This window comes from Schistocerca piceifrons, chromosome 7, assembly GCF_021461385.2.
Source record: "Schistocerca piceifrons isolate TAMUIC-IGC-003096 chromosome 7, iqSchPice1.1, whole genome shotgun sequence".
NCBI lineage: Eukaryota > Metazoa > Arthropoda > Insecta > Orthoptera > Acrididae > Schistocerca > Schistocerca piceifrons.
This window is the reverse complement of record NC_060144.1, coordinates 20,526,303-20,587,250: the sequence shown is the minus strand read 5'-3', so window position 1 is coordinate 20,587,250 and position 60,948 is coordinate 20,526,303. Positions and strand designations below refer to the sequence as shown.

At 42.8% G+C, this 60,948-nt stretch overlaps 1 protein-coding gene across 1 annotated transcript; it reads right to left on the bottom strand.

The window, feature by feature from the left end:
• Positions 1-1,541: 1,541 nt before the first annotated feature.
• On the bottom strand, positions 1,542-54,151 carry LOC124805385 (myrosinase 1-like). The gene is made up of 11 exons (XM_047265946.1): positions 54,016-54,151; positions 48,282-48,415; positions 34,494-34,628; positions 32,296-32,418; positions 32,032-32,215; positions 27,438-27,532; positions 26,277-26,424; positions 14,248-14,363; positions 7,800-7,934; positions 7,601-7,707; positions 1,542-1,680 (listed from the first exon to the last, which is right to left on the bottom strand). Exons 1-11 carry the CDS (start codon positions 54,149-54,151, stop codon positions 1,542-1,544), a joined length of 1,452 nt encoding a protein of 483 aa, XP_047121902.1.
• Positions 54,152-60,948: the final 6,797 nt, after the last annotated feature.

The window sequence follows — 60,948 nt, the reverse complement described above, 5'->3', positions numbered from 1 at the left end:
GCTACTTATTTCAGGCCGAGTAGTTCGGTGCGAGTGTGGGTCAGTGGTAGATACAAATGGTTCTGTGTTTAGTACCCAGTTGCTCCTAAGACTTACTTTCTAGCACATGACACTACTATCGCTGTTATCGTGCTTTGTGCGTGAAGTATTCTAACTTCACAGTTCCTTGAAAGCTACTATGAACTGCTGGTGCCTACAGAACATACCCGGTGAGATTTGTAGACTGTGACGTTCAAAGCGGTCTCACCTTCCATGAGCACCTGATTACTTAATTACTGGTGTAGTTTCAACTTGCTAAGTAGCTTCCTTTTTTTTCTTCCTCTCTTCCACATTATTTACTTGTAATTTAATGTTTTGTCGGCTGTAAAATCTGTTTGGAAGGAATTTCCATTGCAGACGAGACATATGTGCGACTTCTACTCACGCCACTTCATTGCACATGTGATTGCTGTATTACTTTCGTTACGCACCGCTTTTCATAATATGTTACTTCAAAGCTATGACGCCGGGCTTAAAGCTGCAGCTGATTTCTAGAGACTGAGTGACGAGTTTTCATGTGTTTCTCGCTTAGTCAAGCTTTTTTCTATCCTCGTGCTTCACTTGTCTTTATCTGCACTGTCCGTTTGTTGAACATTAGCGTTGTTCCGAATATTACCCCGAAGTGCTGAGTTTAGTGAAATCTTGCAACTCAGTGTAGTTTCTTATGTTTACGTGGATTTTACAAACTCTGCAAATGGAATTATATTGAAATGCATGTGCAATCAGTGTACAACGAACGCAGTTAGAGACGCCATGTCCCGGCTGCGTGGCCCCTCTCGCCGGAGGTTCGAGTCCTCCCTCGGGCATGGGTGTGTGTGTAGTTCTTCGCATAAATTAGTTTAAGTAGTGTGTAAGTCTAGGGACCGATTACCTCAGCAGTTTGGTCCCTTAGAAATTCACACATCTGAACATTTTTGTACAACGAATGTAATGTAAAAGTTTATCTTATGCTCTCAGCGTACTTTCTTGGTTAAATCTGTGGCGTACCATTCGTGTTTAATATGTTTTACGTTTTATTCCTTAGTTGAATAATGATATGTCAGGCTTCATCTGTCCCTGTATCAGGTCATTGCATAGAACGGTATATACGATTAATGTGGGAGTTCAGCTTCTTACAGTTACTACTACATGTGTTACCTTCTTTTCATGCTTACTAAGGAATTCTTTTAATGTAAACGTACGGAAAATTTAGTACTTTCGATTTTAATGTCTTGACAGGCGTAATCCAATGCTGTCCGTTTCCCATGGAGTCTAATTTCGTTATCTTAAAGCATTTCATGTAGTGAAATTTTAAGAACTATGTGCACATAAGCAACATGGGATCAGAACTAAGATTGTCTTAAAACAGAAATGCCAAAGCTAGGTGAAGGTCTCAATAACGAACTGCTGTGATTCTGCGGATTGCATTCGCTACCACACAAGGAAAGAACGTCAATGATTAAGACTTAGCCAAAGTTCTTTATTTTGCAGTACATAAAGAGCAGACCAAGATAAGTTGTAGTTCAGGGGAGACTGTAGCGGAAATATTCCTGAGGCAGCTCCTTAGTCTCGAAGATCTCCGACATGAAAGCTGCAGAGGCCCTTGGCGTCCTGGTTCTGTTCGGGCTGTCGAAATCCACCTCGTACAGCCCAAATTTCTTGCTGCAAACGTTTAAAACTGGTAAGGCTTTGACAGACAAGTCTACTGATTCTAGCACTACTTATAGTGACAGATTACTTTTACATAACATAATTTTCTCGATGCTTTTGTGTATACTGAAATTTCTAAATGACAGTGTAAACGCGATTTTTTAATAAGTGCTGGGAGTTACGTGGATAGGGTTGTATTAAGAATAGAAAATGACGGGTCCATGCTTAGGTTTCCTGTATACTGAAAACAACAGAAGCCATGTGGCCGAGGAATTATACCTGTTTTTTGCGCAGAACACATTTTGTTGTATTCACTACAGAAGCATATTTTCGTATCCCGTTGAACACTGCATTGAAGTGTTTCTTGTGTAATGCTGTTGACTGGAAAAATACCAAAGTATTACCTAAATGGGTGAAAGAGAAATTCTGTCCCAACTCCACTTCATCTACAAAGCGCTGTTATAACTGGGCGGCACCGTTTACTCCAGATGGCGTGACTGGATACTCATAAAGACGGAAATGTGTTATCACTGCCGTCTGAGGGATGCCTTCATCAGCCACAGAAATATGGTTATGAGCCTTCTTACAGACAATGACGCTAAAAATTGCAGCTACGGCTAATACATCCCATATATCATGGACGGGGCAGCAGTCTGGGATGGTACGTGCAGTCAAACCGCCGTTATCTCCTCAGGGGCTCCAGATGCCGTCTTTATTCTTCACTAGATTTACTAGTGGTGCCTACGGGATGTTGGTTCTGCGTATGCTATCCGTTCGTAACATTTCTTCAAATTCTGCTTTTACTGCGGAAAACCGGTCGGTGCCAATTTCCGTGGCTACTGGAAGACTGATTGACAAGGTGTTGTCTTATTATGGTGCACCGTGCTAAGCGACCGATAACTTCCTGTCTGCACGCTGGTATAACACAACTATAGCGTGACGCGATGGTATTTTGCCTATATTACGTGTGACCACCTGAAACGGAAAGTTAAATGATTGTGGTTAGGGCTTCCCAAAAGGTAGACTGGTAGCCTGGTGGAAAGTCCTTTTAGGCGATGCCACCTCGGAAACTTAGTCGCTGAGGGTAAAATGATGACGGAGACAACACAACAACCAGTCTCCGAGGGGAACTCGAACACGGCCCCTCGCATGGCATTCTGCCGCACTGACCGCTCAGCTATGGAGGCGGACACATCATTGCCCATTGCTATGTCCGCGGACCTAACCGAATCACGCGCGCCCTGCAGCTCGCCCGCACACACGCGGTGGTCGACCTTAGCTTCACGTCGCGGCCGCCGGAGGTACATGGCGTTACCTCCGGCTGATGACGTCGCGCCATTCGATGGTTCTTGCCGGCAGCTCCCTCCATGCCCACAACATGTAACGGGACCACAGACCTGACGCCACGGCCATCGCTCTTGGTCGCTAGCTGTGTTAATATCGGTTATTGTGTAATTTCATATGACAACCTTGGGCTTAGAACTTAGTTACGATTTGGATTACACTGTGGATTTGTGAATGGTATTGTGAACTTAATTAGGTAGCTACTTTCTATGAGGGAATAGACGGTACCTGCTTCAGCGTGGAGAATAAAGATAAGTATCTTCCTGATCGCTGCTGCCTTACTTTGATACTAATCTTTTCTCGGCCATCAGATCTTGCGTCTCACCCCGGTCACCTCCTGCTACCAATTCCAACTCCAGGCAGACATAAAACCCATCATGATCTATTCCACAGTTAAGGAGGTTTATTTCCAGTCATTGATGGTGAATGAAAGCCGCTCTCAAGATCGACTCAATGACGTTTGCTAGTACAAGCCTCTATCTGAACTTTAGACTGAAACCCAAGTCAGTTATTATTTCACTTTTAATGTATGTTGTAATGTGAAACCTGCTGGCTGCAGTAAGGTGAGGTGCACCCACTGGCACAGTATCGTTCTCTCTGTGCGGCAGCACACTTGCATATGTACTGTTAATGTAACGACGGTTTACTCGCTCGTGCGTCACATACATACAAACAGCGTGATAATGTAAACAATCAGCCTCGATTCGCTGCTTGTGTGGCCTTGGTCGATTTGCCACCGCTGAGACCGTTTGGGAACGCCCATGGACACATGGACCGCCTTACCGCCAAAACACTTGCACAGTAGGGCACAGGATGGTGGCAATTCCCTTGTGGCATCTGGTGATGGCGTTTTGCTGTCCGCCCCGATAGCTGAGTGGTCAGCGTGACGGATTACCGTTCTACGGGCCCGGGTTCGATTCCCGACTGGGTCGGGGATTTTCTCCGCTCAGGAACTGGGTGTTGTGCTGTCTTCAGTATCATTTCATCCCCATCCGGTACGCAGGTTACCCAATGTGGCGTCGACTGTAATAAGACCTGCACCAGGGCGGCAGGACCTGCCCCGCAAGGGACCTCCCGGCCAATGACGCCAAACACTGATTTCCATTTCCATGGCGTTTTGATCTGCCGGTGGAATGAGTGACTTTCTTCTTTACTTTATCTGCTGCGGGTCCGCTTGTCCGCCGTCAGTGGCAACAAATGTTTCTAGAAAGCGTCAATTTGGAACTGCAGACGTTGATGTTCGTTTACTGCGGGAAATTTCTGCGCCATTCTCGTATTTGCCGCGCATTATACAGCTTCATTGTTGTTACGAAACTGAAATTGCCTGGTACAGGTTATGTACGGTGTAAACTGTTTCATCGTTTGTGTTGTCTTTCAACTAAATAAATGATTCATATACAGATCTTCTTTGCAGTTTATGATTACGGGATATTATTAACTATTTATGTTGTGTTGACAAATCCATTTAGAGAAAGCAAACACGATTATGAGAGTTGGCGCTTCCCAACCCGTCTGCGTAGAGAAGCGAGCACTAGCAGGCTATTCGTGAGGTCGTCACTTGGAAACGTCGATTGTATGAGAGTCCATAGTGGATTTGTAATCGTTGAATATGGTGACGTTGGTAACTGGGGAAAAAATTCTTTAACTGTGACACTTTAGGACCGAAATTTGCCTGCTGCCTTTGGCAAATTTTAGTCGCAGTCGTACGTTTTTAAAAATACACTGGGTTACAGAATACCCCTAAATTGCTGCAGTAGTCGATTTATTTTCCCCGGACTGAACTTTTTTCCTTTTTTTTTTTTTTTTTTTTTTTTTTCAGAGAAGCGTTATGAGCGTTGAGTCTGCAGTGAACCTACAGTTTTGTTGTTGCCACGGTAAAATTTACTTCAATTGCCAAAACAAAGAGAATTTAAGAAGCTTCACCTCACAAACATGCTAATGAGCTACAATTGCGACAGAATCCTGAAACAGTGTGCTACTAAACAAACTGCTAACGATGAAACTGCTCAGTTGTCGGTATAAAAGTATACGTGTTATTTCTTCGCTTACGTTGTTGCACACCCACACTAACTGCTTACATTGTTTGAATTATTCAATACAACTTTATGCTTTCTTTTAGTTAGATATGAGTGTTTATCTATGAGGACATTATCAATCACTCAGTCAAATGCCTCTACAGGTCACAAAATGTAACGGCCGATGTTATTTTGTTATTTGATACGTGTAAAATTAGGCGAGTGAGCGGAAAACGGCCTTCGTATTTGCCATTTAGCAGCATACGAAGATGATCCACGTCGGTGACGCAGAAAGGTGTGAGAGCCGCACCTACAGTGTATGCCTGCAGGTATTTCACAATGTTATTACAGTCTAGGACTCGATGAGTTACTTTCATGTTCCATACAACATTTGTATGGTTAAAAGTAATGATGTGTCACTTTACATTCATATTATACATTCACATGTAATAATGGCTACATGCTGACCATTTACAGTTTGTTCTGTTTTAATGAAAATGGAAATTAGTAGTTTCCAATCAGTGACACCTTACATATTATGCAAATAGAAAGTCTTCTACGAAACAGATTTGTCAAGGAGAAACTTTTTCACTTTGTTCTCGATTTAAACTTTGCAGTCTGTCAGACATTTTAAATCATTGAAGAATTTTGCTTTGTGCACCCTTTTTTGAGCTTAGTGTGGAATAATGAATGTAGTATTTCCTTCTAATATAGTAATTATGTTCATCATTACTCCTTCTGAACTGAAAAGCGCTGTTCTCGTACAATATCAATATTGTGTGCTTTCCAGCTGATGTATTGTAACGGCTATTTAGTAAATTAAACGTACACCTTTATCAATGTACTCAGTCAGTGGTCCATCTCTCATGAACCCCAGACGTCACTGTATCAATATTGATGACGCCAGATTAAAGCAGACGTGTAGTCAGCAGAGAGCGTACGGCCAAGTACATGCCACTGTACTGTAGTTTAGCATACAGACAGCAGTCTTGTGAACACTCTGTGCCAGAAGGATTAGCGTTATTTGCTACTCATATGCAGCCAGTTTCGACGAGAAACCAGCACGGGCAAGAAAACCTATCAAGTGTGTAGGCTATTTTCACAGAAAAGAAGAAAATGGAATGATGTGGGGTGTGGATCCCTGCAAACAGCTGCCACGAGTTGTCCACTAACCAGAACAAGCGCATTTGTAAGGAAAGACACGCGTGTTATTCCTAGTTAATGAAACTACATATCAGTGTTATTTCCATTTTTGTTGTGGAGATATTATATTCTTATGGTAATGAGAGAGGGAAATGGAGAAAGATTTGGAACTATACCTACGTTCAAGGCAGATGCTAGAAGTACCAGTTCTGGAATTACGTAATGATGGTAGGTATTTAATACGCGACTACAAGTGAGGGAGAGTCCAGTGACTACGAAGCTTGAATGAAAAAAAAGGGGTGCTTGTGAAAATTCACGTCACTTTTCCGATCACATCCACGCTAATTATTCATAAGATGGACTAAAGTGACTGGAAGTTACATGTTTGTGGTAAGCATTCACTGTTACACGGAGCTGGTTTGAGACCCATGCGTTGCAGGTGTATTGATGGTGAACACAGTGTACCATTCATGCGTGATACGTCGAACGTGACTTATTAGGTGATTTATTACTGGCAGTTCGATAATACTGGATATCAGCAGGAGGAAAGTCATATTAAAACAGGTAAGGTCATTGACTCACAAGGGCAAAATGAACGGAGAAAATCCTGAACTCTAGGGCACTCCTGAGAGCGGATTGTCCAACGAGGACGAGAGGCAAGTGGTAATAACAAAGACCACGTAGCATTTGTATAAAGAGAGAAAATAAACGAGGCAAGGAATGTACCCAAAGACACGCCTCAGAGCACATTCCTACTTTGACAATCCACAATCGATTTTTTGATGTTTCTTTCTGCTCTTCTGGTTGTTCCTCCGAAGTCAGTGTCTGAGAAACTCATTTGTGTCGTTTTCAACATTAGGATAATAAAATCATCGCTGCCAGATACCTCACTGAAATCAAGGAAAGAAATTGTTCTTTCGCGTCAATCTGTGGGGTGTCTGAGCTCATGAGTCGCTTTGATCAATTTATCTGCTATCCTAATAGCTATCTAGAAGCGAACCAGTTCAGTAAGTCGCGGAATACCGAAGGATAGTAGTGGAACACGAGAAAATGAAAGTACATTTAACATAATTTATCTGAAAAAATTTTTTCAAGAATTTATCATGGATGCGATAAATCTTCAGATATTCCAGTTAACGTTCATGAGCAATGTGATCTAAAACTTCTAATAATTAGGATAATAATTTCCAGTTATTATTATTCTGCTTACGTTGAATTAGGTTTTGTTTCCAGTCAGAACGAAGTGTTATGGCTAACGAAAACGAAACTGAAGTTCTCTTTAAGAAATGGCATAATAATTTCGGCGACGGTTTTAATAATTTGTATGTTCCTGTCATCAGTACTCAAAACTTCAGAACACATTTCCATGATCAGTTAATGGCTTTATCGATTTTTCAGCCTTGATTAAGAGAACGTGCACAAGGACTTACGTAAATCCGTCGATCCACTCGAGGTCGTCCATGAGACTCCAGCAGGTGTAGCCAATCACAGGAACACCGTCAACGTGGATAGCTTGTAGAAGAGCCGTCAGGTACGACTGTAATGAATATTTAAAACCATTAAGGAGTTCATTTTAAGGAGGTAAACTACTAATGTTTGCTGTTTCCAAAGATAATTATCGTAACTCACCGTAAAGTACTCGATTCTGTCGGTGTCATTAAGACCACCAATATTTGACCACCCGTTTTCTGTCACAAAGATTGGATAACCAGGGTATTCTTTAACGAGCCAGTTCAGTAAGTCGCGGAATCCCGAAGGATAGTACTGGAACACGAGAAAATGAAGGCACATTTAACATAATTTATCTGAAAAGTGCTTTTCAATAATTGGATATCACAAGGAACCGTGTCTGCAAACCAGTTATTCGAATGCAGAAAACATCCAGAATGCGCAGTGTGGAATTTCTCTTCCTCATTTCCGTGACACCATACTTCATTTTAATGAAACAGGTATCCACAGAGGAACGTTAAAAGTAATCAACCAGATAATATGCCCAAGCACGGCTAAATCAGAGACATCCCCATCACTGTTTTTCCACTTCATTTTATAATGTCACAACTATCAGGCACCCATCATCGTCTTATCTCTTTGATTACAAATTTTATTTCAAAAACATTAATGTATCGTTATTTTAATTAATGTCTTAGTCAGAAGTAACAATATGAAAAGAATATTTCCCACCGTTTCGTTTTCCAAGGGGTTTGAGGGCGGGGTTGGCGGAGGGGAGAGGGTAGGATTTACACCAGTGTTCATAAATATCTCCAGGATTTCAGACGTATACAAAAACTACATTCCAAGAAGAGACACACATCAGAGGACAGACCATTTCTCCGAGATTGTAGCTCACGCTAAAAGTGATCACTATTCGTTTCGTTTGTGATATGGCAAGCGTCAAATCATGGGTGCAATGTGTATACATATTAAGGCACCACATATAAAAATATCTGCACTTATATCCATTATGCCCCGTATTTCGAGGGCTTCTGTATACAGGGTGTGCGGAAATTCCCCTTACAAACTTCTAGGACTTTTGGAGGGAAGTGAGTACATAGCATTTTTGGTAGGAACCATTGACCGGAAACGTCATCCAGCGACGCTACGGAGCGCCTGTGTTTTGCCCGCCGGCGCCTGAAATGTATATATTTATACAAGGGGTAATTCCGTGATGATGTTACAAACTTTGTAGTATGAGGGAGGAGGATAAATGTATCACTTTGAGTTATGAGTCCCTACAGCGAAAACGAATGAGTCGACAACTATAAGCGAAAACCGTACTGATACCTCTGACAGTGGAATATATGTACCGGTGTTGTTCTTGCTAAGACTGTAGGATAGGCAACTTTCAGAGGTGGCAGTATGGACCAAAACAAGAGAAAATGTGCAGTAAACGTGGGCTCTGAAATGCATTCGTTGAAAGCTATAAGCATTTGTTCTATAGAGGAGATGTGTGTTACGCTCTAGCGAAGATGGACAAGTGCTCATGGCTTCTCAGCTGTGCATCTCAGAGCCCTTGTTTACCGGACATTTTCTCTTGTTTTGGTCCATACTACCACCTCTGGAAGTTGCCTACCCTGCAGTCTTACTAACAACAACACCGGTACATATATTCCACTGTCAGAGGTGTCAGTACGGTTTTCGCTTATAGTTGTCGACTCATTCGTTTTAGTTACGGGGATACATAACGCAAATAGATTCATTCATCCGTCTACATCATCCTTGAAAGTTTTAACATCATCACGGAATCACCCTTTATGTACATACGTTTACAGGCGCTGGTGCTTATAAATTTGACGCTCCGTAGCGTAGTTGGATAACGTGTCCGACATGGGTTCCTATTCTAAATACGAGGATCACTCCAAAAGAAATGCACACTACTTTTGTAAAAATGCCGTTTTCATTCTGCATGTGTGAAAGTTTTACAGTGTGTAGATACATCCTTCCCGCTTGTTTTCAAACTTAGTTCAACCTGTTCCCGTGAGTGGCACCGTCACAGCATGTCTTCCAGATGGCTGCTACACTTGACGTTCGTCAGAAGCAACGTCCAGTCATAGAATTCCTGTGCTGTGAAAACGAGGCAGTGGGAAACATACACAAGAGGTGGAAAAAGGTGTATGGAGATGCTGCTGTCGATCGCAGTACAGTTAGTCAGTGGGCAAGCAGGTTACGTAATGAAAGCGGGCACGGCAATATTGAGGATTGTCCTCGCAGCGGCAGGCCTCGTACTGCACACACTCCAGACAATGTGCAGAGAGTTAACGAATTGGTGACTGCTGACAGACGCATCACAGTGAACGAATTATCACGCTACGTTGGGATAGGGTAAGGAAGTGTTTGCAGAATACTGAAATTGTTGGTGTTAAAAAAGGTTTGTGTCAGGTGGGTTCCCAGGATGTTGACAGTGGCTCACAAAGAAACAACAAAAACGGTATGCAGTGAACTTTTGGAACAGTGCGAGAATGGTGGAGATGAATTTCTTGGAAGAATTTTGACAGGTGATGAAACATGGCTCCATCATTTTTCACCAGAGACGAAGGAGCAATCAATGGAGTGGCATCATTCAAATTCATCCAAGAAAAAAAATTCAAAACCGCACTTTCTACTGGAAAAATTATGGCTGTGATGTTTTTCGATTCCGAAGGACTCTTGCTTGTGGACATCATGCCAAGTGGAACCACCATAAATTCTGATGCATATGTGATGACACTGTAGAAACTTCAAGCTCGACTGAGTCATGTTCGACCACATCGGCAAAAGCAGGATGATTTGCTGTTGCACGACAATGCACGGCCACATGTCAGTCAAAAAACCATGAAAGCGATCACAAAACTCGGATGGACAACACAGAAACACCCGCCTTATAGTCCTGTCCTGGCTCCATGTGACTATCATCTCTTTGGGAAACTGAAAGACTCTCTTCATGGAACAAGGTTTGAAGATGATGACACCCTTGTGCATGCTGCCAAACAGTGGCTCCAACAAGTTGGTCCAGCATTTTACAGTGCGGGTATACAGGCGCTGGTTCCAAGATGGCGTAAGGCAGTTGAGAGGGATGGAAATTATGTGGAGAAATGAAAATGTTGTTCCTAAAGGATGTATCTACACACTGTAAAACTTTCAAACATGTAGAATAAAAGATGGATTTAAAAAAAAAAGTGTGCATTTCTTTTGAAGTGACCCTCGTATTACGTACTCACTCCCTTCTACAAGTCCTAGAAGTTGCTAACGGGAGTTTATGAACACCGTGTATAACTGTCGATTATAGTTCGTCAATGTAGATAAAATTTTGTCTCGGAAAATTTACCATCATGGTTTCCAGCCTGAGGAGTGTGTTCTGCTACAGCTGATTTTTCTCCTTTCCCTAGTAGACAAAAATATTTGTTTTACTTCAAAGGCGTATTTACACTTATCTTTTTAGTTCCAATGCTGACCCACCACACTTACAAGTAATTTTGCATGCCCCGCATACCGACAGGGAAGAACGTTTATCCTTTACCAATCTGATGGCTTCACCTGACATCTGATGTTACGTTTCTGTAAAATCTTACCGGTCTGATAGGTTATTTTCTTTCAATAAAACAGATAGAAACTGTGAACTTCACCCGCTGATTTTCATATTTTCCTCTGGCGTAATGTTATTTGATTGGAGCGCTTTAATTACTTCTTTTTGAACAGCCATTTTTCCGAAATTTTGTTCACCGTATCGTTGGGAGTGAAGCGTGGATCGATGGAAATGATGACCCATGGACTCCAGATTGATTCTCGTATTTGGATTCACTGCCACGCAGGAGAACGGCTATTCTAACGTAGGCCGCTTTCGGTAGTACACACATCAAAAAAAGTTTTGCGTCACCTCGGTTCCGAGACTTCCGAAACCTGTATAGAAAATTGGAACAGAGATCAACATAAACATCATTTCCGCCATTTTTGTTGCTCATGAAAACCACACATTGCATGTTGTACCACCATACAGCGAGATCTTCAGAGGTGGTGGTCCAGATTGCTGTACACACCGGTACCTCTAGTACCCAGTAGCACGTCATCTTGCATTGATGTATGCCTCTATTCGTCGTGGCATACTATCCACGAGTTCGTCAATGCACTGTTGGTCCAGATTGTCCCACCCCTCAACCGCCGTTCGGCGTAGATCCCTCAGAGTGGTTGGTGGTTCAAGTCTTCCATAAACAGTCCTTTTCAATGCATCCCAGGCATGTTTGATAGGGTTCATGTCTGGAGAACGTGCTGGCCACTCTAGTCGAGCGATGTTGTTATCCCGAAGGAAGTCATTCAAAGGGACTGTGTCTGTGATACAACAATCACAGTCAACGACTATCTTCAGGAGTTCTGGGAACCAGGGTCATGCAAAACTTTTCTTGATGTGTGTATTATGATCGCAGAATTATGGAAAAATGCAGGAGAAAATCGTATTGCAAAACTCAAAGAAATTACACACCAAATCTTGAAAACTGAAAATATCCCCACAGATTGGAAGACAGCAATCACACATCCTCTGCACAAAAAAGGAAGTAAAACAGACCCCAACAACTATCGTGGAATCTGTTTACTGTCAATAACGTAAAAAATTCTGTCTAAAGCCCTACTAAACCGAGCAGAACCTCAGCTGGATTCAAAACTAGGCGAATACCAAGGTGGATTCAGAAAAGGTCGATCATGCGTAGAACAAGTCCTTAACTTGGAAAACACAATGAAATATTTGCATAGTACCTCAAACAAAAGTTATGTCATCACGTTTGTCGACTTTAAAAAAGCATTTGACAGTACAGCCCGAGAATCCCTTTTTGAAGTATTAGTAGAATTTGGACTAGATCAAAAGACAACAAACATCATAAAAGAAACACTCACGGAGACCAAATCCAAAGTAAAATTTATGGGAGAATTGAGCACAGAATTTGAAATAGACACAGGAGTACGACAATGGAATGTACTGTCTCCAGTGCTCTTCAATTGTGCTCTTGAAAAAGTTGTTAGAGAATGGAGAAAAGCAGGTGCACTAGCACACAGACTGGGACCAAGACGTAAGGGCATAGAATTAGACTGTTTAGCATTTGCTGATGACGTGGCACTGATCGCACAAGACATTACCGATGCACAGAAACAGCTAGAATTATTACAAGAGCAGGCAGCAAAAATAGGATTACAAATTTCATTTGAAAAAACAAAATTTATGACTGACATCAAAGATGCGCCTTCTGATCTCAAGACTGGTCATAACTACATCTCTTGAGTAAAAGAATTTAAATATTTAGGTGAATGGCTTACAGAAAATTGTAATGAAAAGAAATCTGTCAGATCAAGAGTCCAGAAAATGGAGACGGCGTTTCAATTAACAAAAATCATTTACAACAAAAAGAGTCTCTCGTGGAACTGCAAAATACGACACTACACAACAGTAATTAAACCCGAAGCTCTCTTCGCATCTGAGACACTAAACCGTCAACACAGAACACTGAAAGAGGAATTAGAAGTGAAAGAACGTAAAATAATCAGGAAAATCCTAGGACCAAGAACTAAAGATGGTGTGCATTATCCAAAACCCAATGCAGAAATATATAAAAATATCTCCAAAATAACAGACACAATGCGCATGAGAAGAATCCAATTCATGGGGCATTTAGAAAGAATGGACTCAAATAGGTTAACGCACAAAATCCATACATTTTTAAAGAACAGAACTACAAGACCGAACTGGTACAAACAGACGGAAAAAGACCTGAGAGAATTAGGGTCCCCAAATATACAAGATAGAAATGAAATCAGAAAAATCACAAACACACGGGGTTTTGAGGAAGAAGAGAGAAAAACTAACTGACATACGTGGTCTATACAACGAAAGCTAGTCCATTCGTTGTTTATGAAGGAATACTAGGCGAAAAGGAAGGCAACAAATGTTGATTACGCGTGGTCCTAAGTGATCCATCCGCGAAGAAGAAGAAGAAGAAAGATACGGAGGGCACCCACCAGGGCTTCAAATCGACCTGTCGTAGTAAGCGAAAGCACTGTCACCGCTGCAAACTACGTGAGCATTACTGCGGACAATCTGCATCCCTTCACGTCTGATGTCTTCCCCCAACGGCGACGCCATCTTCCAGTAAGATAGCTGTCCGTATCATGAGGCCAGAACAGTGTTTCAGTGCTTCGAGGAGCGCGACGGTCAACACACGTCGATAACTTGGCCGTCTAATTCGCCTGATCGAAATGGAGCACGCCTGCGATGTTTTCTAACGCCAGCTTTGCGCCCACAAACCGTAGTTCACGATATTTCCGTGATTTGTACGTAGACGTCCAACGACCAATCGAAAGCAGGCGACCCAGAACCACTGTTGTTTTGTGTTCCGAAGGTGGTCCCAAGCACTACTGAGAACGTGGTCATAATGTGTTGTCTGTTCAGTGTCTGTACTGTTCCGTAGCTGTGACGTCATAACATATCGACGACAGGTGTTAAGACGAAATTTCAGTACGTAACATATTTCAACTGATCCAACACCGAACACCGCTTAAAATTACAAACCGCCCAAAGCACGGCTGGAAACGCTGTGCCGGACTTCTACAGCTTACTTACCCCAATATTGACACTGACGACACCAGAGTCGTGCCGTTTGGACGGAGAACTCCAAAACTCGCTTGGTTTCACATAGCTCGTTAAATAATGATTCACTCCAAGAAAGTCAGACGCACCTGCAACAGAGTTTCATTTCTGCTAAATGAACACTTTTCTGGACTGTTAAACATATCTACAAATAATAAAATCACTAACTTAATTCTACAAATCATGTAAGCACTTTTGAAACGGCACTTTCAGCTCTCTTAAAACGAGGTAAGATAATAGTTTTAAGATGTCCTGAAACTATGATGAAAGTTTACCAACTCTACGAGGAACGCCGCTGTTACCTCATAAAATTACCGAAAAACTTTTCACCTCATTTCGCGGTTGTTTTTCTGGCTGTTCTCTCACGTCATTCGTTTGGTAGGCGAAATAAATTGTTAAAAGTCTTAGATTATAAGTAAAACTGTGTATCACAGTCACATTTTGGACTTGATTCTATGTGAAACAACATGAGACAAATCGCTTCTCAAAACCTTAAAATTAATGTAAAGAGCTGTTTACAGAGACCTACACTAAATTCTCCAACGTAATCCACCATTTTGAAAAGTAATTCCGTTCGACGCTTGCTAGAAGTATCCTCTAAATACCTTGAATCCTCAGAACCAGCAACCACTCAGCTGCCGCGAAGGTGCACAACTCTACCCTCTTCCGAATTATCGTTTGGAAATACCTCTCACTTTGACCTCGCGCTCCGGGTTACACGCTAGCAGCTCCATACGGTCAGAGTCCGCGTTAGGAGGCCGGTGTTATGCTGTGAAGGTCGCCGTCATGGACCCACGCCAGTTTGGACCTACACGTCGCGCTGGACGTATTCATATGTATGAAAGTGTCTCGTGAATAGTTACTGGGCAGTTTCAATATGGGTAGAATTTAACAACAGAATCTTCGACGCCCAACGTTTAACTTCCCTAATGATAGTAAAGATAAAATGATATTAACAACAGCTCTTACGGAGCCATGTATATATTTTCCTCCTATGCTCCATTGATGAACGCAGTGGAATTAAAACTCAATACAGCTACACACAGCACTCTGTGAAATGGACCTGAGTAATTTGATGGTCTTGTCGAACTTAATGCACAGGAGGCTGACTTGTGGGACAGGGGTATTCCACGCGCTTGATGAAAATTCACACCCAAAAACCTAACGGTCGATTTCAGGCGGCTTTCCACACTTCTCTGAAGATTAACTGCACCTCCAAATCACGACACCCAAAGGGCTGAAATATGAAAGCATACTTCACAATATCAGTACATTTTCCAAAGTAGTGGTACACACATCGTCCCTCTCTTAGGGTGACTGACTTTTGTGGCGCCACGAAGGGCGTCTGGCCAAAGAAGTAATCCAAAAACAATTTCCAGTTGCAGGAAATCCCAAATATCCGTCATTAGTGCATCTTCCCATAGGCTGAGTAAACGTTGAAGAAAACGAACGAGGGGCATGCATAATTTAATAACACTTGCAGTGATTTGGACATCCTGATTTTGAACTGTTACACATATAAAATGGTTCACACTGTCATGAAGCGTGCAGTTTGTCAGTTATTAATGTTGTAAAATACAATAATTACGTTCACATCGCATTACAAAGTTAGGCGGCACTGAAAACGAAGTTGGGGGAAACAGTTGTACGTGGAGGATAGTGTACCTAGCAATTCGTGATGTTTTCTCGTCCATGTTCCAATCTACTGATTGATTTTAAACCAGTTAAAGAAATGCGCACTTGAAACCGCCAGAAGAAGCTTCCGACACTCTCTACTGTTTCTGTTGTTGTGAGACGTGAGGTTATGTTTCGTGCAACGTTTGCATAGATAGTTTAGGTGTTGTATGATGTATTAGTGCTGTTTGGAAGATACTGTTAATTCTTTACTTACAGAGTTTCATGGCGATTAAAATTCTGTGCATTTCTGAAAGTAGTTGGATAACGTGTGGGCTGTTACATTGCATGTCGTCGACCGTGCACCATCTTGTACCTCGAAACAGAAGGTGCGCTATCATGGAACATTTCTGCAAATGAAATGAGTCTTTCTAATGTCTTAACAATTTTTCCTGCCTTGAAAGTGGAAGTCTGTGCTGGCTGCCAATAGCTTCCGTTTCAAAATGTTTTTAACTTGAAGCCGGTGTTTGATAATAATTTTCCTCAATTTGATTTCTCCAAGTGATAATTGGTGTGTAACCGCTTAATAGTGTAAGATAGTACTGGGAAGATTTTCTCGGTTGCAACGCTTTTAAATTTAGATAGAATATTTGTACTTCGGCATACGATCAAGTTGTACATTGAATCCGTTATTCACATTTAGACGAAACTTTACTCCAGGAGGTAAGGTTTGCAATTTCAGAAAAAAGCTACAGCTTACATAAATTGTATGCTATTATTTCAAAATGGAGTAGGGAAGTATATTTGACTTCTACTACAAGATTAACTAGAGACGAAGTCTGGAAGGTGTTCCAAGACACAACACTCTCAGTTACAAAATGTGTGACCACAAATGCAGTTTCATGTTTCTGGAAGTAACAGTTCAATTGCTAGAGTTTGTTGTATTTATTTCCTATATTTTTATTTCTGTGGTTCACGGTGTGGGTTCCTGTTGTCATGTCCTAGTTCATGAACCACGGGCAACGTATGAGTGGCCAAGTAAGTGGTCCCGAGAGTCGGGATACCAGTTACTTTGAAATAAGGTTGGGCATCTCGGACATATTCTCAGTCGTGGTCACCTTTGTGCTCAGATGGCAAAGACTACCAAATCCTCCGGTTAGTCCCTCAACCGTTAGGGGTAAAACTCAACAGGACCCGGGGCAAGTAAGGCTAGCAACCTGCTTCCCTGGTACTTTAAATATGATGCTGGCAACAATCAGAGCAAATTGCCTCGGACCTTTGGAGGTGACGGAGTCCCACCTCTAATTGACAAACCAGGGACCCCTAAGATAGGACTCGGCAAACGAATGGTAACGAGATGGGGAGCTATTAATATCAATGGGGGCCACTCTGGGAAGAAGTTAAAGCTGGCAGAGGCTGCAAGTAAGATGGGGTTGGACGTTTTAGCTGTTAGTGACATTCCGGTAAGGGGTGAGAAAGAAGAGGAAGTGGGAGAATACAAGGTCTACCTGTCAGGAGTCAAAGCAGGAATAGCACAATAGGTTGTAGGGCTTTACATCGGGAAAGAAATGTAACCCAGCGTAGTTGCAATAAGGTATGTAAACGAACGACTGATGTGGATAGATTTGACAGCGTCTAACAAGAAAATTAGGATTGTGTCAGTACATTCGCATTGTGAAGGGACAGATCTAGATAAGATGGATAATTTTTATGACGCACTCAGTGATGTAGTTGTTAGAGTAAAGGACAAGGACAGTGTTCTGCTCATGGGTGATTTTAATGCCAGGATTTGAAATCGAACAGAAGGGTATGAAAAGGTTATGGGTAAATTTGGAGAGGATATGGAGGCCAACAAGAACGGGAAACAACTCTTGGATTTCTGTGCAAGTATGGGCTTAGTAATCACAAACTCCTTTTTTAAATATGAGGACATTCACCGGTATACTTGGGAAGGCAGGGGAACCAGATCTGTCGTTGACTATATAATAACAGATCAGGAATTCAGGAAGGCTGTGAGGGACACACGTGTATTCAGGGGATTCTTTGATGACAATGATCACTATTTAATCTGCAATGAAATTGATATTGTGAGGCCGAAAGTGCAGGAAGTCAGGTCCATATGTAGGAGGACAAGAGTGGAGAAACTTCAGGAGAAGGAAATCAGGCACAAGTAAATAACAGTGATCTCATAAAGGTACCAGTTAGTTGAATGTCGTCAATTACAGTCATTGGAAAAGGAATGGACAAGGTACAGGGACACAGTACCAGAAATGGCTAAAGAATGTCTTGGAATAGTTGTGTGTAAAGGTAGGATGAAGCAAACAGCTTGGTGGAATGATACAGTCAAAGCAGCCTGTAAAAGGATAAAGAAGGCGTACCAAAAATGGTTACATACTAGAACTCAGGTAGACAGAGAAAGTTATGTTGAAGAAAGAAACAAAGCCAAACAGATAACTGCAGTATCCAAGAAGAAATCTTGAGAAGACTTTGGAAACAGGTTGGAGACTTCGTGTCAAGCTACTGGAAAACCATTCTGGAGTGTAATTAGTAGTCTTCGAAAGGGAGGTAAGAAGGAAATGACAAGTATTTTGGACAGGTCAGGAAAACTGCTGGTGAATCCTGTTGATGTCTTGGGCAGATGGAGGGAATATTTTGAAGAGTTGCTCAATGTAGGTGAAAATAGGATCAGTAATGTTTCAGATTTCGATGTACAATGCGATAGGAATGATGATGGAAATAGGATCACGTTTGAGGAAGTGGAGAAAATAGTCAATAGACTGCAGTGCAATAAGGCGGCTGAGGTGGATGAAATTAAGTCGGAACTCATCAAATACAGTGGAATGTTAGGTCTTAAATGGTTACACAGGATTATTGAAATGGCGTGGGAGTCGGGACAGGTTCCATCAGACTGGACGAAAGCAGTAATCACACCAATCTTTAAACATGGAAACATGAAAGATTGTAACAACTACAGAGGTATCTCTTTAATCAGCATTGTGGGAAAAATCTTCTTAGGTATTGTTGAAAGGAAAGTGCGAGTATTAGTTGAGGACAAACTGGATGAAAATCAATGTGCGTTTAGGCCTCTTAAAGGTTGTCAGGACCAGATCTTTAGCTTACGACAAATAATGGAGAAGTGTTACGAGTGGAACAGGGAATTGTATCTATGCTTTATAGATCTAGAAAAGGCATATGACCGGGTTCCTAGGAGGAAGTTATTGTCTGTTCTACGAGATTATGGAATAGGAGGCAAACTTTTGCAAGCAATTAAAGGTCTTTACATGGATAGTCAGTCAGCAATTAGAGTTGACGGTAAACTGAGTTCATGGTTCAGAGTAGTTTCAGGGGTAAGACAAGGCTGCAACCTATGGATCATATGTTGAAAACAATAGACTGGCTGGGTGAGATTAAGATATGTGAACATAAAATAAGCAGTCTCGCATATGCGGATGACTTAGTTGTGATGGCAGATTTGATTGAAAGTTTGCAAAGTAATATTTCAGAGCTAGATCAGAAATGTAAGGACTATGGTATGAAGATTAGCATCTCCAAAACGAAAGTAATGTCAGTGGGAAAGAGATATAAACGGATTGAGTGCCAAATAGGAGGAACAAAGTTAGAACAGGTGGACGGTATCAAGTACTTAGGATGCATATTCACACAGGATGGCAAAATAGTGAAAGAACTGGAAGCGAGGTGTAGCAAAGCTAATGCAGTGAGCGCTCAGCTACCATCTACTCTCTTCTGCAAGAAGGAAGTCACTACCAAGACTAAGTTATCTGTGCACCGTTCGATCTTTCGACCAACTTTGTTGAATGGGAGCGAAAGCTGGGTGGATTCAGGTTACCTTATCAATAAGATTGAGGTTACGGATATGAAAGTAGCTAGGATGATTGCAGGTACTAGTAGATGGGAACAATGGCAGGAGGGTGTCCACAATGAGGAAATCAAAGACAAACTGGGAATGAACTCTATAGATGTAGCAGTCAGGGCGAACAGGCTTAGATGGTGGGGTCATGTTACACGCATGGGAGAAGCAAGGTTACCCAAGAGACTCATGGGTTCAGCACTATAGGGTAGGAGGAGTCGGGGTAGACCAAGGAGAAGGTACCTGGATTTGGTTAAGAATGATTTTAAAGTAATAGGCTTAACATCAGAAGACGCACCAATGTTAGCACTGAATAGGGGATCATGGAGGAATTTTATAAGGGGGACTATGCTCCAGACTGAACGCTGAAAGACATAATCAGTCTTAAATGATGATGATGATGACGATGATTTATATTTCTCTCTTTACTGCTAGTTTCCAGGTCTTAGACCCATTCTCAAACCATTCTTCTATATCAGACAAGCAGTCAAGGTGGAACCTGACATGGTCACTGGGCACCAGTGGCATATAAAGGAGCTTGAATAAACAAGCTTTCTGCCCGTGGCTTCGCAGCATACAGACATACATATTTCACATATATATTTATGCACATATACCATCTTCATTGAATTTCCCCTGAAATTTCATTCGAATGCAGTGGAAAACTGTAGTGTAGGCTCAATACGGTTTGATCAAAAATCGTGGACAATAGTTCAACTTTTTGGATGTGAAAATGGAATAAACACCACTTTTCAAACTTGAAATAGGATGCTGTAAGTATTTCATTTCTCTTCTTGACGTTCACTGACATTACTTTTATTTTTAAATTTTGATTATCTCAAGTGTGTGGATTTAAATGAAACGTCGAGGAGTTTTGAGAGCAACCTTCATTTCAATTCAGCAACAGTGCACCAAAACGGATGAGTTCGTTGTGTTCGTGAATCATTCTTTGAAGGTTCAGTACTATACCATACTTTACTCACGCTACAGAATCATATCTTCGATCTACCTCCAGTTTTTCATCTCCTATAAAGTATATCTTAACAGTTTCATTTCTCCATTTCTTACGGCAAGAAGAGATTCAGGCCTGTGGTAAATTTGACATGGTACTTTGAATGTGGTCGCTAATCCATTTTCTTCTACTTCAAATAACGTTCCTAATGAAGGCATGTGAAAGGATGAATTACGTGGCCTCATATTGTTCAATAATAACAAAATACATATACAAAAAGGGACTAATTTCTGGGTCGAAATTCCTGAAGCTCTACTTACGTTTACAAAGGAATGATTGAGAATAGCGCTGCCGGCCGAAGTGGCCGTGCGGTTAAAGGCGCTGCAGTCTGGAACCGCAAGACCGCTACGGTCGCAGGTTCGAATCCTGTCTCGGGCATGGATGTTTGTGATGTTCTTAGGTTAGTTAGGTTTAACTAGTTCTAAGTCCTAGGGGACTAATGACCTCAGCAGTTGAGTCCCATAGTGCTCAGAGCTATTTGAACCATTTTTAGAATAGCGCTACAGCATCGGAACTAGCAACGAAAGAGTTAAATATTAGCGGTTAACACAAGAACATAGTTAATTTGTGGAATATCTAGTCCAAGACAGATTCGGGTGCAGAGTGTAACGGCCACTGGCCGCTGCGGGGCACCGAGCGAGATGGCGCAGGGTTAGCACACTGGACTCGCATTCGGGAGGACGACGGTTCGATCCCGCATCCGGCCATCCTGATTTAGGTTTTCCGTGATTTCCTAAATCGCTTCAGGTAAATGCCGGAATGGTTCCTTTCATAGGGCACGGCTGACTTCCCTTCCTTAATCCGGTTAGACCGATGACCTCGCTGGCTGGTCTCCTCCCCCAAACAACCCCCATTGCGGGGCCGAATGCCGCCTCGTGGTGCTGCGAGCGCGCCAAGGAAAATCAACAGGCGACGAAAAGACGCTGGGCTATCTTTCCAGCGACGACAAGGGGGCCCAAATGGGGAAAACAAACTTTGACCTAGGACCGATTATTATGATACCGCATCTGGGAACGTGGATCCCGGAAACGGCGAACCTGGTCGGCTGATGGCGTGTTACTGTCATGAGAATTCATGTGTTGAAGGGTTTATGACACCGCGAGCAGACAAAGGTGTTGGATGCCCACTCCTCATCGCAGGATATGGAAGTCGAAGCCTCGCTCCCTCTGCATAGGAGGGTAGGCGGCAGTAGGGGGCAGATTTAACGACGGCGTACAGTGCTGCTGGTACAGGCGCAAGTGTTTCGGAGCACACGGCTCGATGCACATTGTTAACACAGCAGTTCGCAGCAGACGACCGCTCGGTGTTACCATGACGACCCAACGACATCGAGCACGAGATCGTCGAGAATGGACCATGGATCAATGGAAACGTCTCACCTGGTCTCACAAGTCGTGTTCTCTTTTTTTTTTTTTTTTTTTTTTTACACTAAGTCAGCGGTCGTGACTACATACGCCATCATCCAAACGTACGGCTAAACTTAACAAGCACCATACAACGGACACAGGCTGCTGTAGGCACAATAGGGTATTTGTTTCCCGGAAATCGTCTTGACTGGTTAATTATGTCATCGTACGTTCAGAACACGCTTATGTGATGCCTGTGCCGTCACTGTTTAGTACTTCCGCTGCTTTTTCGCAGTGATGCCTTGTTTTGGAATTTACTTTTCGGAAAATGGGCTGGTAGTACCCCATTGAACAAATAAATCTACAGTATGAAACTCCGGAAAAAAATTGTTTTTGAGCGCTCCAAAGAATGAGAAGGTAAGTAAAATTTGGTAGCAACTCGCTCATAAAGATCAAATGCCCAATACGTGAGTTTATTTCTGTAAGCATCATTTTGATGTAAGTAGACACTGTATGAACACGGGCGCTGATGACCGCGCAGTTGGGCGCCCCACAAAGCAGAAATCATCATCATCATCATCATCTCTATGAACACATTATAGCCTGTAGCGTAGTAGATAGCATGCTGAACGTCTAATGCAATATTTGCAAGACCGATTCTCATTCGGAGGAAGTTTGTTTTTCTTTTCCCCTCCTCTTCTCTTCACTTAATACTGGTGTCTTTTTAAGTTTACTTTATTCGTAATACAGTTATGTAGTAGCTTTAAATTCTATATGATATGACATTTCAATAAAATTGCCATTTAGTAACTTCATTTTACACTTGGTCAGTTCGAGATACATCACAAAGTTGGAGTGAAGAAACTGTATTTAATGCGTGTGGTAGCTCTTATTCCGATGACTCTGGAACACCATTTAACGTCTTCCGACCGCATTATACTCCCCAAACAAGTCATCGAAGACAATAATTTGTCACTTACAACTGTTTCCATTCAACCTGATGTAAAGCTGTGTGATTCTGACAAAGAGAAAAATTGAACACTGCTTGGAACCCACGAGGAAATGTAATAAGAAAGTGAAAGTCGGTCCTGCTCAAGCACTTTTAGATCGCAGTGTTTCAGCATCACTGACATATGCAGTAAAATAATGGATACTTTAAGGTTCTACTGCGTAAACTGCATATTTCGTAGAGCTAATTTTCCGGTGATTTAAATTAATGACACGGAGGAACAGAACATGGCAGTATGTAAGCCGACGGTGCTCTGCAGATCCCCACGAGTGTTAGGACGCTGTCTGAAAATTTGAAAACTGAAAAAAGAGGTACCTGGAAAACAGTAGTAGTTCTGGCAACAACTACAGATATTAACTCCAGAACTATCCTCTGAATGAAAATGTTTCCAACGTTTCTTATTGAGCAGGCTTTCACAAGCAGCCTTGGAAAACCTTTAGCGTGGTCCGAACAAAGAACACAGTTCCAGATTCCCTCACTTTTAACATAATTCTACAACTTATTGCTGTGTGACAGTACTTTCTTCCCAGTCACCATGCAGTGCAGTTTTCATGTTTCTTATTTCCGGAACTTGATTATCTGGGTTGTTTCGAAGAACGAAGAGGACATAAACGCATCAACTTTCCGAAGGATTCCGCAGTCAGTCTTCACAAAATTCCTTTCCACTTTTACTTAGAAGTTGGTAACGCATTTTCCATCACTAAATAACTACACCGTTTGCAAAAATGTACGAAAAAAAAACACTAGAAACTTCCATACGATGCATGTTCCAAGGAACATTGCATCATAATTCGGAGTATCACAGGTGAATAAGCAGCGGAAGTACTAGACAGTGACGTCAGCGGCATCACATAAACGTGTTCCGAACATACGATGACATAATTAACCAGTTAAGACGATTTCCGGGAAACAGTCAGGTATCGTAATTATCTGCCGACACTGAGCAAGTGACTTTCAAGTAAAATGTCGCCCCTGTACAGGAGTACACATAATGGACGTACGAGTACAGGTTGTAGATGTGTGGTTGACGACATACCGAAGTTTGGGTCTGACCGTGAGTCGTGCTCAGGTAGCCCGAGGGTAAGTCGACCGCTTGGCGATAAGTGGGAAATATCGGCTCAAATTTTCATTGAAGTCATCCCATTATGCAGCTGACGGTTGTTCATATTCGCAGCTGCGAAGACATTTCATGTACATGTGTACCAGTAACTACGGCTAACACTCTCGTAACACAAATAGAGCTTCGTGTTACTCCTGGCGTGTGACGTCACCAGAGCTTCAGCAATAACAGTGCGTTTTCGATCATGTGACCAAATCTTGGAATTTAATGACTTTTGGCCTTTAATTACAAAATAACAACAATTCGAACCATATTTTTAATATAGGGAAATAGCCTTTAGTGCTACAGGGGATATTCACCTGATCTTCCGTGGTGCTCGTAGCAGTAATCGAAGGGGCCATGACAGGTGTGAACTACATGATCATTATTGTGCATCACCTTCATCGCTTCGTGCTTGATGTCTCCACAGGGGGCGCCAGCCACTTCCAGCAGGATAAATGTTACAGGCAAGTAGCCAGAATCATGCTCATCTGGTTTTGAGGAGCATGATAGTGAACTGGTAGATGTCTTGACCAACAAATTCGCCTAGTCTGAACCTCGTGGAACACTTCTGGGGCGCTATTGGGCGCCAGCTCTGTACCTACGAGCTAGCAGGGATCATGCCACCTCTGCTTCCACATACCTCCAGAAAACTGCGGAGAACTTTTACAATCCATGCCGCACAGGACGCCGGCCGCGGTGGCCTTGCGGTTCTAGGCGCTGCAGTCCGCAACCGCGGGACTGCTACGGTCGCAGGTTCGAATCCTGCCTCGGGCATGGATGTGTGTGATGTTCTTAGGTTAGTTAGGTTTAAGTATTTCTAAGTCTAGGGAACTGATGACCTAAGATGTTAAGTCCCATAGTGCTCAGAGCCACTTGAACCATTTGAACCGCACAGGACTGCTGCTGTGAGGTACGTTCCAAAGGCGGTCCAAACGCTGTTAGACGAGTTCATCAGTGTATGTTTTACATTCAGTCCAGTGAAGTGCTTTTATTTTTTGATTCTTTAGGTCATACTAGGGTCAATTAATGTGGAACACTGTCATTGAGAACATCTCATACTGAGAAAGCATAGCTATTGATTCCAAAGAGACGGATGGAGAAGAAGAAGAAGAAGAAGAAGGAAAAGAAGAAGAGGTTGAACAAGAAGAACATGAAGAAGAAACAAATCAATGAGGATTTGCAGAAAATAAATGCGTGGTGTAATGACTGGCAGTTATCTCTCATTATTAGTAAGTGTGACCTACTGCGTATAACAAAGCGAAAGTCCCCATTAAAGTACGAGTACAAAATAAATGCCCAGTCTTTGGAAGCGGTAACATCCATCAAGTATCCCTGTGTGACTATTCGAAATGATCTTAAATGGAACGATCAGATTACACAAGTACTCTAGAGTGCGGTTTATTGATAGAATCCTGAAGCGATGCAGTCCATCAACAAAGGAAATTGCTTACAATACGTTAGTTCGTCGAGTCTTAGAGTATTGTTCGTCTGTATGGGACCCTTACCAGTTGGGTCTGATTTAAGAAATTCAGAAGGCCCAAAGAAGAGCGGCAAGATTCGTGACCGGTACATTTAGTCATCGCGAGAGCGTGTCAAATCTCATAGAAAGTTTGAAGTGGGACACATTTGCAGATAGACGACGCGCTAAACGGAAGAGGCTGCTCACTAAATTCCAAAATCCGATCTTTGCCGAGAATGTAGAGCATATATCATTACCACCAACTTTCAAATCGCGCAATGATCACCATTCAAAGATAATGGAAATTAGCCCTCGTCTGACGTGTTCAGACAGTCGTTTTTTTTCCCTCAAGCGATCTGCGAGTGGAACAGAAGGGAGGAAATAGGACTTTGGCGTGAATAGTACCCTCCACCACACACCGCTTTGTGGCTAGCGGAGTATATATGTAGATGTAGAAGAAGTTGCAAAGTTAGAGCAACTACAGGCAAAAAGTAATCTCATTAAATTTTATGTTCTGTGGAAGAAATCACAGCATGAGTTGTTCTATATTCCGCTTTAAAGGAAATGACGCTGCTAATAGGTGCATATTTACCTCTGAGGTACTCAATCTCTTCCTGAGTGAAAGTTGGCAACCGTGAGCGGGGACGCCCCTCTGCTGCGCTGTTAGCGTCTACCCTCTGACGTACCACCGCCGGGTAATCCCCCTCCTGGCTGAAGATAGGGTGTGCGTAGAGCCCAACCTGGTCAATATCAAGACAAACGTTTGTCACTACCAGCGCACTTTCCTCAAACGTATCATTGATGCACACAATAAAACGTAGATAGACTGCATGACTGATGAACTTACAATCTCGCAGTACCTATACTGTTTTTTAAATATATCTAGAAGTTTTGTAAACTTATTACACGTCATCACATATTATTTGAGTTATAGCAAAAAGTTCTGTATGAAAAATGAAAAGATATATTAATGCCAGGAGCTTTATACTTGTTACTCCTCTCCTCGGCAGTCATCTCTAATGTTCTCAAGAGTCCAGTACAGACTTTATTCGTAGTTTGTGTGTTTTTGACACGTGGGGTTGGATCCTACCACTGTCAACTGGAGGTATTTAAAAAGAATCATAAATTAACTTAAAATTTAATATTAAGAAATATACTGACTAGTCTTTTCAAACTCCTTCTACAAAATTACTCCATTACTGTGCAAAAGGATACAGGCACCTCTCGGAATTTTACTGTTTCTGATATATTTATAAGCTATTGAAGTAGGCCAGTACACGACATATGAAATAGTCTGCAGGATCTGAGGCGCCCACATGAACTTCATTGTAAAAGTTCACTTATTGTTATTGCACAAAAACTTGTAGTTGCTATAAATTTTCTTTGACGTATTATTCATCTGGAGTTACACTGCTCCATTTCCTCTCTTCTTGGTTCGGATTGGAAAAGATGTAATTCTTGAAAAGTAACGACACAAGAAATACAGCCCTCACAAAAAGTTTCAGTTTTTCAGAAATCACGCATTTATATTTAGATATGAGGGTTCAAGTTGTTTTCCCAGGAGCGATCACACTGCAAATCCTGTGGTATTATACTCAAGCATAGACATAACTGAATGGCGCTAACGGAATTGTTGGCTAAGAAGGTATCTGATGATAACGTACTGAAGTAAGTTCGCTGGAACAAGGCAAAATTAATTTTCTAACTAGAACAATCGCAGAAGGTCTGTTATCGTAGCATTTACCATACTTACATCAAACTGATACTTCCTCTCAACTGCTTCCAAGTCTTCACTGGAGTTTGAGGCTGGTTTTCTTCCCGTTATATTTAACGTAATTCCTACGGTGCCTGAAACAGATTTCCACTTAGTAAATTAATAAAATACAGTACTTGTACTTAGCATGAAGGAAGTTTTACATTATTTAGAACTGCACGAATGTAATGTGCATTATTCCATTATCGTATTGATGAAGCTCATAGTGGTGTAGTGAAGCAAGTATCCAAGTATCGTATCATTAATTACAAAAAATGTGGATTAAGTTGCCACCGTAAACTAGTGGCAGTTGTAGGCTTATTAAATAGCAGCTACTACAACTATCAATAAGACAGCAACAAAAATTACTGCTAAGTGGAACAACGATTCAGTGTGGAACTCTGTCGAGATGATACAACAGAGGCCTGCAGTCGCAGCAACCAGCATTCTTCAAACGTAAAAGTGATAATGATAAATGAAAGTAATAAGTTTGATATTCTGAGTATTTTAGACGGTCAGGTTAATAAAAGTTAATGGCGCTTCAACATATTTACTTATTTTGATAGCAATACTGTGACTGCAGTGTGAAGAAATTTTTTTTTATTGTTTTCAATAGTCCAAAATTCAGTATACATTGAATTTGAGCGTACTTGCAGTAAAATGGTTTCATACATGGTTCTCCAAAAAACGTTTAAAGTATCAAAATATTACATTCTCTGGTTAGTTGACGGTAGCTGAATGAAAATAAATAATATTGCAAAATGTGCAGCCTTTCGTAATTTATAAAGAAGTACAGTTAAACGTAAGGGGTAAGCTTATTGCGGAGTGCTAATTTTTCTTAAGCATTTCACTGATGTTTTCCTCTTTGGCCAAAGTGAAGGAACAGCATTTGACAGACATGTCTCCAACTGGCTGTTGTAGCCAGTTCTCCATCAGCGACAGCACAACCCTGGCCCCCGCTTACAGCCACCGCCAACCACGTAACGCTACTGAGTCGCTTCTGGATTGCTGTTTTCCGTTAGAGTATTACTGTCGTTCTTAATACATGTCGATAAAACGAGTATCGGATTAGACTAATTTGGCAGCGCTCGATCTAGCAGGCACGTAAAATTCCGGTTTAAAAATAATTTTTTTGTAATGGCAAACAAACCGGCGCTTTCCGTCGACAAAGGGCAGCGTATGAAAGACGAGACGAGCAGCAATTACTTGGGCTCACTCCAACTACACAAAGCAAAAATGAAATTGAAAATATTTGTCGAAGCACAAGAGATAATTCACCAGACGACCCTTGGGAGAGACACCCTGTATACCTCCTGCCCACGCCACATACACATCTGACGCATATACCCTACTGACCATTAAAATTGCTACACCAAGAAGAAATGCAGATGATAAACGGGTATCCATTGGACAAATATATTATACTAGAACTGACATGTGATTACATCTTCACGCAATTTGGGTGCATAGATCCTGAGAAATCAGTACCCAGAACAACCACCTCTGGCCGTAATAGCGACCTTGATACGCCTGGGCATTGAGTCAAACAGAGCTTGGATAGCGTGTACAGGTACATCTGCCCATGCAATTTCAACACGATACCACAGTTCATCAAGACTACTGACCGGCGTATTGTGACGAGCCAGTTGCTCAGCCACCATTGACGAGACGTTCTCAACTGGTGAGAGATCTGGAGAATGTGCTGGCCAGGGCAGCAGTCGAACGTTTTCAGCATCCAGAAAGGCCCGTACAGGACCGGCAACATGCGGTCATGCAGTATCCTGCTGAAATGTAGGGTTTCGCAGGAATCGAATGAAGGGTAGAGCCTCAGGTCGTAACACATCTGAAATGTAACGTCCACTGTTCAAAGTGGTGACCGAGACGTGTAACCAATGGCAACCCATACCATCACGGCGGGTGATACGCCACTATGGCGATGACGAATACATGCTTCCAATGTGCGTTCACCGCGATGTCGCCAAACACGGATGCGACCATCATGATGCTGTAAACAGAACCTGGATTCATCCGAAAAAATGACGTTTTGCCATTCGTGCACCCAGGTTCGTCGTTGAGTACACCATCGCAGGCGCTCCTGTCTGTGACACAGCGTCAAGGGTAACCGGAGCCATGGTCTCCGAGCTGATAGTCCAAGCTGCTGCAAACGTCGTCGAACTGTTCGTGCAGATGGTTGTTGTCTTGCAAGCGTCCCCATCTGTTGACTCACGGATCGAGACGTGGCTGCACAATCCATTACAGCCATGCGGATAAGATGCTTGTCATCTCGACTGATAGTGATACGAGGCTGTTGGGATCCAGCACGGCGTTCCGTATTACCCCCTGAACCCACCGATTCCATATTCTGCTAACAGTCATTGGATCTCGACCAACGCGAGCAGCAATGTCGCGATACGATAAACCGCAATCGCGATAGGCTACAATCCGACCTTTATCAAAGTCGGAAACGTAATGGTACGCATTTCTCCTCCTTACACGAGGCATCACAACAATGTTTCACCAGCCAACCCCGGCCAACTGCTGTTTGTGTATGAGAAATCGGTTGGAAACTTTCCTCATGTCAGCACGTAGTAGGTGTCACCACCGGCTCCAACCTTGTGTGAATGCTCTGAAAAGCAAATCATTTGCATATCACAGCATCTTCTTCCTGTCGGTTAAATTTCGCGTCTGTAACACGTCGTCTTCGTGGTGTAGCAATTTTAATGCCTCCTCCTCCCCCCTTACTGTGTCCACTTCTTTCTCCCCCTCTCTGTTCACCTCATTTCCCTCCCTCTGTAAGTCCATATCCTTCTCTTCGTTGTCTCTGCCTTTCTATGTCCTCCTCCCTCTCCACCTCCTCTGCTCCTCACTCCGAGCCGATCTTCCTCCTTCCTCATTGTGTCCAGCTCTCCCTCTACCTTCACTCTGTCCCATCCTTTCTGTCTTCCTTGTCCCCTGTTCACTACCCCCCTACACCCTCCACTTCCCTCCTGCATCTCCCCTTCCTCCCCTTCTGCCTGTCGATCACCCCTTCCCCATCTGTATGTTTGTCCTCCCCTCAGGCTCTGATCGCCTCCTCCTGCCTTCTCTGTTCATCTCATCCTCTCACTCACTGTCTCTCCATCTTCTCATCCACTCCCTCCGTCTTTTTCTATTCATATCCTCTACCCACTTTCTCTGTCCTCCTCATTCTCCCCCTCTCTCACTTTCTAGCTCCTCCTTCTCTTCTCTTCCTCCCCCCCCCCCTTCCCCACTGTCTCTTCTCTGCCTTACTCATCTGTATGTGTAGCCCGTGCAAAGCATACCGATACTACCTGTCTCCCCTGTCTCCCTCTTTCCATCTCCTACCCCCCTCCCCACTCTGTCCATCTCATCCTCTCCCTCTGCTGAACATACATTCACACATTCACACATAAATCCCACCTGTGGTCTCTGATGGCTTGTTCAGAATATTATAATTATGATTTATTCAGCTTTCTGACCAGTATTATGTTTGTTTCCGTGAAAATACTTTCACAACACTGAAAAAATCCTGCAATACACAATCAGCAGAACATAGTAGCATGAAAGGATGCGAATATTTACGCAAAACTACTCTGATATGCTTGCTGTCACTGTGGGGACAGCTGGACATAGCTGCTTTTCCACTGCATTCAGTGAACCCATAGACGATTAGCACCTTGGCTTATTCTCCCTCAGTAAACCCGCCCAGGCTGCTATGTACCGCTGTTAATGTACAATTACCACTACCAGAGAAACAAATCCCAGATTGGACAGAGGAGTACTGAATGCAAGCCTGAGGACCAGGATTAAAGTAGACCTTACTGTTGTGAACAGCAAGTACCGTGAGTGAAATGCCATCGACATTTGCATTGCTTTGCAAATTTTCACCATAATACCGGTACAACGGTTAAGAAAGCAAATGAAATGTTGTTAGCCTGTAAGGAGAACACAGATAACTTGTACCAAAATATTTGGAAAACAACTTCCAAAATTTTGTTGGTGGAGTTCTGGTTCACCCAGTACGGTATACATTTTCAAATGGAACTTGCTCATCGACATTAACAAAATGTCAGTGCTTGTGTTATGGATTCCTCTGTAGTTTGAAAATTGTAAATACTGTTCCATGTGTCAGCTCTAACTTATGAAAAAAAATTGTATAAACAAATACTTTGGATTCTGAAGAAGTTTGCCCTTCGAGTGTGGTGTTCAGTACGCCACCCACCAGCCTCATTACAAGGCTCCAGTCTGTCATTGAAAGCCTGAAGTACGCACAGTAGCACTTCAGGGGAAGTTTCTGCGCAGTCAGCAGGAATACGGCCTTTTATATCATCTACTACAGTAGATTTGTCCTTATAAACAGTTTTATAACTTTCCAGAGAGAAACTACGGGAGTCAAATCTATTGAACCACTCGGTGATGGTGTAGGCCGCCTTCGTCGAATCCAGCGATATGAAAACAGTCACTGAAGATGAGCTATTGGTAGGATGCGGTAACAGTCGTGAATCATCCACGAGAAGTAATCATCAGGTTGACCGACTGAATTAATTCGAGAAAGCGTGATACGTGCAGGATCTAACAACAGTGAGAAACATACCATTCTGCTTGGCCCTGAACTGTTCCTGATAGAGGCGGTAGACGAGTCCGTGTGCTCTGATGACGGTGTGTGCAGCCAGGTAGTCGCCGATGCCCGGAGCGTTCTGTGACGGAGCCTGAAATTCCGCGGAAGCGTAGCCGGTGGTGAACACTTCCGGCTCGTTGAACGTGGTCCACATCTTCACCTGCGAGACGACAGCCGTCAGAGACGTAATCACAGTGATCAGGAACCGATATGAGAAACACTGGAGCCATCGATACTCACTCTGTCTCCAAAGTTTTCAAACAGCACTCTGGCATACTCCACGAAGTAGTCAGCGAGAATTGGGTTTGGCCATCCACCGATGTACTGCAGCGCTTGCGGCAGGTCCCAGTGGTACATTGTCACCTGCACAACAAGTTTGCTTCGTGAACTTAAATTCCAGATCCCATAACTTGCTGTCCATCGATTACATTTTTCAGTCTTAAATCTAGTGGTTTCCTGTCCATTCCAAAATCAGGTTTACCTCAGTGTTCAGGATGGTTTTGCTAATTGGAGACAAACTGCAGGAAACTATGGCTGAGAGGACAAGTAGTCATGTGGACACATGGCTAAAAGTGCGTTTCAAGGGAGAGACACTCTCATGAAGTTGGAAATAATGCGTATTTGAGAGTGGATCCAAAACACTAGTACAAACAGAACATTTCCACTTCCGTGATGTATTGTCATGTACGTTTTCAGTCATTGTAACCTACACAGTCAAATATTTTTTATCTCTAGCTTCAATTGGGTGTACTTCTCTTCGTGCGAATTTCCCGTCAGAAGTGTTCATATTCTATTTTGCTCTATATCGTATCAAGGATCATTTCTTCCAATTTATCTTTTTTTGTCAAAATCACCTTGTATATGTCTATTATAGGAGGAAAAAATGCATTCCATGGAACTCAACGAAATTGCGATGTTTCGAGACAAAAAAATGGTTTAAATGGCTCTGAGCACTATGGGACTTAACATCTGAGGTCATCAGTCCCCTAGAACTTCGAACTACTTGAACCTAACTAATCTAAGGACAGCGCACACTTCCATGCCCGAGGCAGGATTGGAACCTGCGATCGTAGCGGTCTCGCGGTTCCAGACTGAAGCGCGGCCACACCGGCCGGTCGTTTCGAGACAGGTTGTTGTTCACGTTATAGCTATTTTTCTCTCTTTGTGTACTAGCAATTACGATTTCGCAGCAAAGGTGCTATGGTCTACCAGTGTGTAGATTGCAGCTTGAGTCAGGACGCTCACAGAGAAAATAGTCATCTGGACTAGACCAGACAATCAGAAATGGGTCTAAATGCTGGCTGACCTCATTATCTTAACCTTACTTGTTGACTTGAGCATATTTCTGCAGAATATGATATGATTTTATAGACTTCTCTTGATTATAGTCTCTGCACGTGGTAATCCTGCTACGATCGATACTTATAACGACTGCAACTTGTTGCTGAACCTGATTTCTTCAAAACCTACAGCCGTCTTTATGACGTCATTTATTGTTGGCTAGCAGTTTCGGCGGTACAATGCACTATCTTCATTCCTTAGTGATGCTGAAGGGCTTAACACCATCCGTGGACACAACGCATCACTGGCCAACGTAACTGGTTTACGCAGACTACTTGTAATCGTGAAGCTGTCACTCCTGCCTTCAAATCATGGCACTGACAACTCGTCCTCAATTCACTCTTCGAAAGGTGATTTGAAGTGACGAAACCAAAGTCTTATATTACTTGTGGATCAGTTCTTATACCAGCAATTCCCGCATGTAACGTACACTTGGAACGTTACACTGTTTTAGAGTAACCCCAAACATGGTCGTGGTCTAAACAACACTGAGTACCTAATTTCATGTTTCCTAGCGGTCATCTTCTACTGGCGTCTAATAAAATCTGAGCACGTAATTCACACTACTCGAACCATGAATGGGGCATAGCACGTAACCGAGATTGCGAAAGAACACGTTGTGTCCTATATAGACAAGCTTTGAGCTTATGACTTAACAAACCGGCCGCGGTGCCCGAACGGTTCTAGGCGCTTCAGTCCGGAACCACACGGCTGCTACGGTCGCAGGTTCGAATCCTGCCTCGGGCATGGATGTGTGTGATGTCCTTAGGTTAGTTAGGTTTACTTGCTTCTAAGTCTAGGGGACTGATGACCTCAGATGTTAAGTCCCGTAGTTCTTAGAGCCATTTGAACCACTTGAATCTAAGACAACAATGTGCCCGAAAGTTCCACCTCTCCCCTAATTTTTACATACTTATGGCCAGTAAACTAGATCCAGTATTATTTACGCTAATGTACCATTGCATTACTAGCACAAGACAAATGAACCAGTGTAGACAGACAAAGAAACCCCTTTATAACAACGTTCGACTACATATGGCAACCTATACTTGCATAACGACTCTTTGGTCACACCTGCATGTGTGCTTCTCTCTTACCACAGGCTGGATTCCGTTCGCGAGCAGCTCGTTGATGAGATTGTTGTAGTAGTCGATGCCCGGTTGGTTGATGACGTCGAGGTCTCCAGTGGGCAGGATGCGTGTCCAGGCAATGGAGAAACGGTACACGTCCGCCTGTCCGTAAACAAAACAGAATAAAATACGTAAGTAAGTTTATGAAAACAGCGCCGCTGTCCTTGTTGACCAATTCATTCTAAGAATGTACGAATATATTAACCATACTCTAGGTCTCTTTCAAAAGTTATGCTATAAATTTTAAATGGCATAGATAAATAAACAAGAGCGTGTAGTGCACTACGTGTGAGAGTCGAGTACAGTTGAGAATACATTTTGATCTTTGAGCAAAGGGACGAAACACTTCACGAGAATGGAGAATGGAGCAGGCATGTGACAATGATAACAAAAATCACGGTTAAGTATATTATAACGAAACAGGAACAGTATCAGGAAAGAAATAGCATTTTTAATTTTTTTTTTATTCTGACATTCTGTCAGAGAAAATTATTACATCAACAAACCGAAAACGTTCGACGACCGTATTTCCAGCAAAAGTCTTGCTGTAAAGGGTGCAATAAACCCTCTGTCAGAGATCTGCTAGCACGTCTACCTGAGAGTACGCGAATTTAAACGGCTTACCGTGGATTACGTTATGCATACATTCAATGTTGTTGTTGCTGTCTTCAGTCCTGAGACTGGTTTGATGCAACTTTCCATGCTACTCTACCCTGTGCAAGCTTCTTCATCTCCCAGTACTTACTGCAACCTACACCCTTCTGAATCTGCTTAGTGTATTCATCTCTTGGTCTCCCTCTACGATTTTTACCCTTCACGCTGCCCTCCAATGCTAAATTTGTGATCCCTTGATGCCTCAGAACATGTCCTACCAACCGGTCCCTTCTTCTTCTCAAGTTGTACCACAAACTCCTCTTCTCCCCAATTCTGTTCAATACCTCCTCATTAGTTATGTGACCTACGCATCTAATCTTCAGCATTCTTCTGTAGCACCACATTTCGAAAGCTTCTATTCTCTTCTTGTCCAAACTATTTATCGTCCATGTTTCACTTCCATACATGGCTACACTCCATACAAATACTTTCAGAAACGACTTCCTGACACTTAAATCTATCTCGATGTTAACAAATTTCTCTTCTTCAGAAACGCTTTCCTTGCCATTGTCAGTCTACATTTTATACCCTCTCTACTTCGACCATCATCAGTTATTTTGCTCCCCAAATAGCAAAACTCCTTTACCACTTTAAGTGTCTCATTTCCTAATCTAATTCCCTCAGCATCACCCAACTTAATTCGACTACATTCCATTATCCTTGTTTTGCTTTTGTTGACGTTCATCTTATACCCTCCTTTCAAGACACTGTCCATTCCGTTCAACAGCTCTTCCAAGTCCTTTGCTGTCTCTGACAGAATTACAATGTCATCAGCGAACCTCAAAGTTTTTATTTCTTCTCCATGGATTTTAATACCTACTCCGAATTTTTGTTTTGTTTCCTTTACTGCCTGCTCAATATACAGATAGAATAACATCGGGGACAGGCTACAACCCTGTCTCACTCCCTTCCCAACCGCTGCTTCCCTATCATGTCCCTCGACTCTTATAACTGCCATCTGGATTCTGTACAAATTGTAAATAGCCTTTCGCTCCCTGTATTTTACCCCTGCCATCTTTAGAATTTGAAAGAGAGTATTCCAGTCAACATTGTCGAAAGCTTTCTCTAAGTCTACAAATGCTAGAAACGTAGGTTTGCCTTTCCTTAATCTATTTTCTAAGATAAGTCGTAGGGTCAGTATTGCCTCACATGTTCCAACATTTCTGCGGAATCCAAACTGATCTTACCCAAGGTCGGTTTCTACTAGTTTTTCCATTCGCCTGTAAAGAATTGGCGTTAGTATTTTGCAGCTGTGACATATTAAACTGATAGTTCGGTAATTTTCACATCTGTCAACACCTGCTTTCTTTGGGATTGGAATTATTATATTCTTCTTGAAGTCTGAGGGTATTTCGCCTGTCTCATACATATTGTTCACCAGATGGTAGAGTTTTGTCAGGACTGGCTCTCCCAAGGCCGTCAGTAGTTCTAATGGAATGTTGTCTACTCCCGGGGCCTTGTTTTGACTCAGGTCTTTCAGTGCTCTGTCAAACTCTTGACGCTGTATCGTATCTCCCATTTCACCTTCATCTACATCCTCTTCCATTCCCATAATATTGTGCTCAAGTTCATCGCCCTTGTATAGACCCTCTAAATACTCCTTCCACCTTTCTGCTTTCCCTTCTTTGCTTAGAACTGGGTTTCCATCTGAGCTCTTGATATTCATACAAGTGGTTCTCTTTTCTCCAAAGGTCTCTTTAATTTTCCTGTAGGCAGTATCTATCTTACCCCTAGTGAGATAAGCCTCCACATCCTTACATTTATCCATCCCTGCTTAGCCATTTTGCACTTCCTATCGATCTCATTTTTGAGACGTTTGTATTCCTTTTTGCCTGCTTCATTTACTGCATTTTTATATTTTCTCCTTTCATCAATTAAATTCAATATTTCTTCTGTTACCCAAGGATTTCTACTAGCCCTTGTCTTTTTACCTACTTGATCCTCTGCTGCCTTCACTACTTCATCCCTCAGAGCTACCGATTCTTCCTCTACTGTATTTCTTTCCCCCATTCCTGTCAATTGTTCCCTTATGCTCTCCCTGAAACTCTGTACAACCTCTGGTTCTTTCAGTTTATCCAGGTCCCATCTCCTTAAATTCCCACCTTTTTGCAGTTTCTTTAGTTTTAATCTACATAACCAATAGATTGTGGTCAGAGTCCACATCTGCCCCTTGAAATGTCTTACAATTTAAAACCTGGTTCCTAAATCTCTGTCGTACCATTATATAATCTATCTGATACCTTCTAGTATCTCCAGGATTCTTCCATGTATACAACCTTCTTTTATGATTCTTGAAGACAGTATTAGCTATGATTAAGTTATGCTCTGTGCAAAATTCTACCAGACGGTTTCCTCTTTCATTTCTCTCCCCCAACCCATATTCACCCACTATGTTTCCTTCTCTCCCTTTTCCTATTCTCGAATTCCAGTCACCCATGACTATTAAATTTTCGTCTCCCTTCACTACCTGAATAATTTCTTTTATCTCATCATACGTTTCATCAATTTCTTCATCATCTGCAGAGCCAGTTGGCATATAAACTAGAACTACTGTAGTAGGCATGGGCTTCGTGTCTATCTTGGCCGCAATAATGCGTTCGCTGTGCTGTTTGTAGTAGCTTACCCGCATTCCCATTGCTTTATTCATTATTAAACCTACTCCTGCATTCCCCCTATTTGATTTTGTATTTATAATCCTGTATTCACCTGACCACAAGTCTCGTTCCTCCTGCCACCGAACTTCACTAATTCCCACTATATCTAACTTTAACCTATCCATTTCCCTTTTTAAATTTTCTAACCTACCTGCCCGATTAAGGGATCTGACATTCCACGCTCCAATCCGTAGAATGCCAGTTTTCTTTGTCCTGATAACGACATCCTCTTGAGTAGTCCCCGCCCGGAGATCCGAATGGGGGACTATTTTACCTCCGGAATATTTTACCCAAGAAGACGCCATCATCATTTAACCATACAGTAAAGCTGCATGCCCTCGGGAAAAAATACGGCTGTAGTTTCCCCTTGCTTTCAGCCGTTCGCAGTACCAGCACAGCAAGGCCGTTTTGGTTAGTGTTACAAGGCCAGATCAGTCAATCACCCAGACTGTTGCCCCTACAACTACTGAAAAGGCTGTTGTCCCTCTTCAGGAACCACACGTTTGTCTGACCTCTCAACAGGTACCCCTCCGTTGTGGTTGCACCTATGGTACGGCCATCTGCATCGCTGAGGCACGCAAGCCTCCCCACCAACGTCAAGGTCCATGATTCATGTGGATAGGTACATTCAATGGCGACTCATAAAAAATTATTGATGTACAAAGGAGAGAAGAAAGCCAGAAGCTCTGGAGATCTGGTGCTGTAGAAGGCTGATGAAGATCAGCTGGAAAGAACGAGTTACCCGTGAAGAGGTGCTGACAGGAGTACCAGAAACCAGATCTCTCTGGAGACACCTCAAAAGAAGAAGAGACAACCTGGTAGGGCACATTTTGAAACACAATAATATCAGTGGAACTATATAGCAGGAGCTGTAGAGGGGAAGAACCGTCGAGGACGCCCAAGGATGTCACACATGCACCACGTTATGAATGGTGTGGGGTTGCACAACATACTCGGAAGTGAGGAGGAGGGAAGAGACAAAAGAGGAATGGCATACTACTGTAAACGAATCTCAAGTTTGAACTCTAAAGAGAGAGGAGAGCTGTTTTGGTAGCAGCGACATGACTTCTTCCTGGTAGCGTATATTTTTCATATGTAGCGATGAAGTAGCATCTAGGTCGATAGATGAGAACGTAGTTCACGTTATAGCTTTACAATGTATATTACATGACATGGCAATAAAGGGTTTAAGGCAACAGGATTGCAACTGGTGTTTCGTATGATGCACTACTGGCCATTAAAACTGCTAAACCCAGAAGAAATGCAGATGATAAACGGGTATTCATTGGACAAATATATTATACTAGAACTGACATGTGATTACATTTTCACGCAATTTGGGTGCATTGATCCTGAGAAATCAGTACCCAGAACAACCACCTCTGGCCGCAATAAAGGCCTTGATACGCCTGGGCATTGAGTCAAACAGAGCTTGGATGGCGTGTACAGGTGCAGCTGCCCATGCAGCTTCAACACGATACCACACTTCATCAAGATTAGTGACTGGCGTGTTGTGACGAGCCAGTTGCTCGGCCATCATTGACCAGACGTTTTCAATTGGTGAGATATCTGGAGAATGTGCTGGCCAGGGCAGCAGTCGAACATTTTCTGTATCCAGAATGGCCCGTACAGCACCTGCAACATGCGGTCGTGCATTATCCTGCTGAAATGTAAGGTTTCGCAGTGATCGAATGAAGGGTACAGCCACTGGTCGTAACACATCTGAAATGTAACGTCCACTGTTCAAAGTGCCGTCAATGCGAACAAGAGGTGACCGATACCTGTAACCATTGGCATCCCATACCATCATGCCGGGTGATATGCTAGTATGGCGATGACGAATACACGCTTCCAATGTGCGTTCACCGCGATGTCGCCAAACACGGATACGATCATCACGACGCTGTAAACAGAACCTGGATTCATCCGAAAAAATGACGTTTTGCCATTCGTGCACCCAGGTTCGTCGTTGAGTACATCATTGCAGGCGCACCTATCTGTAATGCAGCGTCAAGGGTAACCGCAGCCATAGTCACCGAACTGATAGTCCATGCTGCTGCAAACGTCGTCGAACTGTTCGTGCAGATGGTTGTTGTCTTCCAAACGTCCCCATCTGTTGACTCAGGGATCGAGACGTTGCTGCACGATCCATTACAGCCATGCGGATAAGATGCCTGTCATCTCGACTGATAGTGATACGAGGCAGTTGGGATCCAGCACGGCGTTCCGTATTACCCTCCTGAACCTATTCTGCTAGCAGTCATTGGATCTCGACCAACGCTAGCAGCAATGTCGCGATACGATAAACCGCAATCGCGATAGGCTACAATCCGACCTTTATCAAAGTTGGAAACGTGATGGTACGCATTTCTCCTCCTTACACGAGGCATCACAACAACGTTTCACCGGGCAACGCCGGTCAACTGCTGTTTGTGTTTGAGAAATCGGTTGGAAACTTTCCTCATATCAGCACGTTGTAGGTATCGCCACCGGCGCTAACCCTGTGTGAATGCTCTGAATAGCTGATCATTTGCATATCACAGCATCTTCTTCCTGTCGGTTAAATTTCGCGTCTGTAGCACGTCATCTTCGTGGTGTAGCAATTTGAATGGCGAGTAATGTATTTTAAGTAATGTCTCTTATAGAGTGCAGAACTTGTTCATTGTCATCTTCAAATGAATGTGCAATTTATGTATCACATTTACATGCAGACGTCACTCTGAGTAGGAACATGCGACAGGTGATGATGGTTGAGCTGCAGTAAATGCTGCAGAACTGCAAGCTTCATTTTTGGGTCCACACCCCTGTGTGCTATAGCAGAGTAACCATGCATTTTATGTGGATTGCATGCAGATCGCGCCATTAAAGTTAACAGTTTGCAGTTAATGATTTGCAAATCTTCCAGTCTGTGAGACAGATTAATGGGACGCTGATTTTGAATGATTATACAGTACAAGCTCATAAACAGAAAGAGGTCCAATTTTCTGAAAGAAATGTTAGGATAAGCGTGAATATTGGGATAAGCAATGCAGGGGATAAGAATCGTAACATTTTGTGAGGCATGAAAGTCAAATGACGCCACCTAAAGAATAAATGTCGGAGTAAATATGGGTGATAGAACATTACATTGAAAAACTACACCTTGAACGCCACCTTACGGTGAGTGGCGTAGGGTACTTTATGCACTACAGTCAGTTCCCCCTTTCCTGTTCCAGTCACGATTGGTTCGCGGGAAGAACTATTGCTGGCATGCCTCCGTGTAATTTGGAGTCTTTATAATTTTACCTTCACGATGACTTCGAGACACGTACGTAGGAGGAATCAATATCTAGGCTGACTCTTCCAGGAACGTGCACTGTCGGAACGTTAATAGTAAACCATACTGTGATGCAGAAAGCCTCTGCTGCACCATCCGCCTATAGAACAAGCTAAGAATCTCAGTGACTCTTCCGCGCTTACTAAATCAACCTGTAACGAAACGCGCCGTTCTTCTTCGGATGTTCTCAGTTTCCTCTATCGACCCTATCTGGTACACATTTCACACGGATGAGAAACATTCGTGTGTTGGTGGAACAAGGGTTTTCTAAGCTTTGTGACTTCCCTGTATACAACAGCATCGTTCGCGAAAAGCCTCACGGAACATTCGACATTGTACACTAATTCATTCATATACATTGTGAAAAGAAATGGTCCTATAACAGTCCGCTGCTGTACGTCCGAAGTTACTCTTACGTCTGATTATTCCTCTTCGTTGAGAATGACCTACAGTGTTCTGTTTGCTGGAAACTCTTCAGTCACATGGCTGGTCTGACATTCCGCACGCTCGTATTTTGTTCATTATGCCGCGCTGCCGAGATGCACCGATATTTCCTGTTGTTTACTGTTATCTCGCGCGCCTGGTTCAACAGAGGGGGTGGTTTTTACGCGACCGTAGTTTCCGGTACTCATGTTGATTCCTGCGGGGCAGACTTTTGGTCACTAGAAATTACATAAAACGCGAGCATAAAACACGTTTCAAAACTCTGCAACAGACCGACGTCAGAGATATAGGCCTGTGGTTTTGTGCGTCTACTCGACGACCCTTCTTCGAAACTGGAATGAGCTGCTCTTCTTCCGATTACTAGGAACGCTTAGGTCCTCCAGCGACCTACAGACGCTGGAAGAAGAGCGACTTATTCTGCGTACCCTTATGTCGTACGGTTGTCTCACTAGCTCCAGTGTCCTTGTCTCTGTTGAGAGGTGTCGGTTGCCTTCTATCCCCTGGTCACTATTCCCGATATCTGTCATTTTCAAGTTCATGCGACTGTTTAAAGGAGGAACCACAACACGATCTTTCCCAGTGAAACAGTTTTGGTAAAGGGTACTTCGCATCTTTTTAAGAAAACCGTCTTACTGAGCAATACAGCATGAACCTAGGTACCGGTATATACTGTTTTCTGTATCTCGTGTGCTTTTTTTGGTTCAGAAAAGATATTAATATCTGTGTGGCCTTTCTAATATAACCACCATGGCAAAGGACGCCTTAAAACACTTAAATTCAAAAGTGATACGTTATTACTGAAAGATTCTTTTGTGCTCTGACACTAAGCGCACCAGCCACCACTGCACAGGCCTTTATATGCCTGAAACAAGCCGACGATGAGAAAATAGAAGTAATATACAAGGAATTTGAAAAGAGGGCCTCACATTCTCACCGTGTTAATATTGGCCAAATGGTTGGGCCCAAATATTGGGCCATTTTACTTGTGCGTAGAACGGCCCACGCACAGTGGTGTAGGGTGCCTCCTTGTCGACGTTCATTACACATTTCTACTTCTTTGTGTGTGCCTCTGTACTTCTGCTTGTAGCACTAATACTGTTGTCAGACGTAACGCACGCAATAAAGCCTCTTACTGTACTACGGAGCAGCACTGCTCTGTCTGCGCCTCGCGTGACAGTGCCTGACACAAAAGTGTAGTGATATGTCTATAGCTCGACTAGGTCCCCTCCCCTTTCACCTAATCTTAATCCCTTACAGTTATAACGCTGAGGACGATTAAAGTCACCGTCATGTTCTAGATCCACTGACAACTTGCACACCTTACTGGAAAGTCTGTGGCACGCTTGTAACCGAATCCGAAGGCAACCAGATGCTCGCACAAATCTGTCATTGTTTGAGAACTAAGGCTGCCGGACTGGTAACGATAAGTAGTGAATCCATGGAACACCTCCTCTAGTGCCAACAGACATATGCCTGTCAGTCGATAAAATGTCCCATAGCTCAAAAATGTTTCTTCTGGTTATATGTTAATAAGATTTTTTTTATTTTTTACCAGAAATATCCGCTGTAAGAATGGCGAACACTTTAATAAAACATTCTGTATGAGCAGAGAAATTGTTGAAACTGTGAAGAGGGATGAAAAACTAGTATAGTCCAATGTGGTTGGAAAGCAAACATAGATCGACTAGAATATTGGATATGTAGGAGGGAACTGAAGATATCAAGTTGAGTACGTCGTCGTTAGAAAAAGAGAGTTTCTGCACTGCAGAGCACGCCCAGGGGCTGAAGTAGACTCAAAACATAGTGCAGTTTCGATGAGCAGTAGGTTGAATCTCTACAAGATAAAGGAGAGGTGGTATACGACGAAACAGAAAGCTGCAAAATTAGGACAGTATGAAATGGAGTGCAATTTATATGAGGTAACGACCAATCTATATAACGACATGAAAGTAGTTACAAGAATTAAAATGTAGTAAAGCAAAATAATTAAGGCACGACAGAACATCGTTTGTACACAAAACTCCAAAGAGTTATGTATCACACAGAAATACCCACTCTTAACAACATAAGAAAAACATTACAAGAATCTTATGAATGAGGTAAGAAAATAACACTATAGCTGGCCAGGGAACGAAGTTAATGGCAAGTAAAAGTAGAATGTATCAGGATGGATGAAGAAACAGTATAGAAACCTTATTGAATAAGATATAACTGCAGACAAAGTTGACGTGACATACAGAAAAATTTCTTGTAACTCCGGAGAAGTAAAACGTGGGAAACTTTCATGCAGCTTTCCTTTTCGCTTTGTGGCCGAGCGGTTCTAGGCGCTTCAGTCTGGAACCACGCGACCGCTACGGTCGCAGGTTCGAATCCTGCTTCGGGCATGGATGTGTGTGATGTCCTTAGGTTAGTTAGATTTAAGTAGTTCTAAGTTCTAGGGGACTGATGACCTCAGATGTTAAGTACCAGAGTGCTCAAAGCCATTTGAACCATTTCTCCTTTTTGTTCTGAGTGAGCCTGGTCATCTCTGGACAGCTACTGCGACCTGGTATATTCCTCTGAACCTGTCTACTGTATTCAGCTTTCGTCTCCTCTGTAATTTGTACTTCCCACACTTCTTTCCATTACCAACTTGGTGATTCTCTGACCCCGCAGAATGTGTCTCATCAGCCTGTCCGCTCTTATAGTCAAGTTGTGCCACAAAGTATTCTTCCTCTTTTGGATACACCCATTAGTTATTCGATCTGCCCATCTTATTTCCAACACTCTTCTACAGCATCACATTTCAAAACCTTCCATTTTCTTCTTGTCTGAAAGGCTCATCGTCCACATTTCACTTTCGTACAAGCGTACACTCATTTCAGATAACTCCAAAAGAGACTTCTTCCTCCCAGTCTCATGTATGTGACGTCAGGGGATGGTGGTCAGATGTGTAGGTCTCAGGCAAGTGGATGTTTGTTATTGTGTTCAAACTTGCACATGTCTTGTGTCTCTTTTTACAGGAGATGTGGGCTTCACATGTATCATGTTGCTGTCAGAGGCCTGCAGCTGTGTACAAGTGGACTGCCAAGAACCATTAGGAAACGGACGGTCTGTAACGTTAAAGAGCGAGATATGTGGTTCGTTTAAGAGATATCTAAGTGGTCAGTTCTCTAGTATGAGCTGTTTTGGACACTGAAGCAATTATGGTAAGATGACTATTTCCTTGTGGGTCTGGATATAACGCAAGATTTTTCTGGGATTTTTAACAAAATGGAGATGTGTAATTACCTTACATCAAACCATGACCTCTGTGTGCAAGACGACTACCAAGGAAACAACAGTGAGATTGTGAGCAACAATAAGACATTTTGAATAGACAGTTTAATGTGGGTGAGTTCCAGTTGTAGAATAAAGATAAATATCATATTAATACGTCAAATCAATAGCCAAGAACTGAACAATTATATCAGAAACCATCTATTTATTTTATGAAGTGTCCTTTATATGTGTGCATGAGAAACTTTTACATTTTCCTAAGCTAAAGAATATGCTGTTACCAGATTGCAGGCCACGATTTGTAACTATAGAATGGATGGTGTGCTTGCTTCTGTGGAAGACTGTCTGTATTAAATGCCAAGAAAGAGTATTTCCATTATGCTCCCCTGCATTCTGTGACTATCGTTTCTGTGTGGTGCAAACAGTTGGACAGCTTACAGAATAGTTGCTGTGATTAACAGTGTTCTGCAATTTTCCTGCTGGGGTAAGAAGAATACATAAACGTTGACTGGTGTACAAGTAAATCTTCCAATCAAGACCGAGAAAAATTAACCTTGTTCTGATTGCCTACAGTTTTAATTATTTACCTGTAAACTGTATGAAAATTGTTAACACAAGCTCCAACAACAACAATATAAGCTTTCCTATTATAGTCAAAGATGTATTATTCTCATTCTAGAACGTTGTTACACACTATACTGTCAAACATATTTATTGCCAAACTAGGATTGGGTACCATCTTATTCCACAGGTCTCAAGGAAAAGGAGCAATATACTAAAAGGACTTAAACAATTTCCTATTGTAGAAATGACGCCTTTCTGTCCAGCTAATATCTTACTTGGATGCAAAAGAAAGCGGAAATGGAAGTCCGAAATACAAACTCGAGTATTCGCTGAAAATAGTTGCTACACAAGAAGAATGTGATCTGCTAGTGGGAAAAAAATTATTGAAGAAGTGCAGACAGGGCTACAGATTTCTTTAAATGCAATGTGTGATGTGTGGCAAATTCTGGACATAACTGAGATATCAGGTTTTATTGTAAATACCAATGTCAAATGCCCATATGTTAGAGCACGTATAGAAAGTGATTAGTCCAACAATATTTACTATATTAGAGGCGGCACAAAAAGTCTAGTTATAAAGCTCCATCCTCAATTGGATCTGCTTAAAAGTATGGTTACAGTATTGGTAATGTGGTGGTCTCGAAATTGCATATCTAGTAAGAGAAAAGTCATATACATAGCTTAAAACTAATGGAATAACTACATTTAACGGCCATTCTTAGCTTATAAACCGTGGGAAATGAGCTCCATGAATATAAAACTGATGTATAATCTTGAAAATTTCTTGATGTACACATTTTGTGTCAAATACATTGTAGATAAAAAGAAGGAGAAAGATGGCGCAAACTGTTGGGGCCAAGAGTAGCTACCTATGTTGCAGCTCCGTGGTCGCGAAGGGTGTACTGCAAGCGTGTGGTCAGCCGCTGCACACTTCACTCATGGCCAACGAATGCAGCGACAACATTGTTTAAGAGTACTAGTAGCGTTTGTCTAATTTTCATCGTTCCTGAGCTGTAATATGGCTCTGATGACAGTAATATATTGATCCTGGCGTAGTTAAGTTGCCAGACCGAGAATGGGTAAGTCACTGGAGAAGTTGTCTTTAGGTTGCTACGGAAAGGTTGTCAAGTAAATTTAAAACTTTCTGTCTATAGTCAGTTCATGCCGTTCTAAAGAGTAATATGCATATATTGTTCCTTTATCATTCGGTAAATGAATTCGATTCATTTGTCAATTTAAGGATACTGCATAATAAAGGATGTTAGATTGATAAGACCCCAAAAGGTCGTAAACACAACATTTATCGATAACATGTATAGTATTAGAATGGGGTAAGCACCAATTAGCTCCGGTGCGAAATACGGGTGGGTGTCCTATACAGAACCATTTCAAGCGAGAGTGTTTGTGATCTCGCGGAGTGTGAAGGACCTGTTTATATATGACCTCAAGTGCATGTACATGCTCAAGAGGAAATTTTGTTTATGCAGCGGCGACTACATCCGCATAACCGGGAAATTCATTTTTCAAGCGAGTTAATTTGCTCTTCACCCAACAAGATCAGCAGAATCGAGTATGTAACAAATTCTTCAGCGTCTGAATGGTAGAGATTTTCTTGATTGTTAAATTTTTAGGGATCAAGTGGTGGTGGCACTAACTAACTTTTTTGTAGGCAAAGCTAAATTAGGACATCACTATTTGATTTCAGCACATGTAATCGATCTTAAGTGACAATAACGTGAAACTGCCAGACAGCCCTTAAAGAATAAAATTCTGTCTTAAAGATTCAGGAGCCAGTTGATATTAGTGAACACGATGAACATACTTTAATGAATGATAAAGCTTTAATTTCAAAAGAAAATAACTTTCTTTTTTATTTCTCCAGGATCAGAGATCAAACAAAGTGAGCAAAGGGAAAGATAAGACACTTCACGTACTTACATACGAAAGATTCAAAATTTGTTTCTTTTGATATATAGGTTTTAATACACAGACTGTAGGTAAAAGTTATTAACAAGATAGAAAATAATTTAATGGAAGAAAAAAATATATAAAATAAATAGAAAATGCAAACAGGAATTCTGAAATCTATCAACGATATCTCTGAAGTTGACCGTTGTCTTGCCGGCCCTAGTAGCCGAGCGGTTCTAGGCGCTACAGTCTGGAACCGCGCGACCGCTACGGTCGCAGGTTCGAGTCCTGCCTCGGGCATGGAAGTGTGTGATGTCCTTAGGTTAGTTAGGTTTAAGTAGTTCTGAGTTCTAGGGGACTGATGACCTCAGAAGTTAAGTCCCATAGTGCTCAGAGCCATTTAAACCATTTTCGAACCGTTGTCTTGTTCACAGTATCCCCGTTAAACGATTAGGTATCTTTGTTATCTTAATTCGTGAGTAACAAAAGATAGAATAAATGATTTTAGTGAACTTTAAACTTTCAGGAAGAGTTAATATCACAATATCACCTGTTCAAGTATTTATCGTAAATGGTAGATAAGATTAGTTTACCGTCGCAATATCTGCATTTTTGTGATACTTGTTGAGCAGATTGCATTGAAAGTACTACACGCAATCTTTACGTGGTATCAGTAAGTTACTTTTACTCTAGGTAAATAAGAAAAGGGCATAATTACGCCTAAAGGAGATACATCGGTTTAAACTCATTATCTTGTATGTATTCTACCATGGCAGCAGGAATCATTCACCAAGTAGGATAGACACGTTGTTGCTAAGTCTAAATTGCTTAAATACTGTATGAGGGAATTACGTTCTGGTATGTGGGGAGAAGATCAACAAATTGTGCCACGGCTTACCGCGACACTGACAATGTAGATTCACTGAATACCACATTTATGTAACAGCGAGTACTCACGTTGATCGCCTTCAGCATCTGCACGTCCTCCTGGTACTTGTGGTACGAGTCGCAGGCCACGTCGCCATTGTCGCCATTCGTGCCGTACTCCGGGTGTTCGTGGAGCATGCGGTCCCAGATGCTCTCACCCTTGCCTGCGTACAAACGAATTATAATTCCACGAACTGTAGTAGACTTGTGAGCGAAAGAACAATTGCTATAATAAATGTCATTTCTAAGGTACAGTTAAGTGGAAAGCAGTTTTACAAAGAGAGTTTCTAGTGGAGGCTCTTGGTAATGATGCTACTGTTCTCTTCCACTCCGCTGTAGGAACCTGAGTCCATACTGCAATGATCTGCGAGCAGACAACCATTGATATCCCACGCCTCTCACACGAATCATTAGTACAGGAATTTATCATCAGAGGGCCACCAAGATACCTCAAAGTATGAACCCGTCACCAAAGACCTTCACAGGCCAACGGACGCCCCACGAACGATGCCTAGGCAACATTAGGATATTAGCACGTGGCTCAAATGTCGCCTCACTCAGATGAAACTGTTTTGGCGCCGCCATTTCGCTACATCGCCTGTCACCTGACTGTGAGAAAGTAGATGGACACAGAGCAGAAGAAAATGAGGAACAGTTGCTTGAGAGCAGAGGGATTCCAGAAGTTTTCTGCAGAAGACAGCAGTAAGAAAGAGAGCAAGAACTGAGTGATAAGAAAAGGAGGAAACAAATTTCTGAAAGGAGAATTACCGGCTCGTGCCCAGTCGAATGGAAATCGAATATTGCAGCCAGTGTGTGTCTCAGGGGGGGAACGAGGTGGCAAACGAGCTCGCAGTCGAGGAAGACGGTCTATTAGTCTTCTTATATACAGCATATTATATTTTAGCACAACTAACAGTAATTTGCAACTGTCCACGGCGCTTAATTTCCCACCTCCGATGTCAGCCGCCACTCTCATGCTTTAGGTATCAGGAATAAAAGACTGGATTGTATGCAGAACACAACTCTACTTCTAGAGGTGCGTAACGATGCTGAACACATCAGCATAGTCTTCGTGTAAGGCTTTAACGCTATCATTTTCAGTTGACGGTTGCTGTTGGCTGCAGAATTCAAAGCCTGTGCGGGCTTTCGTAGTATCTCCCACTGTTAAGAATTGCATTTCCAGTACAGAAATCATACAAAATCACCCTGTTACAGTTACAATACTGCGGTGCGCCATCACATATACTGGTAGGCCAAAACATGATCACAGTCCAGCGATGCTGGTTACCGCCTGGTGGCGTTGTGAGCATGTGGCGCGATAACAAAATTCTGTAAGCGGAGCAGACACGGACGGGAGGGAACCCTAGCGAAGTTGTGGGAATGAAAATGGGGAAATCCATTTAGATAAGCGAGTTTGACAGAGATCAGGTTCCACCACCTGCGGCATAGTCGCATAATTGAACAGTGATCCAATACTGTCAAATGTTTTTTTTATTCCAGTCTTTGATCACAATATCATTTCTTTTGACGATGACCGGTTTCAGTCAGTAATGGCAATCCTCAGACATGGTGTAGAAAAGATCTGAGGATGATCATTACTGACTGAAACCGGCCATCGTCAAAAGAATTGATATTGTGGTCAGAGACTGGAATAAAAAACATTTGAGAGATCAGATTATTGTGACACAGAGCCTGTGAACGAGCATCTCGAAAACGGCGAAGCTGGTCTAATGTTGACGTGCTTTAGTCATGGAAAGAGGTAGAAGGACAGTGAACAACACTAGGCGCTAAGTGGTTGGACGACCTTCCACAGAACGCGGAGTTAGGGGGCTTGTGTTCTTTCTAAAGTACAATAGATGGTGATCCGTGGTAGCTCTGCAGAAAGAGTGCAATGCTGGTGCACGCACAAGTGTTTTGGAGCATATCGTTCATCGTACATCGTTGAACATGGAGTTCCGCAGCGGACCACCCCTACGTATTCACATGTCAACACGACATCCTCAATTACGATTACAGTGAGCACGGGACGATCAGAATTGGACCGTCGATCAGTGGAAACGTATCGGTTCTTTGGGTGGATCACATTTTCGCTACACTAGGTCGAAGATCGTCTCCACAAACGCCGTCATCGAGGTGAACCACGGCTCGAAAAGTGCAGCGCACCACGGACGCAGGTTGGTAGCAGCAGTATTATGCTAAGGGAGACATTCTCCTGCACTTGCATGGAGCCTGTGGCAGTAATAGAAGGAACGCTGACAGCTGCAAAGCACCCTCATCCCTTCATGCTTGATGTTTCCCCTGAGGCAGTGTCATCATTTAGCAGTATAATTGTCCGTATCTCGGAGCCAGAACCATGCTACAATGGTTTGGGGAGCATTATAGTGAAGTCACGTTGATGTCCCGGCGACCAAATTCCTCTAGTGTAAATCCAAGTGGTCGTTATCGTACCCCGTCACGCATAAGCAAATTAGCGGCCCCGTTATTTACGCCAATTACATGACTTTTACTTAGACATATAATGCCACATACCTGCACAAACCTACCAACGAACCGTCGGATCCGTGATACGCTTAATCAGTCATGTAGTTCAGTCCAAAGACGGAAAACAAGCAATTAAGAAGGTGGTCATAAATTTTTTGCTCATCAGTGTACGTACACCACATAAATCTTGCTCAGACTGGAACATTAAAAGTGAAAAAAATCATGTTCTCTCATTATGTTATACATACGTGACTTGTCCAGCGTGGGCCTTTCTGTCATCTTCCATACCTTACATACAGTCCACTACACCAATGTGCGAAAGCGTAAACGGCGTGAGGCATATTGGCAGCTGTCTGAAGTGATAAACTCATATGCGTGTCAGTATGTTGGTGGAGCGTGGCAGGAAGTTCACGCACTCTCCGCTGCAGAGTGAAAATTTCATTCCGGAAACATCCTTAAGGCTATGGCTAAGCCATGTCTCCGCAAAATCCTTTCTTCCATGAGTGAAGGTCTTGCAAGTTTCACAGGAAATCTGAGAAGTTTGGAAAGTAGGAGACGAAGTACTGGCGGAAGTAAAGCTGTGAGGAGAGTCTTGAGTCGTACTTGGGTAGCTCATCGGCGGCGGGCACTGTTAGCTGACTAAACGCCGACATCCGGCGGTTGGCTGGAAGCGAGTGTGGAGTAACATACACGCGCCTTCCTTCCAACCACGGTGGGGGCTGTGGTATGCGATAACGACTGGAAACTTCCCCACACTGCGCATCTTCCGAGGACCCTCTCTGCCCCGACGCTCAGCTGTCGACACTTGACATGCACCGCTTCGTTCGTGATACGGCTGCGGACTGTAGGCTCCTCAGACGTCGCATGCTGCCATTGTTGCTCCGACGGACGACTCAGTCCGTGCAGTCCACAGCACTCATCCATCCTGACGTCACATACTACCCTGCTGCTCCACATGACGCCACGGTGTGCGTTAAAGGTATGGCGCTGTCGTACATTTCTAGTGAGGCCGTTGCAAAATTACACTACTGGCCATTAAAACTGCTACACCAAGAAGAAATGCAGATGATAAACGGGTATTCATTGGACAAATATATTATACTAGAAGTGACATGTGATTACATTTTCACGCCATTTGCGTACATAGATAAATCAGTATCCAAAACAACCACTTCTGGCCGTAATAACGGCCTTGATACGCCTGGGCATGGAGTCAAACAGAGCTTGGATGGCGTGTACAGGTACAGCTGCCCATGCAGCTTCAACACGGTACCACAGTTCCTCAAGAGTAGTGACTGGCGTATTGTGACGCGCCAGTTGCTCGGCCACCATTGACCAGACGTTTTCAATTGGTGAGAGATCTGGAGAATGTGCTGGCCACGGCAGCAGTCGAACATTTTCTGTATCCAGAAAGGCCCGTACAGCACCTGCAACATGCGGTCATGCATTATCCTGCTGAAATGTAGGTTTTCGCAGTGATCGAATGAAGCGTAGAGCCACGTGTCGTAACACATCTGAAATGTAACGCCCACTGTTCGAACTGCCGTCAAAGCGCACGAGAGGTGACCGAGACGTGTAACCAATGGCATCCCATACCATCACGCCGGGTGATACGCCAGTATGGCGATGACGAATACGCGCTTCCAATGTGCGTTCACCGCGATGTCGCCAAACACGGATGCGACCATCATGATGCAGTAAACAGAACATGGATTCATCCGAAAAAATGAAGTTTTGCCGTTCGTGCACCCAGGTTCGTCGTTGAGTACACCATCGCAGGCGCTCCTGTCTGTGATGCAGCGTGAAGGGTAACCGCAGCCATGTCTTCGAGCTGATAGTCCGTGCTGCTGCAAACGTCGTCGAACCGTTCGTGCAGATGGTCGTTGTCTTGCAAACGTCCCCATCTGTTGACTCAGGAATCGAGACGTGGCTGCAAGATGCGTTACAGCCATGCGGATAAGATGCCTGTCATCTCGACTGATAGTGATGCGAGGCCGCTGGGATCCAGCACGACGTTCCGTATTACCCTTCTGAACCCACCGATTCCATATTCTGTTAACAGTCATTGGATCTCGACCAACGCGAGCAGCAACGTCGCGATACGATAAACCGCAATCGCAATCCGCCCTTTATCAAAGTCGGAAACGTGATGGTACGCATTTCTCCTCCTTACACGAGGCATCACAACAACGTTTCACCATGCAACGCCGGTCAACTGCTGTTTGTGTATGAGAAATCGGTTGGAAACTGACCTCATGTCAGTACGCTGTAGGTGTCGCCACCGGCGCCAACCTTGTGTGAATGCCCTGAAAAGCAAATCATTTGCATATCACAGCATCTTCTTCCTGTCACTTAAATTTCGCGTCTGCAGCACGTCATCTTCGTGGTGTAGCAATTTTAATGGTTGTATTAGATTTTTGGTACTTTTTAAAGAGCAACTACATGGTTTTATGGCGCAAAGCGTCGAATGGTTCGCTCTTTGCTAATTAATTGGGTCCATTGTTTATGCGCCCTTCAGAGCATTGGGATGCACAGGGTGTTCATATGGTTCAAATGGCTCTGAGCACTATGGGACTTAACATCTGAGGTCATCAGTCCCCTAGAACTTAGGACTACTTAAACCTAAGGACATCACACACATCCATGCCCGAGGTAGGATTCTAACCTGCGACCGTAGCAGTCGCGCGGTTCCGGACTGAAGTGCCTAGAACCGCTCGGCCACCGCGACCGGCCACAGCGTGTGAGATTGAAGATATAGCACATGATGGGCTGATGAGACAGATCAACGGTAATTGTAGGGTGTTTCACTCTCGATGAACGAGAAGACGATCTGGACAGCCATGGAAGAAGATTTTAAAATAGTTGATATAATAAAATAAAATAAATCGTGGTACCATTTCTTTCATTCCTCTTTTTTTTTACAAAACTATCGGAGGGGTATTTCTTTTTCGTTTGTAGACGGAGCCTGATGGGGTGGCATACATCTCCCCTAGTTAGTTTTTAGGGTGAAAGCGGCAGTGGCAGTAGGTATTGTTTTTGTTTGTGCGTTAGATAGATTTCGTGATTAGTAAGGGCGTTAGGGGCCAACACCTGAAGTGGGTCAACGGAAAAAAAAATCGGGTGACAAAAAGAAAAAATATTCGATAGAGCACCTGCCCGCAGAATTCATAGGTCCCGACTTCGAGTCTCGGTCCAGCACACAGTTTTCATCTGCCACCATCTTTCATATTTAAACCACATGACGATTAAGAAGACTCTTACACAGATGTTAGTTTATACTCACCATCCTCATTCCACGCTCCTTCGATCTGGAAGGCAGCAGTGGCGGCCCCGAAAAGGAAACCATCCGGGAACCGGTTGACTGCCGTCTGGGCCCCGGCAACAGCGATCAGGCCAGCCAACAGGGTCAGCTTCAGCATCTCGTAAAGTCAGTAATGTCAGGCAGACAACCCAGCTGATATATATACATACAGGTTGTAAACTACTTCGTAACATTACTCAGCACTGAACAGATTAAGTGATTCACTGATTATAACTCGACCAAACCGAATCACTTGTGTAATAGCCATTTCCGGTAGGCATAAAAAAGTAGCATCTTAAGTTTGAGTTATCATTTACGGAGATGGGAAAGTACGTTGACGTATCAACAGTACTGATTGCTCAAAACTTCGACAACAGATATTCGTATCAGATATACTCGCCACTGGCAAAGATTTTATCAGTAATATGAATGTCACGATGCAGCTTAAAGTTCATCCAGCGCATTCAGCTGCATTATTTTTCCTAGATATTTAAATTTTGTAGCCTTTCTTCATTAGCCGGCCGCGGTGGCCGTGCGATTCTAGGCACTTCAGTCCGGAACCGCGTGACTACAACGGTCGCAGGTTCGAATCCTGTGTCGGGCATGGATGTGTGTGATGTCCTTAGGTTAGTTAGGTTTAAGTAGTTATAAGTTCTAGGGGACTGATGACCTCAGATGTTGAGTCCCATAGTGCTCAGAGCCATTTGAACCATTTTTGAACCTTTCTTCATTCTTCTGTACTAGTTTCCGTGTGTTTAGATGCCGTCTTCCCAGCTGCCATATACTGTTTTTTCAAAATATATATGTCTGCTTTTAAAGCTCTCTATTGTACGATATTTATCTGCATTGCTTACCGTCTCTAAGTTCAGCTAAGATGGCAACATCTTTTACAAAACCCAAACAATCAGTTCTCAGATTACATCCTTTCGTCCAGATCGCGGTATTTTTAATTCCTTCTTCTGTTCTTTTCCTCCATTCCATGATTACCTTTCCTAACATACAACTGAACAGCCTTTGGCATAATCCGTCTCTTTGTCTTAAACAGATTTTGCCCTCTAAAGACCTGAAGACTGCACCTAAAAATTTAATTTTTAATTTTTTTCTTAGCATGTCTGTGCAAATCCACTTCGAGGTGAAGCAGTATACTGTCCACAACTGAAACTGGTGTGCGAGGCATCCACCCTGCAAGAACGGTGATAGGTGGCGTAGAAAGACTCCTCAATGATCTTGGGTGTCTCCATATCAATTAGATGGCTGAGGCAGCCAAGGAGGAAGAAGAGATCAGCGCAGAGAAGGTGCAGAAATCGTGGAAGTAACGTAGTCCTGTCCCGTCAATTGATCAATGCAACGATGGTGGAGGCGGGAATACCCAGCGCATTTGTCTAACGGGATAGGCTGTGACCTTGCCGTTAGAAGGTATACAACTCCTCGGAGTTTTATTTATCGACTGCTACGAATTACGAAGGAAGTTGTCAGACGGTATCGCACCAGATTTGTGGCTCCCTATCCGACAAGGATGATAAACTACACGTTAAGCACATATCACCATTATTGTGTTCCTAACGAATATTGTCCACAGAATCGAGCGTATAAAACCATATATTCTACTAACTCGTAGAAATACTAATTGTGGTGTCACAGCCAGACACCACACTTGCTAGGTGGTAGCCTTTCAATCGGCCGCGGTCCGCTAGTATACGACGGATCCGCGTGTCGCCACTGTCAGTAATTGCAGACCGAGCGCCGCCACACGGCAGGTCTAGAGAGACTTACTAGCACTCGCCCTAGTTGTACAGCCGACTTTGCTAGGAAAGGTTCACTGAGAATTACACTCTCATTTGCCGAGACGATAGTTAGCATAGCCTTCAGGTAAGTCAATTGCTACGACCTAGGAAGGCGCCATTTATCCTTTGCTATGTATCTAATGAAGCATGTACAGTAAAAAGACCAATGTTCACCAATTGTGGATTAAAGTTAAGTATTCCAGAAGCTACGTACTTTTCTTTATAGCATTCATTACGTATCCTGTTTCAGACCTCACGCCATCCTGCGTGAGCTTATAGCGTGCATTTCGGCTTCCTCAAACAACACGGTGTTGGCACTTCTGCCGACACTTCACTAATATTCCATCTGCCACTTCTTTCTCACCCTGCGAAATTCCTTTCCGTTCTGAAGAAATGTCAAGTTCGGCAACTGTTGTTGTTGATGTAATGCAATTTTTGTTTGCTTATCGTTGCCATTGTTCTGCTTTGTATTAACACTGTAGCACTGTTGTGAGTTACTCGTTGTCTACACAATTCAACTACTCTCCATCGGCTCATGCCGGTCTTGTCATTGTATATCTCCAGTCCCACCCCTGTTGCTATTAGCAGCCAATATTTTGCTTGCATGGAAGACATTATGTGGCATACGCATCACTGGCCTTTTGCGACCTGGCAGTCAAGAGGTTCCTTGTAAGAGGAAAACGAGGGTAATGAAGCAGATTCATCAGATGTTCTGACGACAGAGGCGAGGACAGAATTAGCGGTAGAAGAAGAGGATCAGGTACTGAAGGATGTTGTGAAGATGATGACGACAAATGGGAAGGTGTTTGGGGTAGCGACTCCGAAGATGATGAGATAGAGTACGTATGGTTTATTATTTAAGAAAAGGCCGCTAGCACATTTTACACACTTCTTCATTCAAAAGGATGGATCAACCGGTGCTAGATATACCTTAAGAAGATGTTTATTCGAGCTGAGTAGCAAAGTGTGAACGAAGAATGTATGATAAAACCCCAGGAAAACATATGTGCTACAGATACAGCGAATGCAGCTGTTCTGGTGGTTGAGACGGAGAGGAAAGAAGAAAGAGCACTGAACAGTGATGGTGAGAATGCTATTCGAGTTATGAGGCCTCAATGGGCGGTAAATGCTGGAAATAGGGGAACATATGCTACAAATTAGTTCGTGGCAGTAACATCAACGTGGATGTCTGCGCCAGTTAAATGTGTATTTATAGTTAATCAGAAAGGCGTGAGAAGACAGCTTAAGCTTGGTGAAGGTGGAATGGTTCTGTTAAAGATGAAGGAAATATCACGAAAAAGTAAGATCATGAGTCACATATTTTTCTGTGCCTACTTTGGACTGTGCCGAGTTAGGAGAATTATTCATGACAATGTTGTAGTGATCGAACCCATCAGGAGTTGCAAACTGATGGGATGGCAACACATTTCCCACTTCAAATGGTTATAGAACAAAGGTAGTCTGAGATCTTACAGTAAGTCTCACATCCATGGGCAGAGGTACACCTGAAGAGAAGGAAGAGTAATCTGACTCGTGTTTGAACAGGAGAGGAATTTTGGTACATCACACTTAGCGAAAGGTACACTCAAACAAATTAAAATATGTTGAGACATTTAAATGCTGATAAAACTGAGAGCGCCCAATTTGCCACATTAGTCCTTTTATTGTAGTCGCTCAGACACTGGTAAATTAACGTGTGGATGACCTCCAGTGAGAGTTGGATCATAGTAGCAGAATGGAAGATGACAAGGATAAAAGCATCGAACGAGATACTGGATGAATGTTCCCAATCAGGATTGTCTGCCTAGTGGAATTTTCTTTAGGAGCCAGCAATGAGATCCATTGTGCCATGTTTGCCGATAGCATGGACACAGCGAGCCTTGATTTGCAAGTCATGATGGAGTGCTGTGCCAGTAGGGAAGGGAGACAGTTGTGGGATACACTGGACCATTAAGGGGGAGAGTTAGAGCACCGACGCGCCGCTTCACTAACAGATACATGAGTCACATGAAGTGAAGGTGCAGAATTTTTCGAGTTCTTATTATAATGTTCACAGAAAGTACAACTATCATCTGGAGGAAATCCATATTTGTGATTATAAATGTGATGGGAAAGACATCTACGGTCCACAGAAGAAACGAATAAGTAAAGAATAATGTAATTTTAAGAGATAGAAAGGTAAAGTTGCGAGTTCACAGACACAAAGATGGATTTATGATAGATATAGTTATAGTAAAATACAGGGAGCGAAAGGCTATTTACAATTTGTACAGAAACCAGATGGCAGTTATAAGAGACGAGGGACATGAAAGGGAAGCAGTGGTTGGGAAGGGAGTAAGACAGGGTTGTAGCCTCTCCCCGATGTTGTTCAATCTGTATATTGAGCAAGCAGTAAAGGAAACAAAAGAAAAATTCGGAGTAGGTATTAAAATTCCTGGAGAAGAAATAAAAACTTTGAGGTTCGCCGATGACATTGTAATTCTGTCAGAGACAGCAAAGGACTTGGAAGAGCAGTTGAACGGAATGGACAGTGTCTTGAAAGGAGGATATAAGATGAACATCAACAAAAGCAAAACAAGGATAATGGAATGTAGTCTAATTAAGTCGGGTGATGCTGAGGGAATTAGATTAGGAAATGAGGCACTTAAAGTAGTAAAGGAGTTTTGCTATTTGGGGAGCAAAATAACTGATGATGGTCGAAGTAGAGAGGATATAAAATTTAGACTGGCAATGGCAAGGAAAGCGTTTCTGAAGAAGAGAAATTTGTTAACATCCAGTATTGATTTAAGTGTCAGGAAGTCATTTCTGAAAGTATTCGTATGGAGTGTAGCCATGTATGGAAGTGAAACATGGACGATAAACAGTTTGGACAAGAAGAGAATAGAAGCTTTCGAAATGTGGTGCTACAGAAGAATGCTGAAGATTAGATGGGTAGATCACATAACTAATGAGGAAGTATTGAATAGGATTGGGGAGAAGAGAAGTTTGTGGCACAACTTGACCAGAAGAAGGGATCGGTTGGTAGGACATGTTCTGAGGCATCAAGGGATCACCAATTTAGTATTGGAGGGCAGCGTGGAGGGTAAAAATCGTAGAGGGAGACCAAGAGATGAATACACTAAGCAGATTCAGAAGGATGTAGGTTGCAGTAGATACTGGGAGATGAAAAAGCTTGCACAGGATAGAGTAGCATGGAGAGCTGCATCAAACCAGTCTCAGGACTGAAGACCACAACAACAACAGTTATTGAGTTTGAGGATCGCTGTGGAGTATTTTCCATTCTTTCCCTTTATCGACCATTTGTTGCTCAGGTACGTGTTGTGTGTTTCAGAGCAACTACACATCATTTACAGAAACCATCATACGTTGAATGATCCAGGAACAAAACGGATGAATGTAACGACAAAACGGAGATTCTGTCATTAAAGATGAGTGTGTACACACACATTCTGCATGCAGAGTAGTTAGTCTTGCAGTGTGGCAATAAGTACCTTAAATTTTGCGTCACTTATGTAATAGAAAAGGTTCCCGTGTTTGCATGTGTTAAACATCAATAGCATGACTACCAATTTGTACACATATACATCCATGTAAATCAATCACTTCCAGTATTAGACTATGAAGTTAGACATTAGTACGCACCACTCTGCTCATGGGTGCCACACAAACTGAGATTCTTCATTTTTAAATGATAGTGGAACTAACTTTTGTACAGTAAGTTAAATGATGGAAACACCTCTCAGTTTTAATTCATAATGGATAACCATTTTTCCTGGTCAGTAACCCACGTTGAGTGGCATGAGTACTTTGTAACGACCATTTCTTGTACTTCTAACATGCAACTACGTAACTCTGTTTGAGGACAGATTGAGGTGGGCTTTGGAGCGCGAATGAAATGACAGCATAGCTGACCACATTGCCAGCAGCAGGAAAGCAGCGATCGTGGCCCACATATCGGTTCGAGCATGAGAAGGGACTGGGCCAAGTTCTACTTGGAGGCCCACGATGAATCCCCTGTCTAGGACAGCCACACTCGGCACTGTGCGCCACACCGCATGTTTATGGTTGGTGGCACAGAACCAGGATTTGGCTGCGTACAATAGGGATTTGTACCTGCTGATGGTGATGAGCAGTCATCCACATGACACAACTGATCACTGTCCAGTAATCCTCCTTAGAAATCCAAAACTGATGTCTGATGGCAAAGTCAAGAGGCAATGCTTGGGATGTCAACTCTTACCACAGTTGTAAAACCAGACAGCCCTTGCGTCGATTGGAATAACTTGCGTGTGGACTGCACTCATCTATAATAGACTTTTTCATTGTGCTGTCCATACAAGACATATCATAATAATAAATATCAAGTGCAACGCTCACCTCGAACTTTTACCTTGGTGAGTGATGCAAGTGCGATTGCATCCATACAGTACACATAACCAGTTTTACTCCATCTGCTTGTGAGTATGAACATTGCTAGGCAACTCACTGAAGCCAACCAGAAGGACACATCACGTTGTCTTACTAATGCAACTAGATCACTGATCATCCATCAGGTCCTGCGGTCACGAAGAACAGAAAGGCAGACATTGGGAGAAGTGTAGATAAGAATAAGCCAGTCCTTTATTTCAAGCAGGCTATGGGCACGAACGGTAATACACACATCAAAATAAGTTTTGCATAACCTCGGTTCCGAGAGTTCCGGAACCTGTATAGAAAATTGGAATAGAGATCAACATAAACATCATTTCCGCCCATTTTACTGCTCATGAAAACCATTCATTACATGCTGTACAACCACACAGCGAGACCTTCAGAGGTGGTGGTCCAGATTACTGCACACTCAGGAAACTTTAATACCAAGAAGCACGTCCTCTTGCATTGATGCATGTCTGTATTCGTCGTGGCATACTATCCACAGGTTCATCAAGGCACTGTTGGTCCAGATTGTCCCACTCCTCAACAGCGATTCGGTGTAGATCCCTCAGAGTGGTTGGTGGGTCATGTCGTCCATAAACAGCCCTTTTCAGTGCATCCCAGGCATGTTCGATAGCGTTCATGTCTGGAGAATGTGCTGGCCACTCTAGTCGAGCGATGGCGTTACCCTGAAGGAAGTCATTCACAAGATGTAAAC

What these genes read in the sequence shown, in the direction of transcription:
- LOC124805385 (XM_047265946.1), bottom strand. Translation starts at nt 54,151, where the DNA reads ATGCTGAAGCTGACCCTGTTGGCTGGCCTGATCGCTGTTGCCGGGGCC. An exon ending in AGAGGAAGTATCAGTTTGAT is followed by an intron (nt 26,425 to 27,437) that starts GTAAGTATGGTA and finishes GATATTGACCAG; the next exon opens with GTTGGGCTCTACGCACACCC. An exon ending in AGAGATTGAGTACCTCAGAG is followed by an intron (nt 14,364 to 26,276) that starts GTAAATATGCAC and finishes ACTCTGTTGCAG; the next exon opens with GTGCGTCTGACTTTCTTGGA.